Source organism: Chlorocebus sabaeus, chromosome 1 (genome assembly GCF_047675955.1).
Source record: "Chlorocebus sabaeus isolate Y175 chromosome 1, mChlSab1.0.hap1, whole genome shotgun sequence".
NCBI lineage: Eukaryota > Metazoa > Chordata > Mammalia > Primates > Cercopithecidae > Chlorocebus > Chlorocebus sabaeus.
In genome coordinates, this window is record NC_132904.1 from 101,524,468 (window position 1) to 101,596,556 (window position 72,089).

The 72,089-nt window shown below is 37.3% G+C and overlaps 2 protein-coding genes and 1 pseudogene across 4 annotated transcripts; all 3 read right to left on the reverse strand.

Moving 5' to 3' along the window:
• Nucleotides 1–4,177, reverse strand: part of LOC103248933 (caspase-1-like) — an 8,050-nt pseudogene extending 3,873 nt beyond the window's left edge.
• A 12,627-nt stretch (nucleotides 4,178–16,804) lies between these two features.
• Nucleotides 16,805–21,107, reverse strand: CARD17 (Caspase recruitment domain-containing protein 17; the record flags this gene model as incomplete). Its single annotated transcript, XM_038004860.2, has 4 exons — nucleotides 16,805–17,116; nucleotides 17,774–17,901; nucleotides 19,668–19,724; nucleotides 20,825–21,107. Coding segments are annotated over 4 exons (663 nt in total), but the record flags the coding sequence as incomplete, so codon positions are not given.
• Nucleotides 21,108–38,550: 17,443 nt separating this feature from the next.
• On the reverse strand, nucleotides 38,551–46,111 carry LOC103248363 (caspase-1-like). 3 transcript variants are annotated; one of them, XM_038005265.2, is made up of 8 exons: nucleotides 45,749–46,111; nucleotides 44,625–44,687; nucleotides 42,523–42,644; nucleotides 41,600–41,773; nucleotides 40,920–41,154; nucleotides 40,380–40,523; nucleotides 39,122–39,231; nucleotides 38,551–38,649 (listed from the first exon to the last, which is right to left on the reverse strand). In XM_038005265.2, the coding sequence occupies exons 1-8, from the start codon at nucleotides 45,978–45,980 to the stop codon at nucleotides 38,551–38,553; spliced, it is 1,179 nt and encodes a 392-aa protein (XP_037861193.2). In that variant the 5' UTR covers nucleotides 45,981–46,111. The 3 variants fall into 3 exon arrangements, with proteins under 3 accessions (XP_037861193.2, XP_072866253.1, XP_072866469.1); XM_073010152.1 differs by lacking the exon at nucleotides 44,625–44,687 and having other exon boundaries at nucleotides 45,749–46,017; XM_073010368.1 differs by lacking the exons at nucleotides 38,551–38,649; nucleotides 39,122–39,231; nucleotides 40,380–40,523; ... (1 more) ...; nucleotides 42,523–42,644; nucleotides 44,625–44,687 and having other exon boundaries at nucleotides 41,584–41,773; nucleotides 45,749–46,017.
• Between the last annotated feature and the right edge of the window lie 25,978 nt (nucleotides 46,112–72,089).

Genomic DNA, 72,089 nt, shown 5'->3' on the forward strand with positions numbered 1-72,089 from the left:
TATATATTATCATGTCCAAATGCTTAGAACACTGCCCACTCTTAGTGACCATTCAATAGTTACCATTGTTGATGTTATTTATGCAGGAATTGGATCCGATTTGGAACTCTTTCTATAAACCTGGGATTCTTAGATACAGGAATTTTTTTTTTTTTTTAATGTAAGGAAAGCAGAAGTATGATTCTCCATTGATAACAGCTGTAATAAAAAGCCACTGCATTTCATAATTGCCTCAAGTATATCTTTCACCACACTCTATCCTTGTGTTCTGAGCATGGCACCTCTGTCGACTTTTCTTTCCATATCCTTTTAGCTTTGTCTAGGGAGCAAAGCTTGACGCTACTTCCTGAGCCTGAGGATGTAGGCATAGCAGGGTTGCCCCACACTGGCACTGCCTGAGGAGCTGCAAGAGTCAAAGAACATCATGAACATTGGCATCCCTCTTTGTTTCGCTTTGTGTTTCTTACAGCCTCACCTAAGGATGAAGTCACAAAAGTGGAAATGCATTCTTAGGAAGACAATCCTGATCTTTCACCGCTGAGTAATTTCACTGCTAATGGAATACTTTCCAGCCAGAAATTTCCTGGTGTGCAATACAGGGATCTCCTTTCATATTTTAGGATCAGTATTTTCACAAGTATTTTAGATAAAAATCTAGAAAGGAAGCTTTTCAAGGCCATGCATGAAAAAATGCTCAGAAAACAATCAAATGTGTGAAATAAAATAGTTAGAATATAAATTTATTTCAAAAGATTTGAACCATAGAATAAAATTTAATGGGATGAGGTCTTAATTAAATCTACCAAAAAATTTTAAGGGATATGATTATCTTTTTATTTATTTACTTAATAGACATGGTAGTAAGCACTAGGAATATTTTTTAATGAACATTTGTTCTGTCCTACAGGATCTCTTCCTACTATGCATATGTATGGAAGGAGGAGATTATTAAATATTCCAACTAGAATGATAAATGCTAAAATCAAGGTGCACACTAGATGAATTCATAGCACTAAACATTCATTGCACAGACATAGTAGGAAATGTTTTCACAGAGTTCATATGGAAAAATCCTTGAGGTTTTTATTTCATCACAGTTTCAACACCATCCAACAATGTGATGCACTTGTTAAAGAAATTAATGTAATCTTTGTTTCAAGATAGAAATAAGTTTTCTAGATTTGTAGAGTGTTTTTCAGAAAACATTAACTCAAGAATATAATATTTAATTTTGAAAACAAGCTTGAGAAACTGTTATACAATCAGATAAATAAAGGCAGCATGAAGTGTGGTGACATGGGCAAGAAATAATTAGAATGGATATATTGGAGAAAACTATAAAATAATAATTTCATACAAGGAATGTTTTGTTTCTTCATAAACAAGAATGAAAACGATATAAAAAAACTAAGTAGAAATATATGGGTTATTTTTGAGGCAATTTTTCTTAGTGAAAATACAGTTTTTGGTTATATAGTGAGTATCCCATGCTGTAAAATATTTAGGAAAACATTCATGAGTTAATCAACCTTAATACATTCAATAGAGTAATACCTGAACTTGATTTAAAATTTTTTCATTCTTAGCTTCCAAATTGCTTTTAAAAATACATTTTTTTTTAAGAGGGCCCTTGATGAATAGGGGTTTTTTAATGAAATAGAAGTAGAAACAGAGACACGGTTCCAAATTTGGGAGAAGAATGCATTACACTTGGCCATGGCTTGAATATTGGAGGTGCTTGACATGAAAGGGGCCAAGATGAGTTTCAATTTCCTGCTTTGAACAACTAGTGATGGTGACACCAACAACTGAGTTACACAAAACTGGAGGAGAAGCAGGGTGGGGAAGAACGGCATGTTCAGCTCTGATATTGTTTAGATAAGGGTTCTCTAAGAGATGTGAAGGAATATTTCAGGAGGCGTAAATAATGAAGCATGGTACTTATTTGGTGTTTAAGATTTGAGATAGAGATTCAGAATTTTTAATGTAAACATAGTGAAGCTGTGGGGACAGTTTCTACAAAAGTAGAATAGATTACAAAAAGAAAATTACATGATCAATCTATGGGAATTCTCCATAGCCCCTTTAACTGTGGATCGTCCTACAACATTAATGTCAAGGAAGATAGTGTTCAGATAATGTTCTTTCTTTAAAAACAGCATTACCTAGGAAGAAAGGCAGTACTGCTTGAGAGTCTTGTGTAGTAAGGTGATTTCCAGATGTCGGACATAGAAAAAGAAGAAGGACACTGAAATAGTCACTTATCATCTCTGGAAAACTTTACCCTAATGCTTACAACACTCCCCACTAAAGATTCATCCCAGAACTCTGACTGAACGACATTAAATAATGTTCAAGATGTTCTTTAATTTAGAGAGTGGTGGGGGGTATAAAATGAAAAAGACATTGCCAGAAAAATGTGATATTTAATACACATAGATGAAAACATAAACTTCTCCCATGTCTGCTTAGACAGTTATAAGCCTCCCCTAACTGTTAGAAAAAAGGCTTTTGCTTTCAAAGAACATCTGCCTCTGAAATGGCTTTAGGAAGTGCCACAGAGACCAGTGACTAGGAGTCCACCAGAACTCTCATCCTCACCATGTGGTAGGTCCAAGGGATCACAAGAATGGGCCAGCTCATTTCCTGTGCACTGCATCAGGCCCTAAGGGGGCTGCAGGTGGAGGCAGTCCAGGTCTTACAGCATGATCTGCAGCCTGGTAACAGGCAAGTGGGTGATCTCACTCCAAAGAAAATACAAGGAGGCAACTGGAGGAAAGAGTCAACTTGAAATCCTTACTTTTCTAAAATCATTCATTGTATTCTCTGAGTGTATCACCATCTCTGAAATATAATTTATTTTTCGTGGATGGCAATGTTTTGGAGAGAATTTATAAAATGTATTTAATTATAGACCTTAAAGCTTCATGTCACACAACTACATAAGTGCCAGGGATACCCTGGACTCAAAAACACTAAATCAATCTAATATTGTGCCTCACCAGGAACAGTGGAAAATAGAGTGTGAAGTTTTTTAGATAGTTCTTATGACCTTCAAGAAATTAGCTACCACGTACTCAGAACAGGAAATCAACTTTAAACAGAAGAGGGCCACTGAAGACAAAGGAACAGAAACGAAGCAGAGTCAAGGGACATGCAATAGGGCCTCTGCTACAGAAATATGGCCCAAAGGCAGAGATAAGAAAGTTTTTGCAACTTTACATCACTAGTAAAGACATCACAAGGTAGGTACAATGATAGCCCCTAGGTGAACTTGCGTGTCAGGCACTGATCCTTACCTGCTGAGAGTACTAGCGTCCATGCCCGTTACCTGTTTTCTTCACAAATATATGTGATGCAAATTTGGCATGCCAGAGTCCCTTTCTGAATAACGGTGTCAAGCAAAGCTCGGGCCTTAGCTATAACTGTAGCATTTTCATGTTGTACTTCCTCCACCTCTTCCTGGTTCAGCACTCTTGTCTATAATAATTCATCCAGTAAGCCATTCATTGTACCTTTACCCAGTGAATGGATAAACAGCTCTCTCTTTTCCGTCGGGACTTTGTCTGTTTGGAGCACAAGGATTTCTCACATCATGAAAACAGCCTCATAGTCCTCTCAGGTCATCAACAGAAAGTGACCTCATTTAGATTTCATCAGTGAAATGTCCTTCTTACTGTATCGCTGTCCTACTTGTTTCCCTCAATAGTCCCCATACATGTGGATGGAGTGGCCTGAAGACTGAGCTTACCATTTCCACATTAGTCCCTGGAAAGCAGAGATCATCCTCTTTGCCTGTGTTTATTTAACTCTGAATAATAAAGTAATGAAGCAGAAATAGCCCATTTCATTTAGAAGCCACTGCTGCTAGTACTCCTCCTGTGCCAATTCTGTACCCTCTGTCAGACTTTCAACATGTAAGTAAGAGTTTAATTAAGATTGCGAAATGACAGCAGGCTGCCCCTAAAGTCTCAGTTCCCTTCTGGGGTTGCCTTTCCTTTCTAAAGGCTGCAAGAATCTGCTAGTTCCTTCTCTCCTCCCTCTCCTCCCTCTCCTTCACTTCTGCTCATGTAAACTTCCATAGATACTAATTACGGCTTCCAGAAGAGCTAGTGCCTTCCACAACTCTTTCTTCCCAGGGATCTGTTCTTGGAACAGTAAAAGACTCACCGGCCATAACTTTTCTTTCCTACTTTTCTTGTATGGGCTAAAACTCAGCAAATGCTGAGGGATTTTGTCACCACCAGGCTTGCCTTGCAAGAGGTCCTGAAAGACATACTAGGCATGCAAAGGAACATCTGTTATCACTATAAAAGTTTTGTGGCCACTACAAAAACCCACTAAATTGCACAGGCCAATGACACTATGAAGCAACTACATTAACAAGTCTGCAAAATTAACCAGCCAACATCATGATGACAGGATCAAATTCACACATACCAATATTACCCTTAAAAGTAAATGGGTTAAATGCTCCAATTAAAAGATACAGAATATGGCAAGCTGGATAAAAAGACAGGACCCATCAATATGTTGTATTCAAGAGACACTGTTGCTGGTAATGTAAATTAGTTCAACCCTTAGGGAAGGTGATTCTTCAAAGATTAAAACCAGAAATACCATTTCACACAGAAATACCATTACTGGATATATACCTAGAGAAATATAAATCATTCTACTATAAAGATACATTACATGCATGCATATGCTCATTGCAGAACTATACACAATAGCAAAAACATGAAATCAACCCAAATGTCCATCAATGATAGGCTGGATAGAGAAAATGTGGTACATATACACCATGGAATACTATGCAGTCATACAAAAGGATGAGATCATGTCCTTTGAAGGGACAAGGATGAAGCTGGAAGCCATTATCCTCAGCACACTAATGCAGGAAGAGTAAACCAAACACTGCGTGTTCTCACTTGCAAGTGGGAGCTGAACAATGAGAACACATGGACACAGGGAAGGGAACAACAAACATCAGGGTCAGAGAAGAGGATGGGGGATGGGGGAGAGCACTAGGGAAAAGAGCTAATGAATGCCTGGCTTAGTAAATAGGTAATGGTTGATCTGTGCAGCAAACCACCATGGCACATGTTTACTTATGTAACAAACCTGCACATCCTGCACATGTATTCCAGAACTTAAAAAATAATAAGTAATAAAATGGCAGTATGATGAGCAATGCTGAAGGATTTCAAGAGGTCAGAAATTCACCTTCACTTTTATTGAGTTTAGGATTAGAAAAGTCTCATGATTGCAACTGAATTTGTTTTTCTTCCAGTTCTTCAAAATCTTCACATCACTGAGTGACTGATTTAAACCCAAACTATTTTCCCCTGCACAATGCAGGTGCATCATTTTGCATTCAATGCACTGTAGTGCTTCTTCAGAGTCTTATGCTCTATCTGCTATTACTTTTGCATTTGCTGACTGTGAGGAGACTGTGAAATATTAGGGATCTAGGGTTTAATCAAAATTTACTTTGTATTTCTCAACACACTTAGCAAAGTTTAGAAATATGAAGATTCTCTTCATGGATTTGTCAATAATAAACTTTGGGATTTGGAAAAAATGTCCCTTTTCAAATAATGCTCTCACTATCGTAACTGTCTTCCTTCTTCCCACCTCTCTGACTGTGTTCTAAATTCTTCAAAGTTATGTACTTATTCTAATTTATATCTGTATTCCTAAAGCAGAAAGCCTTGAAAATGGTATTCAGAAGGAAAAAATGGGTGCTATTAGCCAGTTCAGGTCTTATGAATCAAGTCTAAAGACTCTAAATCCATTACCTCCTCTAAGTTTCATCTTTCGTTTTTTTTCCAGTGTGGTAAAAAACATAGGACATTTTCATTTTTATATCAGACTTAGTGGAATGCTTACGGAACTGTGTGTTTTTGAACAGACATGACTCAAAAAGCAGGAGCATAAAGAGATAATTCTTGGCTCCCCTGGGGAAAGAAACAAAGCAAACATTTTAAAAAGTTCCACTAAAAGATATGCAAGTTATAGTGTCATACCACCAATGGGGCTATACACATTCTAAAAAGGAAAAAGCCTATGCTGTATCTAGATATTCCCCTGCTGAAATGAGCAAGAAACACCGACAAGTGAGCATTTGTGATCTTATTACCACCTCAGAAATCAACATGAACCGACCCTCAAAAGGAGTGGTTTAAGCAAAGAACTTTGAAAGAAGAGCAATGTACTCTGCACTGACCAGAAGGAAGGTGTTCTTTCAGTATCCCCTGTTTATTATACTATGGGTAGAGTATCTCTTTTCCAAAATGCTGGGGACACAAAATGTTTTGGATTTCAGACTTCTCTGAATTTTGGAATATCTATATTATAATTACTAGTTGAGCATTCCTAATCCCAAATCCTAAAATCTGAAATACTTCAATAAGCATTTCCTTTGAATATCATGTCAACACTCAAAAAGTTTTTGATTTTGTTCCATAAGATACTAGCAAACTGAATACAGCAGTGTATCAAAAAGTTAATTCACCACAATCCAGTGCCCTTCATTCCCATAATGCAAGATTGATTCAACATACACAAGTCAATAAATATGATTCACCAAATAAGCAGGATTTAAAACAAAAAAGCAGACACAGAAAAGCTGTTGATAGAATCCAACATCCTTTTATGATAATAACCCTCAACAAATTAAGTAACAAAAGGAACAGACTCCAAAATAATAAGAGTCATCTATGACAAACTCATAGCCAAACATCTGAAAGCATTCCCTTTGAAAACCAGCACAAGACAAGGATGCCCTCTCTCAATACAACTATTCCACATAATCCTGGAATTCCTAGCCAGAGTGATCAGAAAACGGAACGAAATAAAAAACATTCAAATAGGAAAATAAGAAGTTAAACTGTCATCCAATGGACAAAATTCAGTATCACTTCTGTACACCAAAACCGCTGAAGCTAAGAGCCGAATCAAGAACTCATTTCAATTGAAATAGCCAAAAAATAAAAAGAAAATACCCAGGAATATATCTAAAAGGTCTCTACAAGGAGAACTACAAAACACTAAAATCACACATGACACAAACGAATGGGAAAACATTCCATGCTCACAGGGTAAACGAATCAATACCATTAAAATGACCATACTGCCTAAGGCAATCCACAGATTCAGTGTTATTCCTATCAAGTGATCACAGAGTGAAAAATAAAAACAATTCTAAAATTCATATGGAACCAGAGACGAGCCTGAATAATCAAAACCTCCCTAAGCAACAAAAACAAAGCTGGAGGCATCATGTTACCTGACTTCAATCTGTACTATAAGGCTATAGCAACAAAAACAGTGTGATATTGGTCCAAAAACAGACACATAGACCAAGAGACAAAATGAAAAAACTTAGAAATAAAGCTGTATGTCATCTGTTCTTTGACAATGTGTACAAAAATAAGCAACAGGGAATGGACTCCCTATTCATTAAATGGTGCTAAGACAGAAAGAGAGAATATATTTACAAATGATGTATCCAACAAAGGTCCAATATCCAGAACCCATAAATAACTAAAACACCTCAGCAGGAAAAATAAATAACCCTATTAAAAAGTAGGAGAAAAACATGAACAGACATTTCTCAAAAGAAGACATATAAGTAGTAAAAAATATATGGAAAAATGTTCAACACCACTAATCATCAGAGAAAAATGAACCAAAAGCACCATAAAACACCATGTCACACCAATCAGTATGGCTATTAATAAAACATCAAAAATATATCATTGGTTATTGCGTATAATAATTTTTATACGTTGTTGGATTCAATTTTTTTAGAATTTTTGATAATTTTTATGTGTGAATTTATTTTATATATATATATTTTTTTAATTTATTGGATTAATGTGCAGCATGGGGAGGTTTGTTACTTAGGTAAACGTGTGCCATGGTGGTTTGCTGAACAGCTCAAACTATCACCTAGCTATTAAGCCAAGCATGCATTAGATATTTTTCCTAATGCTCTCCCTTCCTTCAAATCCCCCTGTCAGGTCCCAGTGTGTGTTGTTCTCCATGTGTTCATGTGTTCTCATTGTTCAGCTCCCACATAAAAGTGAGGACATGTAGTCTTAGGTTTTCTGTTTCTGTGCCAGTTTTCTGAGGATAATTGCTACCAGGTAATTCATGTCTCTGCAAAGGATATGATCTCATCCTTTTTTATGGTTGCGTAGTATTAGATGCTGAATATGTACCACATTTTCTTTATCCAGTCTATCGTTGATGGGCATTTGGGTTGATTCCATGTCTTTACTATTGCGAGGTTCTGATATCAAGGTAACACCAGTCCCACAGAATAAATTGAGAAATGTTTTCTCCTTTTATTTATTTTTGTGAAAATAAAAGTCAAAAAATAACAGATGCCGACAACACTGTGAAGAGAAAGCAATGCCTATACAATATTGGTGGAAGCCTGAATTAGTTCAGCACTGTGGGAAGTAGGTTGGAGATTTTCATACCCAAAGAACATAAATCACTCTATTACAAAGATACATGGTAGCATATCTTCATTGCAGCACTATTCACAATAGCAAAGACGTGGAATCAATCTAAATGCCCATCAGTGATAGATAGGAATAAGTAAAGGTGGTACATATACATCATTGGATACTGTGCAGCTACATCATGGAATATCATGCTGGAATACTATGCAGCCATAAAAAGAATTGAAATCATGTCCTTCACAGGAACATGGATGGAGGTGGAACCCATTATCCTCAGCAAACTAACGCAGGAAAAGAAAAACAAGCACCTCATGTTCTCACTTAAAGTGGGAGCTGAACAATGAGAACACATTTACACAATGAGGAGAACGACACACACTGGGGCCTGTGAAGGTGTCAGGGGAAGGGAGGGAATCAGAAGAATAGCTAATGGATGCTGGGCTTAATACCTAGATAATTAGTTAATCTGTGCAGCAAACCACCATGCCAAACATTTACCTAGGTAACAAACCTGCACATCCTACACAAGTACACCAGAACTTAAAATAATTTGAAGGAAAAAAACAAAACAAAACAAAACAAAAACCTCAGACTAACAGAGGAGGAAGAAATAATTCCAAATTCATTCTACAAGGACAGCGTTACTCTGATACCAAAACCAGACAAAGGCACATCAAAAAGAAAAAAAAGAAAAAGAAAAAGAGAAAGAAAATATCGGCCAGTATGATTGGTGACTATTGATGCAAATATCCATAACAAAATACTAGCAGGCCAAATTCAACAACACATTAAAAAGATCATTCATCATGACCAAGAAAGATTTTTCCAAGGGATGCAAGAATTGTTCAACATATGTAAATCAATTAACGTGATACATTGTATCAACAGAAGAAAGGACAAAAAACATAAAATCATTTCAATTGATGCTGAAAAAGCATTTAATAAAATTCAAAATACCTTCATCATGAAAATTCTCAAAAAAAAAAAACAGGTACAGAAAGAACATACTTCAACATAATAAAAGTCATATACTACAGATCTACAGCTAGTATTATACTTAGTGGGGAAAAACTAAAAGCCTCTCCTCTAAGATCAGGATGTCCACTTTCAACACTGTTGTCCGACATACTGTTGGAAGTCCTAGGCAGAGCAATTAGACAAGATAAAGAAATAAAGTGCATCTAGATTGAAAAGGAAGAAGTCAAATTATACTTGCTTGCAGATTATGTGATTTTATATATGAAAAATCCTAAAGACTCCATAAAAAACTGTTAAACCTGATACACTAATTCAGACACATTGCAAGATACAAAAATTAATGTCCAAAATTTGGTAGCATTTCTATATGCCAATGGTAAGCAATCTGAAAAAGAAATCAAGAAAATAATTCAATATACAATAGCTAGAAGTAAAATTAAATACCAAGGAATTACATCAACCAAAGAAATAGAAGACCCTTGCAATGAAAACTATAAAACATTAATGTAAGACATTAAAGAGGATGCAAAAGTTGTTTAAATTGTTTATGTATTGGAAGAGTCAATATTGTTAAAATGTCTCTACTACATAAAGCAATCGATAGATTCAATGCAGTCCTTATAAAGATACCACTGGCATTCTTCACAGAAATAATAAAATAAAAAGAAATCCTAAAATGTATATAGAACCACAAAAGATCTAAAATAGCCAAAGGTACTCGGAGGAAAAAGAACAAAACTGTAAGAATCACATTACCTGACTTTAAATTACACTGCAGAGTTGTAGTTATCAAAATGGCATAATACTGGTATAAAAACAGACACATAAATCAATGGAACAGATTACAAAACCCAGAGATAAATCCATACATCTACAGTGAACTCATTTTTGACAATGGTGCTAAGAACATAAATACATTGATAAGAGGACAGACTCTTTAATAAATGGTACTGAAAATAAACTGGATATCCATATGCAAAAGAATGAACCTAGACCCCCTACCTCCTGTCATATACAAAAATCAGATCAAAATGAATCAAAGACTTAAATCAAAGACCTCAAGCTATGGAACTCTTACAAAAAAATGGAGAAACTCTCCAGTCCTTTGGACTGGGCAAAAAATTTTTTGAGCAACACTCCAGAAGCATGAGCGACCAAAGCAAAAATGGACAAATGGGATTACATCAAGTTAAAAACCTGCACAGCAAAGGAAACAATCAACAAAGTAAAGAAAAAACCCACAGAATGAGCAAAAAAAAAATTGCAAACTATCCGTCTGACAAGGGATTACAAACCAGAATACATAAGGAGCTCAAACAATTCTGTAGGAGAAAATTTTAATCATCTGATTTAAAAATGGACAAAAGAGCTGAATAGATATTTCTGAAAAGAGTACATACAAATGCCAAACAGGTATATGAAAAGGTACACAACATTATTATTAGTGAAATGCAAATCAAACTTATTTGTGGGAGCTACAGTTTCAAGTATTTGAATTCAACAAAACAGAGAGTTGAAGAATTATTTCCAGAGGCTGGGAAGCATAGTGTGGTGTGGGGGAATTTGGGGAATGTTAATGGGCACAGAAACAGAATAATCACATTGGGCACACACAGATATACAACTGGGCACAATGGACACTGGGGTCAATAAGAGGGAGGACGGAGGTACAGGGTCAAGGGTTGAAAAACTGACTATTGTGTACTATGCTCACAACTTGGATGAGAGGAACAATTGTCAATAAATCCACAGTATCATGCAATATACCTAGTTCACAAACCTGCACATGTATCCCTTGATGCAAAATAAAAGTCAGAACTATATTTTAAAAATCAATATCAATAGGAGATACTCTTACAGTTTAATGAAATGAAGACATTTAAACTAGCAACTACTGGGGACTTTTCCATGTCTCTTTTTGATTAAAAAAAAAAGTGGGAGGTAATAGGAAAGAATGTAGATATCGGAGGATTTCAGATTTTGAAATTTTGGATGAAGAGTAACACATTTAGAAAGGGACACCTTGACCAGAATGGAGCTTCAGTACTCCTCTCCAACTTTGTCAAATCCCAAAAACAAACATACAGACATTTGCCCATAGACATTCATACAACCTACTTCTTTTAATGTCCTAGGAAGAGATAGAAACAACTTGTCAATGTCACTCAGTGATGAGCATCTGTGCCCTACCCTCTGGAAGTTCAAATGAAAATCGGACCTAAAAAGAGAAAGTCTGTGGACCATTTGTGATGTAAAATCTTAAACCAGAAAAACTGCAACAAATACAGCAAAATAAATGACAGAAACAAAAAGTATTGTCACCTGCAACAGTTTAAACTGTGCTGAGGAATCATGACACTACCTCCCCTCTACATCTCCCTGTAATCTTACCCTTTGATTGGAGAGGGTTCTGAACCCCCTTACTCCCTGGAATGCTTTCCTTCAAGTGCTTAAGATTGCCTTAACAGTTAATTTTTACTGAGGGTGACAATTTACTTCTACTTTTTGATATTCTCGAAGCAAAGATTGATCACAGATGTAGTCTTAGGTTGTAGTAAAACATTCACGATAGTACAGAAAAGATACGCCCAGGCAAACAGTTAATAAAAGGCCAAAAAAAAAAAAAGGGATTGTAATGTGTTCAACTATAAAGGTTTTTAAAAGGTCAGATATTCACTTTGATTTAATAGGATAAAGATTAGAAAAGGCTCATATCTGCAGGTGAAAGGGTGGTTCTTCCAATCCTTCCTAAATCTTGACATCCCTGAATGAGTGATTTCACCCCAAACTCATTTTCTCTGCACCATACAGGGGCTTCACTGTGCACACCATGCATCCTAGAGTTTCTTCAGGGTGTCATGCACCATCTGCCAAGTGTTTCATTTTTGATGGCCGTCTTACCTTTTCAAGAAGTCTGTAAACTACTGAGGGTCTAGAGTTAATTCAAAATTTACTTTCTCTCTCTTAAATACCTTAACAAAGAGTAGAAATCTGCAGGTTCTGTTCATGGATTTGTCAGCAGTAAACTGTGGGATTTGGGAAAAGTCCCTTATCACACTGCAGCGTCACTGTCATAACTATTCATCTTCTGTCCCTGTCTCCTGCTGAGCTCTAAATTTTTTGAAGTCCGGTACCTGTGGTAATTTTTATCTGCATCCCTAATTTGTAATTTGTGTCTGCAACCCAGCAGCAAATGGTATTTTGAATGGAAAAATGGTGCCAATAGCCAGTTTAGGTCTTATGGATTAAGTCTAACATTCTAAACTCAGTACTCCCTTTGATTTCCAACCTTTGTTTCTCCAATGTGGAATAAAACTGAGGACATGTTTTTACTTTTATATCAGATTTATGAAAGTGTTCAAAGAAGTCTATTATTAAGCAGATATAATTCCAAAAACTATTACAGAATGAAAGAACTCTTGGTTTCCTATGGGGGAAAAAAAAAACATAAAAGAGAATTTTGCTAAAAGAAATGTAAGTTATAAAGTTATACCACCAATAGGAACATATGCAATCTTAAAAGGAAAGGCCACATACTATTTTAAAATCTTATCCTGCTGAGGTTAAGGGGAGAAACATCTAAGAGTCAGCCTTCATAGACTTACGGCCACTTTTAAGTGACCCTCAGAAAGGGTCTAAAAGAAAAAAAAAAGAAAAACCTTGGGAGAAGAGCAACATGCTCTGCACTGACCAGTAGAAAGGTATTACTTCAGTATTTTCTGTATATTATGCTATGGCTTGATTTCCCTTATCCAAAATACATGCTACCTGAAGTAGTTTGAATTTCAGATATTTTTGTATATTGGAATATCTGCATTATACTTACTAGTTTAGCATCCTTATTCCAAAAAACAAAAATCTGAAACACTTCCATAAGCATTTCCTTTGAATATCGTGTGGGCACTCACACAGTTTTGGATTTTAGAACATTTCAAAGTTCAAATTTTTGGATTAAAAATTCTCAACCTGTAGACCTAGAGTCCTTGACTAAAATGGGCGTTCAGTACACTTTCCTCAACCTTCCCACACTCCCGACCATATACACATAACTACCCAAAGACATTCATACAGCTTCCTTATTTAATGTCCTGGGAAGAGGTAGAAACATCTTGTCGAAGTAACCCTTTCAGTGCTGGGCATCTGGCTGCTCAAATGAAAGTCGAACCTAAAAGAGAAAGGACAGTCCGGAGACTTGTTTTTCTGAAAAGATTATTGACCAAAAAGACTACAACAAATATAGCAAAGTAAGTTACGAAAACAAAAAGTACTTGTATCTGTAACAAGTATAGCCATGTGGTTATCTAAGCATTGAATCACTCTCCTCAGGACTTTTTAAATCTGTGGTTGGATCTAATACCCATGAGGGACACAGGAAAATTAGAGTCCATTCATTTGTCTCTGCAGGGCAGGAGGTGGGTGAAACTAAATGATTGTTTTATTGAGGCTGTTGGGCTTAACAGATTGGATCTGGCTCCCAGGCTTCTTCACTCTCCAAAGAACTTCGAAACTTTTTTGGAAAGAAGGGCATTATTAGAAGATAAACATGTCTGTATCTACTTTCTATGCTTCCAATTGCAATAGGCAAGCATTCGGGGAAGTAGAGTGAAAATACCAATCACTAGAGCCCTACCTGTGGAAAATTTCCTCCACATCACAGGAACGGGCATATTCTTGTAGATGTTCAAGCAGTCTCATAATAAAAACAGCCCTTTGCGGGATGTCCCCAACAAATATTATCTGTTGATAAAGCACATTTCAAATCTCAAGATTGACTCTTGCCTGAAGAAAGACAAGAAACCCTAGTATTTCTGCTCCTGGCATATTTTGGAATTCATCTATTTTCCGTACACTTCATTGTATTTTTTAGTGAATACATTTGAAGTTCAGTGAGTATATTTTTACTGATACTCTAAATAGTGCTGTATATGGTGCAGGTATTAACATCACATAGTCCCAGAGTTACAGTCATAAATTTAGTAGAGAGTTAGAAAAAGGCAGAATGCGGTAAAGAGAAGGAATTGGGATTTTAGAAATAAATATCTAAATGTGCATCCCCAACGTGGAGTTACTGACTGTGATTTAAGTTAATTGTCCGTTCTAATATGTAATAGACTCAGCTATACGGGGAATGGTAACAATTTCATACACAGGAGATATCTGAATCTACAGTAGTGTCTGAGCTAACTAAGGGTATGTAATACTCAGTCTATACAGGGTAATTATGTTAATAAATTCTCAATTTATGCACTTCACATAAAACTTTAATTAAAATTTAATAACATTGACTGTAAGATATTTACACCCAAAGAGTTAACCATAAAAGTCACAAAACAGAACAAAAGTAGCTATCTGGGAAAAGTCAATAAAAGGATGATAACATCATAATGGAGAATAAGAAGTTCTTATGAAGAAGAGAAATATTAAAGAAAACAACATTAATTTATTACATGGTAGACATAGAAATAATGAAGACATGTGAAAATTATACAAAGGAAGGGGTAAGAGAAAAGCAGTAGCAATAGCTCTGTGTATAATCACAAACACATTCTTTAATGACACATTTCAGCCAATTATAATGGTCATAAAATGTATATTAATAATAAAATTCTATTTAGAACCACAGCTATCTTAGTTGAAGGAAGTAGGTAAGAGATAGGGTGGAAACAGGTGTCTCTGCAAATGTTTTGTGAAATTAAGGAAGTAGATAGTTATTTTTCCTCAGGAGAGCACTGTGATATAGCTGGGATTTGCACAACAGAATGTGGAGCTAGGCTTAATATGGGAGTTATAAACAACTAAATTGGAGTTTCTGACAGTTACATGGCAAGGAGGAGAAAGAAAAGTGAAATAAAAGAAAAACACAGAAATCAGCAAGATTGATGATGAGAAGCCAGGGGCTTACAAAGAGCTACATAGAGAGCCGTGAATGTCATGTGTAAGGCTGGGACCAAAAGATATTAAAGATCAGTTCTGTCTAATGTTATAGTCTAGTATATGTACTCAGGCTGGAAATGTATTTTTTTGTGTGTTTGTCTTTTTTTTTTTTTTTTAATCACTGAAAAAAATATTGAGTCCTACATCAGGGCATGTTCAAGACAGTATAGAACCAAACTTCTTCTGAAAGAAGATATCTCATAGTACAAATTATTCTAGAAAATTTAACTACTTGACCAGAGGCAGGGCCTTTGGGCCAGAAATGATCAAGACAATGCGAGTCCTCTCAGGAAACTGCCATACACTGTGGATAAAAGCATTCAAGTCATTTTTATTTAAACCTTGCTAAGAAAAGTAACTGGATTAAGTTCTAAAATAAAAACATTTTAAATAATACCAGTTCTTTAAAGTGTACTTCTTTCTGTCATGTGCAATATTTCACATATATTAATTTATTTAATCCTTAAAAAGCGATATTTATATTCATATATATTAGTAAGCAATTCAAGGAAAACCCAGGGAGGAACTAGTGGAGCTAGTTTACAAAGTACTAAATGACTAGATCAGTTAAGAATAGCAAGATTCTTACTGCAAAGCATACATTTAGAATAATGTGTATATATTCTGCTTTATATACTTCATGCTTCTAGGTAAAATCCATTTTAATTTAGGGGCCCAAAGTGCCTCGCTTACTGTCTACTTTTCTGAACCCTGCTCCTACCCTTCTGTGAATACTTGATGTTGGGCCCAATTGGTCCATTGAATGATTTCAACATGGCGGACCTTTTCTATGTAGAATCAGACTCTAATGTACTACAGCACAGATCGCCTTCCATTTAATTATCTGTTATCGCTCACAGTTCTAAAATATTTTGCAACAGAGTTCATTATTTACTAACTCAGTCAAAAGAAGTGCTTACTTGCTCTTTGCGGATAAAGGGAATTGTGTGTATAACTTGGAACAAAGCTTTAGTTTGTGTTCAAAAATCTTATCTAAAGTATCTGCCCTCTAGTGGGTGGTTGTGAGCTTTTGCATCGATAACCCCCACAAAGATGTTCTGTGTAGAAGAAACTTGTTGCCTGATGTGGAAGAGTAGAAAGCGATAAAATCCTTCTCTATGTGGGCTTTCTTACTAGCATCATCCTCAAAATCTCCTGGAGTTGGTAAAGATATATTTTCAGAGACCCGTACGGAAACTGTTTTTAAGGAATTTCATGACAAACAATGGAATGCCAAAAAAAAACTTTCAGTCTTAATTTCGAGAAAGGTGGAGGAAGGTGTTGTAGGAAGTCTTTCAGAGTTGTCTTGTAGAGAGAATGTGGCATTACTGAGTTAAAAAAAAAAAAAAAAATTCACCACTAAGTTAAACCAGGCTCGTGCTGAATGACTCTGATGTTTCAAGAGAACATGCAGCATACAGCACCCTCTCATGGGAAGTTTATATTTTAGATAATCAAAAGATTATATTCCTTGGTCCTACAATCAAACTTTCTAATATTATTTAGTTACACAAAGGGCGTGACCGTTGTCTCTATGGTATAATAGACTTTACCGAAGCAGTGAGATTTCTTTTCACATCCACCTTGTACCCCAGATTTTGTAGCAGCGTTGTTATGCCTATGATGTCAACCTCAGCTCCCGTTCTTCTAGAAAGACTGTCAGACTCTTCATTGCAGATAATGAGAGCAAGACGTGTGCGACTTGACTTGTCCATTATTGGATAAATCTGTAGGAAATGCAGTTTGGATGAGTAGCCTTATTCTCTATAACTTAATATTCACCTGCTAAGTTTATGACCGTTTTCCCTTTCTTAGACCTATCAGGATACCAAATCCCATGGACTGTACATTGAAAATGGGGAACGGAATTGAGTGTTACTTGGAGAATAGGCATAGAAACTGCAAAGGCCCAGATGGCAGGTGAGCTACTGACTTCATTGTTCTTGATAGGTGGGATTTTGAAAAATGCACAAGCTCTAAAGCAAGAATGACTGAATTCTAAAACTGCTCTAATTTTTATTGTTTTTCTTTGGGCAGAATATTTAACAACTCCATGTCTCAGCTTCTAGATCTCTCTAAAATGGATTATTTTTAAGGTTAAACATTATGTATTATCACGTACAAAATGCTTAGGACACTGCCCACTCTTAGTGAACATTCAATAGCTGCCATTGTTGATGTTATTTATGCAGGAATTGGATCTAATTAGGAACTCTTTCTATAAACCTGGGATTCTAGGATAAAGGAATTTTTTTTTTTTTATGTAAAGGAAGCAGAAGTACGATTCTCCACTGAGAACAACTCTAATAAAAAGCCACTGCATTTCAAAATCTCCTCAAGTATATCTTTCACCCCACTCTATCCTTGTGTTCTGAGCATGGCACCTCTGTTGACTTTTCTTTCCGTATCCTTTTAGTTTCGTCTAGGGAGCAAAGCTTGACGCTTCTTCCTGAGCCTGAGGATGTAGGCATAGCAGGGTTGCCCCACACTGGCACTGCCTGAGGAGCTGCAAGAGTCAAAGAACATCATGAACATTGGCATTCCTCTTTGTTTCGCTTTGTGTTTCTTACAGCCTCACCTAAGGATGAAACCACAAAAGTGGAAATGCACTCTTAGGAAGACAATCCTGATCTTTCACCGCGAAGTAATTTCACTGCTAATGGAATACATTTCCAGCCAGAAATTTCCAGGTGTGCAAAACAAGGCTCTCCTTTCATATTTCAGGATCAGTATTTTTACAAGTATTTTAGAAAAAAAATGTAGAAAGAAAGCTTTTCAAGGCCATGCATGAAAAAAACGCTCAGAAAACAGTCAAATGTATGAGATAAAATAATTAGAATATAAATGTATTTCAAAAGATTTGAACCACAGAATAAAATTTAGTGGGAGGAGGCCTTAATTAAATCTACTAAAAATCTTTAAGAAATATGTTTATCTTTTTATTTATTTACTTAATAGACATGGTAGTAAGCACTAGGAATATTTTGTTAATGAACCTTTGTCCTGTCCTTCAGGATCTCTTCTTACTATGTATACATATGGAAGAAGGAGATAATTAAATATATGAACCAGAATGATAAATGCTAAAATCGAAGTGCACACTAGATCGATTTATAGCACTTAACATTGACTACACAGACATATGAGGAAATGTTTTCACAGAGTTTATGTGAGAAAATCCTTGAGGCTTTTATTTCATCACAAGTACAACACCATCCAACAATGTGATATACTTGTTAAAGAACTTAATGTAATCTTTGTTTCAAGATATAAATGAGTTTTCTAGATTTGTGGGGTATCTTTTAGAAACTATTATGTCAAGAAAATAATATTTAATTTTGAAAACAAGTTTGAGAAACTGCTATACAATTAGTTAGATAAATAAAGGCAGCATGAAGTGTGTTGACTTGGGGAAGAACTAATTAGAATGGATATATTGGAGAAAACTATAAAATAATAATTTGATAGAATAAATGTTTGTTTTCTTCAGAAAGAAGAATGAACACAACATAAAAAACTAAATAGAGGTATATGGGTTATGTTTGGGGTAATTTTTCTTAGTGAAAATACAGTATTTGTTTATATAGTGAGTATCGCATGCTGTAAAACATTTAAGAAAACATTCAAGAGTTAATCAACCTTAATAAATTCAATAGAGTAAAACTTGAACTTGGTAGAAAAAATTAGCATTTCTTGCCTCTAAATTGCTTTTAAATATGTTTCTTTTATTTTAAGAAGTCCCTTGATGAATAGGGGTTTTTAATGAAATGGAAGAAGAAATAGACAGTTCCAAATTTGAGAAAAAAATGCATAAAACTTGGCTGTGGCTTGAATATTGGAGGTGCATGAGAGGAAAGGGGCCAAGATGAGTTTCAAGTTCCTGGTATGGACAACTGGTGATGGTGACACCAACAACCGAGTGACACAAAACTGGACGAGAAGCAGGGTGGGGAAGAATGGCGTGTTCAGCTCTGATATTGGTTAGATAAGTTTGTCTCTGGGAGATGTGAGGGAATGTTCCAGTAGGCTTAAATAATGAAGTTTGATACTTATTTGGGTAATCAGGATTTGAGATACAGGTTCCAAATTTTGATGTAAACATAGATAGTGAAGCTGTTTGAACAGTTGCTACAAAATCAGAATAGATTACAAAAAGAAAATTACCTGATCACTCTGTGGAATTCTCCATAGCCCCTTTAACTGTGGTTCATCCTACAACATTAATGTCACGGAAGCCGGGGTTCAAATAATGCTCTTTCTTTAAAAACAGCATTAACTAGGAAGGAAGTACTAGTTGAGAATCTTCTGTAGTAAGGTGATTTCCAGATGTTGGACCTAGAAAGAGAAGAATATTGAAATAGTCACTTAGTACCTCTGAAAAACTTTACCCTAATGCTTACAACACTCCCCACTAAGGATTCCTCCCACAACCCTGACTGAATGACATTCAATAATGTTCAACATGTTCTTTAATTTAGAGACTGGTCGGGGGTATAAAATGAAAGAGGCATTGTCAGAAAAATATTACATTTATCACACATAGATGAAAACATAAACTTGTCCCTTATCTGCTTAGACAGGGATAAGCTTCCCCCAACCCTTAGAAAACAAAACAAAACAAAACAAAACAAAAAGGCTTTTACTTTGAAAGAACATCTGCCTCTGAAGTGACTTTGGAAAGTACCACAGAGACCAGTGATTAGGAGTCCACCAGAACTCTCATCCTCACTATGTGGTAGGTCCAAGGGATCACCAGAATGGGCCAGCTCATTTCCTGTGCACTGCATTGGGCCCTAAGGGGGCCGCAAATGGAGGCAGTCCAGGGCTCACAGCATGATCCCCAGCCTGATGACAGGCAAGTGGGTGATGTTACTCAAAAGAAAATGCAAGGAGGCAACTGGAGGAAAGAGCCAACTTGAAATCCTTACTTTTCCGTAATCATTCAATGTATTCTGTGAGTATATCGCCACTTTTGAAATATAATTTATTCTTCCTGGAGGGCAAAATTTTGGAGAGAAGTTATAAAACATATTTAATTACAGACCTTAAAACTTCATGTCAGACAACTATATAAGTGCCTGGGTACACCCAGGACTCAAAAATATTAAATCAATCAATAAATATGGTGCCTCGCCAATAACAGTGGAACACACAGTGTGAAGCTTTTTAGATAATTCTCATGACCTTCAGGAAATTAGCTACCACATACTCAAAACAGGAAATGAGCTTTAATCAGAAGTGGGCCACTGAGGATGAAGGAACAGAAACAAAGGAGAGTCAAGGGACATGCAATAGGGCCCTGCTACAGAAATATTGCCTGAAGGCGGAGATATGAAAGTTTTCTGCAACTTAACATGCATGACTAGTAAAGACATCACATGGTAGTCACAATGACAGGCCCTAGGTGAACTTGAGTGTGAGTCACTGACCCTTACCTGCTGAGAGTCGCAGTGTCCCTGCCAGGTGACTGCCTTCTTCATAAATGTATGTGACACAAATTTGGCATGCCGGAGCCCCTTTCAGAATAACAGAGTCAAGCAAAGCTCGGGTCTTATCCATAACTGTAGCATTTTTACATTTTACTATCTCTATCTCTTCCTGATTCAGCACCCTTGTCTCGAATAATTCACCCAGTAAGCCATTTATTGTACCTTCATCCAAAGAACGGATTAACAGCTTTCTCTTCTCCGTCAGGACCTTGTCTGTTTGGAGCACAAAGATTTGTCACATCATGAAAACAGCCTCATAGTCCTCTCATGTCATCAACAGAAAGCGACCTCATTTAGATTTCATCAGTGAAATGTTCCCCTCCTCACAGTTGCGTAATCCCTTTTTTTACTGTACCACTGTCCTTGTTTCCCTCAATAGTCCCCATACATGTGCATGGAGTGGCTTGAAGACTGAGCTTACCATTTCCACATTAGTCCCTGGAAAGTGAAGATCATCCTCTTATGTCACATGTTTATTTAACTCTGATTAATAAAGTAATGATCAATAAAGTAATAAAACAGAAATAGCCCATTTCATTTAGGAACCACTGCTGCTAGTACTCCTCCTGTGCCAATTCTGTACCCTCGGTCAGACTTTCAACAGGTAAGTAAGAGTTTAAGATTGCAAAATGACAGCAGGCTACTTCTAAAGCCACAGTTCCTTTCTGTACTTGCCTTTCTGTTTCTAAAGACTGCAAGCATCTTCTAGTTTCTTCTCTCATCCCTCTCCACCCTCTCCCTCACTTCTGCTCACCAAAAATTCCACAGATACTAATTGTGGCTTTCAGAAGAGCCAGCGCCTTCCAAAACTCTTTCTTCCCAGGGACCTATTCTTGGGACAGTAAAAGACTCACCCGGCCACGGCTTTTCTCTCCTACCCTTCTCGTGTGGTTGAAACTGAAAGCATGCTTCACCTTTCTTTTTACCTTCCTTTTACACCTTTTTGGCAAGGCATGTAAACATATTGGGAAACAACCACTGCACATGCATATGCATGTCTTTTTTTTTTTCCCCCCCCCCAGCAGAGAAAGAGTCAGATTCTTGAGCTGTAGACTGCATCAGAGAGTGTATCTTTGGGAAAATTTCTTCACCAGCCCTTGGAACAGGTAAGGGTAGGAGGGGAATGGGGCTTGGAGAATAAGACAAGAATGACAAAGTATGTGTACAGTTAAACTCATACAGGGAAGAGTTTCTCATTCATTAGAAAACTTGATGGAGAAAAGTAGCACAACCTTTAGAGAATTTGAACCACTGCTCTCTGGGCCCATTTCACAGTCTGGGAAAGTCGTGGGAAACCTATGTCCCTGTGAAGGAATTTTACTTTAAGAAATAAACACATTTTTCACAAAAATTAAAGCTTTTCTTGTTTAAAGTCCTTTTTCAGAGGGTTTTTTTTTTTTTTTTTTCCTGATACGGAATTTTATTCTGCCACCCAGGCTGGAGTGCAGTGGCTTTAACGTGGCTCACAGCAGCCTTCACTCCCCGGACTCAGATGAACCTCTCAGCTCTGCCTCTCAAGTAGCTGGGAACACAGGCACATGCGACCATGGCTGGATAATATTTGTATCTTTCTAAAGACAGGGTCTCCCTATGTTTCCTAGGCTGTTTTTTATATCATGCACTCAAGCAATTCACCCACCTTGGCCTCCCAAAGTGCTGGGATTACAGGTGTGAGCCACCCACCCATCCTGGCTGGCTTTCTGTTGAGGGACATTGCACCATGGAGGCCCAGAGCATAGTCTCTGGACTCAGAATGTTGAACTTAGCATGTTAAACTTCATTTTGTGGGCAAGAAATTGAACTTCCCTATGCATTGGTTGCTCTGTTTGTGAAATAATTTTAATAATAGTACATACCTACACAGTTTTGAGCATTGAAAGAAAATATAAAAAATGCAAGCAGATAATGAGTGATATTACTGTAATTAACACAAATATTTAATATTAGAAAAAAATCAAAGATAATTATTTGCAGATTATCCAGCTAAATTTATCCTTTGTAGACTCCTCAAGCAGTGCATCTAGTCATTCACTTAACAAATATATAGCGACGATGTAGTTCTAGGAGCCAGCGGTTCAGTCATTATGGTCATTTCCTCCTTGCTTTCACATACAAGAGAGGAAGACAAACATGAAGCCTGGTATGTAATATGCAACTGGAATATTCAGAATGTGCAAATCCTGGTGTGTAATATGTAACTAGAATATTCAGAATGTGCAAATATGGTAAGTGATGAGAAGAATAAGAAATTAATCGAAGAAATGGAAGACAAAATATTTTAGGAGTCATGAAAACTATAGAGAGAGTAGCCATGGAAGGACAGAAGAGGTCTCTGTCTTTGCAAGCACATATTCAAATGATTACTCCAGAAATAAACTCAATGTGGCCAATTTATTTTATGAACCTCTTTGATGCAAGATAGACTAATAACAAAATGCAGACAGTAATTCACGTTTTTCAATTTCTTTAACAAAAATTTTCTTGTGTTATTACCTTTTTATCTTTGGAGAATAAGAACCCGGGGTTACAAAAACGTCCACCTTTTAACATGTGGGCCACCAGCTTTACTTCCTGTGCTCTAGGCGAAGAGCTGAATTCTAGGGGAGACTGATTTAAGTAATAATAAAACTCTGATCTCCCACACAGCCGGCTCTGAGTCAATTACTCTTTCGCCATTGCAATTCCCCTGTCTTGATAAATCAGCTCTGTCTAAGCAGTGGACAAAGTGAACCAATTGTGCGGTAACAAATTCTTAATAGCAAACCAGGTAAGTTTGATCTCATTTAAAAATGATAAGTGCGTGTTGGAAGTTTCAAACAGAAGGAAGGCATGTTCATTCCCCTATCCATTTTTTGAGATGGAGTTTCTCTCATGTTGTCCAGGCTGGAGTGCAATGGCGCAATCTCGGCTCACTGCAACCTCCACCTCCCGGGTTCAAGCAATTCCGCTGCCTCGGCCTCCTGAGTAGCTGGGATTACAGGCATGAACCACCATGCCTGGCTAATTTTTTTTGTATTTTTAGTAGAGACAGGGTTTCACCATGTTGGCCAGGCTAGTCTCGAATGTCTGAACTCAGGTGATCCACCCACCATGCCCTCCCAAACTGCTGTGATTACAGGCGTGAGCCGTTGCACCTGGCCCCATTCAGGAATATTTGATGATCATTAATTCTTAAAACTTACTCTGCTTGTGTTGGGGATACCATTTTGGAAACATGTTCGTACACTTTAAAGCTTGCAGTCAAGTGGATAGATATACAAATAAGTAAAATGAAACATAAGAATATAAATAATGAGATGCTAAAGAAAAGCGTAAGTAAACTGTGTCTCAGGTGGAAGATAGCTCTCCAGAGAAGAGGGCATGGCACTGAATCTGGAAGGATAGAAGGAATTTGTCCCTTGGACAACTGGGGACTGGTCTCCTGGCAGAGAGTAGTGTGAGAAGAAGCACAAAGGCTTGAGGGTGTCTGATGTAACCATAAAACTGGGAGAGCTGAGCTTTAGAAGGAATAGAAATGTGAAGCCAGGACTGAAGTGGGAGTGATCAGAGACAGGGCAAGTATTTGAAGATGTTTGCAGACAGGTAGAGTAATGGCAGAATTTGAGAGTCATGCCAAACTGAGATCACTACTCTCAACAGACTTTTGACCTAAAGCATATTTTGATGGCATTCTCTAAGTATCCCCTTCAATTATAATATGGCAATAACACAACTGTATTGATTGGTTTTAAATATTAAATCAGAGAAGGTGCATGAAATAGCTATTGTATGGTAAGTATTTTTCAAAAAGACTGTCATTATAGATTATTTTTGTTTTTATTATAATTACTGTATGAAAGCTGCAGTGATAATAAAAATGGAAGGAATGGATTAGAGGAAAAAACTCACCAGGACCAGAGTTTTGGTTCCAGGTAAAGTGATGTAATGCTTAAACACATTATAGGATACAATTCCTCAGGAGTTTAAGGTAACAATAGCTGTCTACACTCTGTTGTTTATAATTATCAGACTGTGACTTGTTTATGACTAATGGCTTTCAATTTCTCCTACCTATTATCTAATGATCCTTGATTCTGGAGCTTAAGTTAAGTGTTGTGAGGTGAGACATAAACCGCGGATAGAATTGTTCTATAGGGAGAATCAAAGGAATAAAGAAACTCAAAACAAGAAAACATGAGTGAAGTAAATACAGCAATTTTGTTATGAAGCTGAAATCATGCTTTACATGGATTAATGGAGAAAATGAATACACATGTTTCAGAAGGTACAAAAACTCGTCTGAAAGTTCAGTTTTTTTAAGAAAGGAAATAAGGTGCCACTGTATGCCCCTGAGCAAAGTTAATTACATTAATAGATCACTAGCAAGTAAGCAGAGAGAGTTGACTAACTGACCAACCTTCCTAATAACACTAATCTGCAGACAAACCTATGCCAGGTCAATTTCATAAGAATTATCTGCAGATTTTCAAATGGCAATAAATGCCTGCAGGATATTTAAGATTGAGCTATTCAGGGTGAGGAAGGGGGGAGTCATCAGACATTTTTATATGACTACAGATTACTGTGGTATGTTATAAGGCTTAGAATCCACTGATCTAGTCCAGTTTCTTCCTTTTCCTGTGAGGAGAATGAAGCCAAAGAAGCGATATTACCTAATGGAATACTAACTGCCTAAGTAACTCATGACATTATCACTTAGGCTTTTTCAGCTTTGATATATAAGACAGGAGACCTAAAAGTTGTGTACAGAATGGATTTTAGAGTTAAGTCCTGGAGAGAGGGAGACCACTTAAAAACAACAATAACAATAACAAAACAAAACAACTGTGATAGTAACCCATGAAATATCGGATTAAAGTAGTCAATACCAGGACCAAAGAGAAAGGGGGAGAAAAGGAATCACTTTAAACAGACCAAGAATGTAATTCACAATAAGAGATGGCAAAGAGATTAACAATTCAGAGGCTTTCAGGTCTGGTTCTGAGATGAATGTTTCTGATCTGGGCAATTAGTTTGAAATCAAGAGAAAGATTTCAGAGTGCATTTTGCAACTTCCAGAATTGTCTCATACAAATAATTTCCTCTAGCTTTCTTTACCCTGCCTATGATTACCAGAAGCTGAAAGAAAGGAATTAACTTCTTTCTGGCTAGAAGACATCTGGAAAACATATGATCTCCTTCAGTATCTCTAACACCGGGTTCCGTGATTCAGACTACACACAATCATTAAAAAAAAGAATTCAGCATGCGTGCTATCAGCTCTCTTCCTTTCTTGTGTTTATTACACATCAATAAATCAAGTGTTTCCTAAGATTCTACTCCCAAGCTCCTAGTCAGAAAAGGAATCACCTGCCATAGGTAACAGCCTCTGTTTTTCCCTACAGCGTTGAGAAGAGCTTCAGACGGAAAAATGAAAGTAAACTGTGTATTTTTTTATTGCAAAGGGCAGAAACGTGTAATTACAGGTTGTGAAACTGCTGCTCAGAATTCCAGGCTCATTGACAGGAAGTGCCATGATGTCAGCAAATTGGCATTCAAGTACTGGAATTTAGTTTCTTCCTGTGGGAAGAAAAAAAAAGAAAAAAGAAAATAACAAAACACTGTCCTGTGGGTTGACACCTCAGCCTGTTTCTTTTCCTTGTTGCCTGTGGCCTCCCTTCTTCTCCTATCCATCTGTCTCTTCTCTTCCTGATATCTCGGTTTTTCTTTCTCTGATCACATAAAACCACAATGACTGAAGGAGTTTAATCTCAAAAGTCTCTGTTCATTTCCTCCTAAGAATTAACCAAATAGTTCATATTTCCTGCTTAAACTGTGTTGATGAATCGTCATGATGTCTTCCCCTCTCCATCTCCCTGTGGTCTTAACCTTTTATTGGAGATAGGGGTGAAAGAACCCTGTGGTCTATTCCCCAGCATGCTTTCCTTTTACTACCTGAGATGGCCATAACATTTAATTTTACTGAGGGTAAAAGTTCACCTTTTTGACATTCCCTGAATGAAAGCTGATGTAGAAGGAGTCTCAGGCGGTAGAAGAATTAATGTGTGATTATACAAAAAAAAGATATGCCCAGAATAACAGTTAGTAAAAGGAGAAAGAAAAGGCCTTGATGGCCAAGTAGAAACAGCTTGGGTCTGCAGCGCCCACAGACAGAAACACACAAGGTGACAGATTTTTGCATTTCAAACTGAGGTACCCAAGTCCTCTCACTAGGACTACCTAGGCAGTAAATGCAACCCACAGAAAGTAAGGAAAAGCAGAGTGGGGCGGCAGTTCACCCAGGAGCTACATGGGACAAAGGGACCTCCTTCCCTCAGGCAAGGGAAAGCAGTGAGGGACTGTGCTACCCAACCAGGGTACTATGTTTTCCAGGATTTTTGCAATCCAGGGTTCAGGAGTTCCCCTCATGAGTATACACCATCACGGCCTTGGGTCTCAACACAAAACTGGACAGACCCATGGCTGCTGTTCTGGTCGGCAGCTATTTGGGCAGGCACTGAACTGCAGGAGTTTTTACATAGTCCAGCAGCTCCCGGAACTCTAGTGAGGCAGGAGTCCCGTCCACTCCCATGGAAAGGGGCCTGAAGCCAGGGAGCAAAATGGCCTTGCTCAGCAGGTCCACTCTCACAGAAGCCTGCAAGCTTAGATCCACTGGATTAGTATCCCCTCTAGCCAGCATAGCAGCATGGAGTAGGCCAAAGATGACCGAGTTCCACAGGGGAGGGGCGACTGCCATTGCTGTAGCTCTAGTCAGTGGTTTTCCCCTACCAGTGCTAGGGATGCTGGTTAGATTGGACTGGGCAGCAGTCTTTACAGCACAGCACAGCCACTGGAGCAGATCATGACCAGACTGCTTTTTTAGGTGGGAACGGGATCCATCCCTCCTCCCTGGGCAAGGCACCCTTGCAGGAATTCCAGAAAACCCAGCCAGGAGTTTACAGACAGAGTTCTCATTTCCCTGGGAAAGAGCACCTGTTGGGAGGGGCGGCTGTGGTCTCAGGTTGAGCCAACTTAATCTTTCCTGCTTGCTGGCTCTGAAGAGTCCCAGAGATCCAGACAAGGGGGTTTCCCCAGCACAGTGCTCCAGCTCTGCTAAGGGATAGTCAGACTGCTTCCTTAAGTGGGTTCCTGATCTCTTTCCTGCTGAGTGGGTGAGTCCTTTCAATAGGGGTCACCAGACACTTCATGCATGTGAGTTCCGACTGGCATCAGGTCAGTGCCCCTGTGGGATGAAGCTTCCAGAAGAAGGAGCAAGCAGCATCCTTTGCTTTTCTGCAACCTCCATTGGTTATACCCAAGTGAACAGTATCTGGAGTGGACCCCCAGGGAACTGCAACAGACCTGCAGAAGAGGGGCCTGACTGTTCCAAGAAAAACAAAAAAACAGAAAGCAATAATAATAACAGCATCAACAAAAAAGACCCTACAAATATCCCATCAAAAGGTCAACAGCTTCAAAGATTAAAGGTAGATAAATCCGCAAAGATGAAAAACAATCGCAAACCCACTGAGAATTCCAAAAGATGGAATGCCTTTTCTCCTCAAATGATTTCAACACTTCTCTAGCAAGAGCATAGAACAGGGCTGAAGCTGAGATGGATGAACTGACAGAAGTAGGTATCAGAAAGTGGGTAATGACAAACTTTGCTGAGCTAAATGATATGTTCTAACCCAATGCAAAGAAGCTAAAAACCATGATAAAAGATTACAGGAACTGTTAATTAGAATAACCAGTTTAGAAAGGAATACAAATGATCTGATGCAGCTGAGAAACACAGCATGAGAGCTTCATGATGCAAACAAAAGTGTTAATAGCTGAATCAAAGAGAAAGAAGAAAGACTATCACAGCTTGAACCCTCTGGCTAAAATAAGGTAGGCGACAATATTAGAGGGAAGAAAAAGCAATAATACCTTCCAGAACCATGGGACTATATAAAAAGACCAAATCTATGGCTGATTGAAGTACCTGAAATAGACGGGGAGAATGGAACCAAGTTGAAAGACACACTTCAGGATATCATCCAGGAGAACATCCCCAACCTAGCAAGACAGACCAACATTCAAATTCAGGAATTTTAGAAAACCGCAGTAAGATACTCCACAAGAAGATCAATCCCAAGACACAGATCATCAGATTCTCCAAGGTTGAAATGAAGGGAAAAAATGTTAAGGACATCCAGAGAGAGAGGCCAGGTCACCTACAGAGGGAAGCCCATCAGACTAGCAGTGGACTTCTCAGCAGAAACCCTACAAGCCAGAAAAGACTGGGGACCGATATTCAACATTCATAAATAAAATAATTTCCAACCCAGAATTTCATATCTGGCCAAACTAAGCTTCATAAGTGAAGGAGAAATAAAATTCTTTTCTGACAAGCAAATGCTGAGGGATTTTGTCACCACCAGGCTTGCCTTGCAAGAGATCCTGAAGGACGTACTAGGCATGGAAAGGAAAATCTGTTAGCAGTCACTATAAAAACCCACGAAAATACACAGGTCAAGGACAGTATGAAGCAACTACATTAACAAGTCTGCAAAATTAACCAGCCAACATCATGATGACAGGATCAAATTCACACATACCAATATTAACCTTAAAAGTATATGTGCTAAATGCCCCAATTAAAAGACACAGAATGGCAAGTTGGATAAACAGACAAAACCCATCAGTATGCTATGTTCAAGAGACACGGTTGGTGGGAATGTAAATTAGTTATACCATTGTGGAAGAGTGTGGCGATTCATCAAAGATTTATAACTGAAAATACCATTTGACACAGAAATACCATTACTGGGTATATACACAGAGGAGTATAAATCATTCATTTATAAAGATGCATTACATGCATGCATATGCTCATTGCAGAACTATTCACAATAGCAAGGACATGAAATCAACCCAAATGTCCATCAGTGATAGGCTGGATAGAGAAAATGTGGCACATATGCACAATGGAATACTATGCAGCCATAAAAAAGGATGAGATCATGTCCTTTGCAGGGACGAGGATGAAGCTAGAAGTTATTGTCCTCAGCACACTAATACAGGAACAGAAAACCAAACACTGCACGTTCTCACTTATAAGTGATAGCTGAACAATGAGAACACATGGACACAGGGAAGGGAACAATATGCACTGGGGCCAGAGAAGAGGATGGGGGATGGAGGAGAGCATTAGGGAAAAGAGCTAATGAATGCTTGACCTAATAAATAAGTGATGGGTTGTTCTGTGCAAGAAACCATCCGAGCACACATTTACCTATGTAACAAACCTGCACATCCTGCACATGTATTCCAGAACTTAAAAAAATAGTAAAATAAAATGGCATTATGATGTTCAACATTGAAGGATTTCAAGAGGTCAGAAATTCGCCTTCACTTTTAATGAGTTTGGGATTAGAAAAGGCTCATGATTGAAACTGAATCTGTAGTTCTCCCAGTTCTTCAGAATCTTCACATCACTGAGTATGATTTAACCCCAAACTATTTTCCCCTGAACAATGCAGGTGCATAATTTTGCGTTCAGTGCACTGTAGTGTTTCTTCAGAGTGTCATGCTCTATCTGCTATTGCTTTGATGTTTGTTGACTGTTATACATTCTTAAAGAGACTGAAATCTTAGGCATCTAGGGTTGAATCAAAATTTGCTTTGTATTTCTCAACACTCTTAGCAAATATTAGATATGTGTAGATTCTCTTCATGGATTTGTCAGTAGTAAACTCTGGGATTTGGAAAAATGTCCCTTTTCACATCATGCTTTCACTATCATAACTGTCTTTCTTCTCCCCACCTCTCCTGCTGAGTTCTAAATTCTTCAAAGTTACGTGCTTACTATAATTTATATCTGTATTCCTAAAGCAGAAAGCCCTGAAAATGGTTTTCTGAAGGAGAAAATGGGGCTATTAGTCAGTTCCGGTCTTATGAATCAAGCCTAAAGACTCTAAATCCATTACCTCCGCTAAGTTTCTTCTTTTGTCTTTTTTTTTTTTTTCCTGTGTGATAAAAAAATAAAACATTCTTTCATTTTTATATCAGACTTAACGGAATGCTTACAGAACTGTGTTTTGGAACAGATATGCCTCAAAATTAGGTGCATAAAGAGAATTCTTGGCTTCCTGTGGGGAAAACAAATAAAGCAAACATTCTAAAAAGTTCCACTAAAAGGTATGCAAGTTATAGTGTCATACCACCAATGGGACTATACACATTCTGAAGAGGAAACAGCCCATGCTGTGTCTAAGTATTCCTCTGCTGAAATGAGAAACACCTATAAGTGAGCATTTGTGATCTTATTACCACCTCAGAAATCAACATCAACTGACCCTTAAAAGGAGTGGTTTAAGCAACGAACTTTGAGAGAAGAGCAATGTACTTTACACTGACCAGAAGGAAGGTGTTCTTTCAGTATCCCCTGTTTATTATACTATGGGTAGAGTATCTCTTTTTCAAAATGCTGGGAACACAAAATGTTTTGGATTTCAGATTTTTCTGAATTTTGGAATATCTACATTGTAATTACTAGTTGAGCATTCCTAATCCCAAAACCTAAACTCTGAAATACTTCAATAAGCATTTCCTTTGAATATCATGTCAACACCCAAAAAGTTTTTGATTTTGTTCAACAAAATACTAGCAAACTGAATAACAGCAGCGCATCAAAAAGTTAATTCACCACAGTTCTGTGCACTTCATTCCCATAATGCAAGATTGATTCAACATACACATGTCAATAAATGTGATTCACCAAATAACCAGGATTTCAAATAAAAAAGCAGACCCAGAAAAGCTGTTGAAAACATTCAAAATCCCTTTATGATAGAAAACCCTCAACAAATTAGGCAACAAAGGGAACAGACCCCAAAATAATAAGAGTCATCTATGACAAACTCATAGCCAAACATCTGAAAGCATTCCCTTTGAAAACCAGCACAAGACAAGGATGCCCTCTCTCAACACAACTATTCCACATAATCCTGGAATTCCTAGCCAGAGTGATCAGACAACAGAAGGAAATAGAAGGTATCCAAATAGGAAAAGAAGAAGTCAAACTGTCATCCCATGTACAAAATTCAGTAACACTTCTGTACACCAAAACCGTTGAAGCTGAGAGCCAAATTAGGAACTCATCTCAATTGCAATAGCCAAAAAATAAAAATAAAACACCTAGGAATACATCTAAAAGATCTCTACAAGGAGAACTACAAAACACTAAAATCAGATATGACACAAACAAATGGGAAAATATTCAATGCTCATGGAGTAAAAGAATCAATACCATTAAAATGACATACTGCCTAAGGCAATCCACAGATTCAGTGTTATTCCTATCAAATGATCAATGCCACTTTTCACAGAGTGAAAAATTAAACCAATTCTAAAATTCATATGGAACAAGTGAAGAGCCTGAATAGCCAAAGCAACCCTGAGCAACAAAAACAAAACTGGAGGCATCCCTTTACCTAACTTCAAACTGTACTATAAGGCCACAGTAACAAAAACAGTGTGGTCCTGGTACAAAAACAGACACATAGACCAATAGACAAAAATGAAAAAGTTAGAAATAAAACTGTATGCCATCTGTTCTTTGACAAAGTGGACAAAAAATAAGCAATGAGGAATTGATTCTCTATTCAATAAATGGTGCTGAGACAGAATGAGAGAAAATATTTACAAACAATGTGTCCAACAAAGGTCCCATGTCCAGAACCCGTAAGTAACTAAAACAACTCAGCAGGAAAAAATAAATAACCCTATTAAAAAGCAGGCAAAAGATATGAACAGACAATTCTCAAAAGAAGACATACAAATAGCAAAAAATATATGGAAAAATGCTCAACATCACTAATCATCAGAGAAAAACGAATAAAAAGCACAATAAGATACCATCTCACACCAATGAGAATGACTGTTAATAAAATTTCATAAGTATATCAATTTGGTCATCATGTATAATAATTTTTATATGTTGCTGGATTGAATTTTTTAGAATTTTTGATAATTTTTATGTATGAATTTATTAGATACTTTTTTTAAATTTCTGGGATTAATGTGCAGCAGGTGGAGGTTTGTTACTTAGGCAAACGTGTGCCATGGTGGTTTGCTGCACAGATCAAACTATCACCTAGCTATTAAGCCAAGCATGCATTAGATATTTTTCCTAATGCTCTCCCTCCCTTCAAATCCCCCTGTCAGGTCCCAGTGTGTGGTGTTCTTCTCCATGTGTTCATGTGTTCTCGTTGTTCAGCTCCCACATAAAAGTGAGAACTTGCAGTCTTAGGTTTTCTGTTTCTGTGCCAGTTTTCTGAGGATAATTGCTACCAGGTAATTCATGTCTCTGCAAATGACATGATCTCATCCTTTTTTATGGTTGCATAGTATTAGATGGTGTATATGTACTGCAGGGTTTTTTTTATCCAGTTTATCATTGGTGGGCATTTGGGTTGATTCCACGTCTTTGCTGTTGTGAAGTTCTGATATCAAGGCAATATCAGTCTCACAGAATAAATTGAGATGTGTTTTCTCCTTTTTTTGTAAAAATAAAAGTCAAAAATAACAGATGCTGGCAATGCTGTGAAGAAAAAGCAATGCCTATGCAATATTGGTGGAAATCTGAATTAGTTCAGCATTGTGGGAAGTAGATTGGAGACTTTCATACCCAAAGGAATATAAATCATTCTATTGCAAAAATACATGGTAGAGTATCTTCATTGCAGCAATATTCACAATACCAAAGATGTGGAATCAACCCAAATGCCCATCAGTGATAGATAGGATAAAGAAAAGGTAGTACATACACATCATGGAATACTGTGCTGCTACATCATGGAATACCATGCTGGAATACTATGCAGTCATAAAAAGAAATGAGATCATGTCCTTCACAGGAACACGGATGGAGGTGGAAGTCATTATCATCAGCAAACTAATACAGGAACAAAAAACCAAACACCTCATTTTCTCACTTGAAGTGGGAAGTGAGCAATGAGGACACATTTACACAGCGAAGAGAACAACACACATGGGGCCTGTGAGGGTGTCAGGGGAAGGCAGGGCATCGGGAGGAATAACTAATGGATGCTGGGCTTAATACCTAGATGATTGGTTAATCTGTGCAGCAAACCACCATGACAAACATTTACCTATGAACAAACCTTCACATCCTACACAAGTGCACCAGAACTTAAAATAATTTGAAGGGGAAAAAAAAAACCCTCAGACTAACAGAGGAGGAATAAATACTTCCAAACTCATTCTACAAGGACAGCATTACTCTGATACCAAAACCAGACAAAGGCACATAAAAAAAAAAAAAAAAAAGAAAAAGAAAATATCGGCCAATATGATTGATGAATATTGCTGCAAATATCCATAATAAAACACTAGTAAGCCAAATTCAACAACACATTAAAAAGATCATTCATCATGACCAAGCAAGATTTATCCAAGGTATGCAAGAATTGTTCAACATATGTAAATCAATTAATGTGATACATTGTATCAACAGAAGAAAGGACAAAGAACATAAAATCATTTTAACTGATGCTGAAAAAGCATTTAATAAAATTCAACGTTCCTTCCTCATAAAAATCCTCAAAAAAAAAAAAAAAAACAGGAACTGAAAGAAGATACTTCAACTTGTACAGACAACAGCTAGTATTATAAAGAGTGGAGAAAAACTAAAAGTCTCTCCTCTAAGATCAGGTTGTCCACTTTCAACACTGTTGTCCGACATACTGTTGGAAGTCCTAGGCAGAGCAATTAGACAAGATAAAGAAATAAAGTGCATCTAGATTCAAAAGGAAGAAGTCAAATTATCCTTGTTTGCAGATTATGTGATTTTATATCTGAAAAATCCTAAAGACTCCACCAAAAAACTCTTAGACCTGATACACTAATTCAGACACATTGCAAGATACAAAAATTAATGTACAAAATTTAGTGGCATTTCTATATGCCAATGGTAAGCAATCTGAAAAAGAAATCAAGAAAATAATTCCATATATATAGCTACAAGTAAAATTAAATATCTAGAAATTACATTAACCAAGGAAGTAGAAGAGCCTTGCAATGAAAACTATAAAACATCAATGTGAGAGATTAAAGAGGATGCAAAAAATTTAAAAAAAAATGTTTATGGATTAAAAGAATACTGATTAAAAGAATCAGTATTGTTAACATGTCTCTACTACCTAAAGCAATCTATAGATTCAATGCAGTCCTTATAAAGATACCACTGGCATTCTTCACAGAAATAATAAAATAAAAAGAAATCCTAAAATGTATATAGAACCACAAAAGATCTAAAATAGCCAAAGGTACCCGGAGGAAAAAGAACAAAACTGTAAGAATCACATTACCTGACTTTAAATTACACTGCGGAGCTGTAGTTATCAAAATGGCATAGTACTGGTATAAAAACAGACACACAAATCAATGGAACAGATTACAAAACCCAGAGATAAATCCATACATCTACAGTGAACTCATTTTTGACAATGGTGCTAAGAACATAAATACATTGGTAAGAGGACGATCTCTTTAATAAATGGTACTGAAAATAAACTGGATATCCATATGCAAAAGAATGAACCTAGACCCCTACCTCCTGCCATACACAAAAATCAAATCAAAATGAATCAAAGACTTAAATCAAAGACCTCAAACTATGGAACTCTTACAAAAAATGGAGAAACTCTCCAGTCCTTTGGGTTGGGCAAAGATTTTTTGAGCAACACTCCAGAAACATGAGCAACCAAAGCAAAAATGGACAAATGGGATTACATTAAGTTAAACACCTTCTGCACAGCAAAGGAAACAATTAACAAAGACGGAACCCACAGAATGGGCAAAAATTTACAAACTATCCATCTGAAAAGGGATTAAAAACCAGAATATATAAGGAGCTCAAACAATTCTGCAGGAGAAAATGTTAATAATCTGATTTAAAAATGGGCAAAAGATCTGAATAGACATTTCTGAAAAGAGTACATACAAACGCCAAACAGTTATATGAAAAAGTGCACAACATTATTATTAGAGAAAGGCAAACCAAACTTATTTGTGGGAGCTAAATTTTAAAATATTTGAACTCAATGAAACAGAGAGTTGAAGAATAATTACCAGAGGCTGGAAAGCATAGTGTGGTGTGGGGGGAATTGGGGGAATATTAATGGGTACAAACACAAGAATACTAATCACATTGGGTACACATAGACATACAAATGGGCACAATGGACACTGGGGTCAATAAGATGGAGGACGGAGGTAGAGGGCCAACAGTTGAAAAATTAACTATTATGTACTATGCTCACATAGTGGATTGGATGAGAGGAACTATTGTCACCAAAACCACAGCATCATGCAGTATACCCAAGTCATGAACCTGCACATGTACCCCTTGATGGAAAATGAAAGTTGGAATTATATTTTTAAAAAACACTCATCAATATGATATACTCTTATTTTTTTATGGAATGAAGGCATTTATACTAGCAATTTTTGAGGACTTTTCAATGTCTCTTTTTTATTAAAACGTTGTGGGAGGTAATAGGAAAGAATGTAGATATTGGAGGATTTCAGATTTTGAATTTTTGGATGAGGAATAATACATTTAGAAAGGGACACCTTGACCAGAATAGAGCTTCAGTATTCCTCTTCAACGTCTGAAAATCCCCAACACACACATACACACACACACATTTGCCCACAGACATTCATACAACCTACTTCTTTTAATGTCCTAGGAAGAGATAAAAACATCTTATCAATGTCACTCAGTGATGAGGATCTGTGTCCTACCATCTGGAAACTCAAACGAATGTCAGACCTAAAAAGAGAAAGTCTGTGGACCTTTTGTGATGTAGAATCTTAAACCAGAAAAACTGCAACAAATACAGCAAAATAAATGACAAAAACAAAAAGTATTGGCACTTGCAACAGTTTAAACTGTGCTGAGGAATCATGATGCCACCTCCCCTCTACATCTCCCTGTAATCTTATCCTTTGATTGGAGAGTGTTCTGAAGGAATCCCTTTACTCCCTGGAATGCTTTCCTTCAACTGCTTAAGATTGCTTTAATAGTTAATTTTTACTGAGGGTGACAATTCACTTCTGCTTTTTGATATTCTCTGAGCAAAGACTGATCACAAATGTAGTCTCCGATTGTAGTAGAATATGCACGTTAGTACAGGAAAGGTATGCCCACACCAACAGTTAATAAAAGACCAAAGAAAAAGGGACCATAATGTGTTCAACTGTGAAGGTTTTTAAAAGGTTAGATATTCACTTTGATTTAATAGGATAAAGTTTAGAAAAGGCTCATATCTGCAGGTGAAATGGTAGTTCTTCCAATCCTCCCCAAATTTTAACATCCCTGAGTGAGTGATTTCACACCAAACTCCTTTTCTCTACACCATGCAGGTACTTCATTGTGCACACCATGCATCCTAGAGTTTCTGCAGGGTGTCATGCACCATCTGCCAAGTACTTCAATTTTGATGGCTGTCTTGCCTTTTCTAGAAGTCTGTGAATACTGAGGGTCTAGAGTTAACTCAAAATTTACTTTCTCTCTCTTAAATACCTTAACAAAGGGTAGAAATCTGCAGGTTCTGTTCATGGATTTGTCAGTAGTAAACTGTGGGATTTGGGAAAAGTCCCTTATCACACTGCAGTGTGACTGTCATAAAAATCCATCTTCTCCCCATGTCTCCTGCTGAACTCTAATTTTTTTGAAGTCAGGTACCTGTGGTAATTTTATCTGCATCCCGAAAGCAGAAAGCACAGCAAATGGTTTTTCGAATGAAAAAATGGGGCCAATAGCCAGTTCAGATCTTACGAATTAAGTCTAGCATTCTAAATTCATTACTCCCTCTGATTTCCAACCCTTGTTTCTCCAGTGTGGAAGAAAACTGAGGACACTTTTTTACTTTTATGTTAGATTTATTAAAATGTTCAAAAAAGTCAATTACTAAACAGACATAATTCCAAAAACGATTACGGAATGAAGAAACTCTTGGTTTCCTGTGGGGACAAAAAATAAAAAACAAACATAAAAGAATTTTGCTAAAAGAAATGTAAGTTATAAAGTTATGCCACCAATGGGAACATATGCAATCTTAAAAGGAAAGACCGCATGCTATTTTAAAATGTTACCCTGCTGAGGTGAAGGGGAGAAACATCTAAAAGTTAGCCTTCGTAGACTTATCGCCACTTCTAGGTCAATATTAGCTGACCCTCAGAAAGGGTCTAAAAGAAAAACTTTGGGAGAAGAGCAACATGCTCTGCACTGACCAGAAGAAAGACATTACTTCAGTATTTTCTGTATATTATACTACAGCTTGATTATCCCTTACCCAAAATGCATGCTACTGGAAGTATTTCGAATTACAGATATTTTTGTATATTTGGAATATCTGCCTTATACTTACTGGTTTAGCATCCTTAATCCAAAAACCTAAAATCTGAAATGATTCCATAAGCATTTCCTTTGAATATCATGTGGGCGCTCACACAGCTTTGGATTTTAGAGCATTTCAAAATTTAAACTTTTGTATTAAAAATTCTACACCTGTAGACCTAGAGTCCTTGACTAAAATGGACTTTCAGTACACTTTCCTCAATCTTCCCACACTCCCGACGTACCTGTCCACAGACATTCATACGGCTTCTTTATTTTAATGTCCTGGGAAGAGGTAGAAACGTCTTGTCAAAGTCACCCTTTCAGTGCTCGGCATCTGTACTTTATCATCTGGCTGCTCAAATGAAAGTCGAACCTAAAAGAGAAAGGAAAGTCTGGAGACCTGTTTTTTCTGAAAAGTTTGATGACTCATGCCAAAAAGACTAAAACAAATATAGCAAAATAAGTGAGGAAAACAAAAAGTACTTGTATCTGCAACAAGTATAGCCATGTGCTTATCTAAGCATTGAATGACCCTCCTTGGGGCTTTTAAAATCTGTGGTTGGGCATCATAGTCAAGAGGGACACAGGCAAATTAGAGTCCATTCATTTGTCTCTGCAGGGCAGGAGGAGGGTGAAAATAAATGATGGTTTTATTGAGGCTGTGGGTCTTAATACATTGGATTTGACTTCCAGGCTTGTTCACTCTCCAAGGAACTTCAAAACACTTTTGGAAAGAAGGGTGTTATTGGAAGATAAACATGTCTGTATCTGCTTTCTATGCTTCCAATTGCAATAACCAAGCATTCAGGGAAGTAGAGTGAAAATAGCATCCACCAGAGCCCTACCTTGCGGAAAATTTCCTCCACATCACAGGAATGGGCATATTCTTGCAGATGTTCAATCAGTCTCATAATAAAAACAGAACCCATTGTTGGATGTCTCCAAGAAACATTATCTGTTGATAAAACATATTTCAAATCTCAAGACTGGCTCTTGCCTGAAGAAAGAGAAGAAACCCTAGTATTTCTGCTCCAGCTGAGGCATGTTTTGGAATTCTTCTATTTTCCATATGCTTCATTGTAATTTCTAGTGAATATATTTGAAGTTCAGTGAGTATATTTTTACTGATCCTCTAAAGGGTGTTGTATATGGTGCAGGTATTGATGTGGCCTAGTCCCTGAGTTCAAAAAGTCGAAATTTAGTAGAGCGATAGGAAAAGACAGAATGGGGTCAAGGGAAGGAATTGGAATTTGGAAAAGAAATATCTAAATGTGCATCCCCAAGGTGGTGTTACTGACTGCGATTTAAGTTAATTGTCCATTCTGACACGTAATAGACTCAGTTATACAGGGAACGGTAATAATTTCATACACAGGAGATATCTGAGGCTACACAAGTGTCTGAGCTAACAGAGAACATGTAATACTCAGTCTATATGGGAAAATTATGTAAATAAATTCTCAATCTATGTACTTCACATTAAATTTTATTTAAAATTTAATAACATTGGCAGTAAGATATTTACACACAAAGAGTTAACTATACAAATCATAAAACAGAACAAAAGTAGAAATCTAGGAAGAGTCAATAAGAGAATGATCACATGATAATGGAGAATAAGAAGTTCTTATGAAGAAGAGAAATGTTAAAGAAAACAATATTAATTTATTACATGGTAGACACAGAAGTAATGAATACTTGAAAATTGTACAAAGGAAGGGGTAAGAGAAAAGCAGTAGCAATAGCTCTGTGTATAATCACAGATACATTCTTTAATGACACATTTCAGCCAATTATAATGGTCATAAAGTGTATATTAATAATAAAATTATATTTAGAACCACAGCTATCTTAGTTGAAGGAAGTAAATAAGAGATACGGTGGAAACAGGTGTCTCTGCAAATGTTTTGTGAAATTAAGGAAGTAGATAATTATTTTTCCTCAGGAGAGCACTATGATATAGTTGGGATTTGCACCATAGAATGTGGAGCTAGGCTTAATATGGGAGTTACAATTGATTTGTTAATCATCACCTCTAGTGGGTGACTGTCACTTTTTGTACTGATAGCCCCAACAAAGATGTCCTGTGTAGAAACCTGTTACCTGGTGTGGAAGAGCAGAAAGCAATAAAATCCTTCTCTATGTGGGCTTTCTTAATAGCATCATGCTCAAACTCTTCTGTAGTTGGTAAAGATACGTTTCTACAAACTCCTGCTGAATCTGTTAACCACACCACACCATGGTTCTCTGGAAAGACACAATTTGATTTGTTACTACCTATCAATGGCTGAGAAGATGATGTTTCCCTCCTAGCCTCTGTTCAATGATATTTATTAATGTGTTTGCTCTATCATTAATTCACATGCAAATACACACATACATTTCAGTTACAATCTTTTCAACAATATTTATCTTTTCTAACCATAAAACAAATTGTAAAAATTTCCAAACATCAAAGTCTCAAGCTTGAATATAGAACAAATATCTACCAACCAGCCATTCAATTCACAGAAGCTGCAATCTGGAATACTGACAGTACGTGTTATTTGACATTAAAAGACAAACAAAAAGAAACCAAAAATTCCTGGATGCATACAGAGTAGTATTTGAATGTCTGGTGTTCTCAAAGGCCTCAGCACTCACCACCACGGCAGGCCTGGATGATGATCACCTTCGGTTTGTCCTTCAAACTTGGGCAGTTCCTGGTATTCAACATTTCAAAGATTGCATTGAGTTGTAATACATCTGGGACTTGCTCAGAGTATTTCTTCCCACAAATGCCTTCCCGAATACCATGAGACATGAACACCAGGAAGGTGCTGTCAGAGGTCTCGTGCTCTTGGCGGTGAGCAAATGCCGCCAGCTCTGTAGTCATTTCCTGAAAGAGACCATACCACTGATTTTGGACTATGTAATTAACTATCATGGCACCTTGGAAAGCCAATAAATAAATACTTAAGGATTTCTTAAGGAATTTCATGACAAACAAAGGAGTGCCCAAAAAATTTTTAGTCTTAATTTCGAGAAAGGAGAAGAAAGGTGTTGTAGGAAGTCATTCAGAGTTATCTTGTAGAGAGAATGTGGCATTACTGAGTGAAAAAAAAAAAAAAAAAAAAAAAAAAAAAACACTTCCCAAGTAAGTTACGCTAGGCTCGAACAGAATGAGTTAGTTACAAGGGAACATGTAGCATCCAGCACCCTCCCGTGGCAAGTTTATATTTTAGATTATGAAGAGATTACATTTCTTGGTCAACCAAGCTTTCTAATATTATTTAGTTATAGGAAGGGCATGACCATTGTCTCTAATGTATAATAGACCTTACCGAAGCAGTGAGATTCTTTTTCACATCCACCTTGTACCCCAGATTTTGTAGCAGTGTTGTCATGCCTATGATGTCAACCTCAGCTCCCGTTCTTCTAGAAAGACTGTCAAACTCTTCGTTGCAGATAATGAGAGCAAGACGTGTGCGGCTTGACTTGTCCATTATTGGATAAATCTGTAGGAAATGAAATTTGGATGAATAGACTTATTCTCTGTAATTTAATATTCACCTGGTAAATTTATGACCGTTTTCTCTTTGTTAGTCATATCAAGATACTAAATCCCATGGACTATACATTGAAAATGGGGGACAGAATTGAGTGCTACTTGGAGAGTAGGCATAGAAACTGCAAAGGTCCAGATGGCAGGTGAGCTACTGACTTCATTTTTCTTGATAGGCAGGATTTTGAAAAATGCACAAGCTATGAAGCAAGAATGACAGAATTCTAAAACTGATTGCTTCAATATCTGATTGTTTTTCTTTGGGCAAAGTATTTTTTTTTCTTGTTTTTTATTATACTTTAAGTTCTAGGGTACATGTGCACAACGTGCAGGTTTGTTACATAGGTATACGTGTGGGCAAAGTATTTACCAATCCTATGCCTCAGCTTCTTGATCTCTAAAACGGGTTATTTTTAAGGTTAAAAATTATGTATCATCATATATAAAATGCTTAGAACACTGCCCACTCTCAGAGAACATTCAATAGTTGCCATTGTTGATGTTATTTATCCAAGAATGGGATTCAATTTGGAACTCTTTCTGTAAATCTGGGATTCCAGGATACAGAAGTTTTTTTTCAAGTAAGGGAAGCAGAATTATGATTCTCCATTGAGAATAGCTCTAAGAAAAAGCCACTGCATTTCATAATCGCCTAAAGGATATCTGTCACCCCATTCTATCCTTGTGTTCTAAGCATGGTACCTCTGTTGACTTTTCTTTCCATATTATTTTAGCTTCATCTAGAGAGCAAAGCTTGATGCTTCCTCCTGAGCCTGAGGATGTAGGCATAGCAGATTTATCACACACTGGCAATGCCTGAGGAGCTGCAAGAGTCAAAGAACATCATGAACATTGGCATCCCTCTTTGTTCCACTTTTTGTTTTTTACAGCCTCACGTATGAATGAGGCCAAAAAAGTGAAAATGCATTCTTAGGAAGACAATCCTGATCTTTTATCACTGAGTAATTTCGCTGCTAATGGAATACACTTCCAGTCAGAAATTTCCAGGTGTGCAATACAGGGATCTCCTTTCATATTTCAGGATCAGTATTTTCACAAGTATTTCAGATAAAAATGTAGAAAGAAAGATTTTCAAGGCCGTGCATGATAAAACACTCAAAAACCAATCAAATGTATGAGATAAAAGAGAATATAAATTTATTTCTAAAGATTTGAACCACAGAATAAAATTTAATGGTAGGAGGTCTTAATTAAATCTACTGAAAATATTTAAGAGATATGCTTATCTTTTTATGTATTTACTTAAAAGACATGGTAGTAAGCACTAGGAATATTTTTTAATGAACATTTGTCCTGTCTTTCAGGATCTCTTCCTACTATATATATATGTATGGTAGGAGAAGATTACTAAATATATGAACTAGAATGTATATAAAATAGTATGATAAATGCTAAAATTAAAGTGCACACTAGATGAATTTATGGCACTAAACATTGATTGCACAGACATATGAGGAAATGTTTTCACAGAGTTTATGTGAGAAAATCCTTGAGGCTTTTGTTTCATCACAAGTTCAACACCATCCAGCAATGTGATGTGCTTGTTAAAGAAATTAATGTAATCTTTGTATCAAGATAGAAATGAGTTTTCTAGATCTGTGGAGTATCTTTTAGAAACTATTAAGTCAAGAAAATATTATGCAATTTTGAAAACAAGCTTGAGAAACTTACACAATCAGATAAATAAAGGCAGCATGAAGTGTGTTGACACAGAAGAACTAATCAGAATGGATATATCGGAGAAAACTACAAAATAATAATTTGGTTGAAGAAATGTTTGGTTTCATAAAGAAGAATGAAAACTATAAAAAAACTAAGTAGAAGTATATGGGTTATTTTTGAGGTAATTTTTTTTATGTGTGAAAATACAGTATTTGGTTATATAGTGAGTATCCTGTGCTGGAAAACATTTAAGAAAACATTCGTCTTTGGGAGGCTGGGGTGGGAGGATCACGAAGTCAGGAGATTGAGACCATCCTGGTTAAGACAGTGAAGCCCTGTCTCTACTAAAAATATTTTTTAAAAAATTAGCCGGGGATGGTGGCGAGCGCCAGTAGTCCAAGCTACTCGAGAGACTGAGGCAGGAGAATCACTTGAACCCGGGAGACAGAGCTTGCAGTGAGCCGAAATTGTGTCACTGCACTCCAGCCTGGGTGACAGAGTGAGACTCCATCTAAAAATAAAAAAAAAGAAAAAAAGACATTCATGAGTTAATGAACCTTAATAAATGAAATAGAAGTTTCAACCTTAATATTAGTGAAATAATGGAATAGAAGTTGAAAGAGAGATACAGTTCCAAATTTGAGAGAAGAATGCATAAAACTTGGCTTCGGCTTGAATATTGGAGGTGTGTGAGAGGAAAGGGACCAAAATGAGTTTCAAGTTACTGGTTTGAACAACTAGTGATGGTGACACCAACAACCTAGTTACACAAAACTGGAAGAGAAGCAAGGTGTGGAAGAATGGCACGTTCAACTCTAAAATTGTTTAGATGATCGTGTCTCTGGGACATATGAGGGAATATTTCAGGAGCCTTAAATAATGAAATATGGTACTTATTTGGTGTTCAAGATTTGAGAAAAAGATTCAGAATTTTTAATATAAACATAGATAGTGAAGTTGTGGGTACAATTTCTACAAAAGCAGAATAGATTACAAAAAGAAAATTATATGATCACTTTACGGGAATTCTCCATAGCCCCTTTAACTGTGGTTCATCCTACAACATTAATGTCATGGAAGATGGGGTTCAAATAATGCTCTTTCTTTAAAAACAGCATTACCTAGGAAGGAAGGCAGTACTACTTGAGAGTCTTGTGTAGTAAGGTGATTTCCAGATGTCGGACCTAGAAAAAGAAGGACACTGAAATAGTCACTAATCATCTCTGGAAAACTTTACCGTAATACTTACAACATTCCCCACTAAAGATGCATCCCAGAACTCTGGCTGAATGACATTAAATAATGTTCAAGATGTTCTTTAATTTAGTGAGTGGTGGGGGTTATAAAATGAAAGAGACATTGTCAGAAAAATACGATATTTATTACACATAGATGAAAACATAAACTTCTCCCATGTCTGCTTAGACAGGTATAAGCCTCCCCTTACCGAAAAAAGGCTTTTGTTTTCAAAGAACATCTCCCTCTGAAATGGCTTTAGGAAGTGTCACAGAGACCAGTGACTAGGAGTCCACCAGAACTCTCATCCTCACCATGTGGTAAGTCCAAGGGATCACAAGAATGGTCCAACTCATTTCCTGTGCACTGCATCAGGCCCTAAGGGGGCTGCAGGTGGAGGCAGTCCAGACCTCACAGCATGATCTGCAGCCTGGTAACAGGCAAGTGGGTGATCTCACTCAAAAGAAAATGCAAGGAGGCAACTGGAGGAAAGAGCCAACTTGAAATTCTTACTTTTCTATAATTATTCAATGTATTCTCTGAGTGTATCACCATTTCTGAAATATAATTTCTTCTTCTCAGAGGGCAAAATTTTGGAGAGAAGTTATTAAACCTATTTAATTACAGACCTTAAAGCTTCATATCAGACAACTGCATATGAGCCTAGCACCTTGGACTCAAAAATACTAAATCAATCAATAAATATTGTGCCTTGCCAGGAACAGTGGAACATATAGCACAAAGCTTTTTAGATAGTTCTCATGACCTTCTACAAATGAACGCCCACATACTCAGAACTGGAAATGAGCTTTAATCAGAAGGCGGCCACTGAGGATAAAGGAACAGAAACAAAGGAGAGTCAAAGGACATGCATTAGGGGCCCAGCTACAGAAATATGGCACTGAAGCCAGAGATAAGAAAGTTTTCTGCAACTTAACATGACTAGTAAAGACATCACATGGTAGGCACAATAATAGACCCTACAGGAACTTGCGTGTGAGTCACTGACCCTTATCTGCTGAGAGTCCCAGCGTCCCTGCCAGGTGACTGTCTTCTTCACAAATGTATGTGATGCAAATATGGCATGCCGGAGCCCCTTTCCGAATAACAGAGTCAAGCAGAGCTCGGGCCTTATCCATGACCGTAGCATTTTCACGTTTTACTTTCTCCATTTCTTCCTGGTTCAGCACCCTTGTCTCTAATAATTCATCCAGTAAGCCATTTATTGTGCCTTCACCCATGGAACGGATTAACAGCTTTCTCTTCTCCTTCAGGACCTTGTCTGTTTGGGGCACAAGGATTTCTCACATCATAAAGACAGCCTTATATTCCTCTCATGTAATCAACAGAAAGTGACCTCACTTAGATTTCATCAGTGAAATGTCCCCCTCCTCAAAGTTGGGTAATCTGTCTTCTTACTGTATCACTGCCCTACTTGTTTCCCTCAATAGTCTCCATACATGTGCATGGAGTGGCCTGAAGACTGAATTTACCATTTACATTAGTCCCTGGAAAGCGGAGATCATCCTCTTGTGTCCCGTGTTTATTTAACTCTGATTAATAAAGTAATGAAACAGAAATAGCCCATTTCATTTAGGAATCACTGCTGCTAGTACTCCTCCTGTGCCAATTCTGTACCCTCTGTCAGACTTTCAACATATAAGAAAGAGTTCAATTAAGATTGCAAAATGACAGCAGGCTGCCCCTAAAGCCTCAGTTCCTTTCTGGGCTTGCTTTTCCTTTCTAAAGACTGCAAGTGTCTTCCACTTTCTTCTCTCCTCACTCTCCACCCTCTCCCTCATTTCTGTTCACCTAAACTTCCCCAGATACTAATTTTGGCTTCCAGAAAAGCCAACGCCTTCCAAAACTCTTTCTTCCCAGGGACCTGTTCTTAGAACAGTGAAAGACTCACCGGCCATGGCTTTTCTCTCCTACCCTTCTTGTGTGGGCTGAAACTGAAAGCATGCTTCACCTGCCTTTTTGGCAGAGCGTGTACACTATTGAGAAATAACCACTGCACATGCATATGCATGTCTTTTTTTTTTTTTTTTTTTTTTATTGCCAGCAAAAAAAAGAATCAGATTCCTGAACTGTAGACTGCATCAGAGAGTGTATCCTTGTGGAATTTTCTTCACCAACCCTTGGAACAGGTCAGGGTAGGAGGGGAATGGGGCTTGGAGAATAAGACAAGAATGACAAAGTATGTGTACAATTAAACTCACACAGTGAAGAGTTTCTCATTCATTAGAAAACTTGATGGAGAAAAGTAACACAACCTTTAGAGAATTTGAACCACTTCTGTCCCGGGCCCAAGTCACAGGTCTGGGGAAGATCATAGGAAATGTATGTTCCTGTGAAGCAATTTTGCTTTAAGAAATGAACATATGTTTTACCATAATTAAAGTTTTTCTTATTTAATGTCCTTCCTTTTCAGAGGGCTTCCAGCCCCCCCCCCGCCACCCCCGATACAGGATTTTTACTCTGTCACCCATACTGGAGTGCAGAGGCGCTGGCATGGATCACAGCAGTCTCCACCTCCCAGACTCAGATGATCCCCTTAGCTCTCTGCCTCTCAAGTAGCTGGGAACACAGACACGTGCCACCATGGCTGGATCATATTTGTATCTTTCTAAAGACAGGGTCTCCCTTTGTTTCCTAGGCTAGTTTTTATATCATGCACTCAAGCGATTCACCCACCTTGGCCTCCCAAAGTGCTGGGATTACAGGTGTGAGCCACCCACCCATCCTGGCTGGCTTTCTTTTGAGGGACATTGCACCATAGAGGCTCAGAGCATAGGCTCTGGACTCAGAATGTTGAACTTAGCATTTTAAACTTCATTTCGTGGGTAAGAAATTGAACTTCCCCATGCATTGGTTCCTTTGTCTGTAAAATAATTTTATTAACAGTATGTACCTACACAGTTTTGAGCATTAAGTGAGAGAAAGTGTAAAAACTGCACGGAACATTGCCTGGCAAATGGTAAGCAGATCATGAGTGATATTACTATAATTAATACAAATATTTTGCATTAGAAAAAATCAAGGATAATGATTTGCTGATTATCCAGCTAAGTTTACCTTTTGTTAGACTCCTCAAGCAGTGCATCTAGTCATTCACTTAACAAATATATATGAATGATATGGTTCTAGGAGCCAGGAGTTCAGTCAAAACATATCATGGTTGTTTCCCCCTTGTTCTCACATACAAGAGGAGAAGACAAACACGAAGCCTAGTATGTAGTATGTAACTGGAATATTCAGAATGTGCAAATATGGCAAGTGATGAGAAGAATAAGAAATTAATTGGAGAAACGGGAGACAAAATATTTTAGGAGTCATGAAAACTATGGAGAGTAGCCAGGGAAGGCCAGAAGAGGGCTCTGTCTTGCAAGCACATGTTCAGTTGATCACTCCAGAAATAAACTCCATGTGGCCAATTAATTTTATGAACCTCTTTGATGCAAGGTGGTCTAATAAGAAAATGCAGACAGCACTTTACGTTTATCAATTTCTTTAACAAAAATTTTCTTGTGTTCTTACCTTGTTATCTTTAGAGAATAAGGATGAGGAGTTACAAAAACATCCACCTTTTGACATGTGGGCCACCAGCTTTACTTCCTGTCCTCTAGGCGATGAGCTAAAAGTGTTTGGTTAGAGTAGAATGCACTGTGTAGAAGGACAATGATGTGGCTTTTAATCTAAGGGGTTTCTTATTTTTTTAAAATCTTTACTTTATCAATGACTTAATCCAATTGCAGCAAAATCTCGTGCTCCTTGCCGTGGGAGGATTTGTAATATGGAAGAAAGCAGAAATTACCTGTGCATTGCTTCTCTTACATTCATTTACTTTTAAATGTTTACTGATTCTTTTATTTTCTCTATTAACTTAAGGATTTCACACATGGTTTTCTCCCCGAGCCAGAGCCATGAACCACTGAATTAAAGTATGCTAAAGTGGCATCCAGAGCACAGAAACCATGACTAGACCATTTATCTGGGGATGTAGAAATACGAGCCATGAGCCTCATGTCCTGGGAAGCTAAGCATGGAGGCACTAGATTGCAAGGGCCTACCGTTTCCTCAAAAATGAAGATGTTAAAAACTGACAACAACTCAATATCTAATTCAGGAGCAAAGGAAATAATTTGTGCCATACACATACACTGAAATACAATTCAGTCATAAAAGAAAAAACTTATAAATGCAGTAACATGGATGAAAACATTATGCTTTCGTGATGAGTGAAAGAAGTCATGTACAAAGGAACACATATCCTGTGATTCCAACTAAATACAGTTTAGATTAGAAATAACTAGCATATAGTGATAAAAAATTTAATCACTGCTTATCTTAGGAGGAAGTGGCAGGAGATTGAGGACAAAGGGCATGACAGAACTTTCTGGGGTGACAAAATTGGTCAAAGTTTCTATCTTTACTTTGGCAATGACCTAATCCGTTTGCAGCACAATCTTGTGCTCCTTGCCACTGGGAGGATTTGCAGCATGGAAGAAAGCAGAAATTGCCTGTAAATCACTTCTCTTCCATTCATTTGCTTTTAAATTTATTTATTGATTCATTTATTTCCTCTATTAACTTAAGGATTTCACAAAGATTTCTCCCCCAGCCAGATCCATGAACCACTGAGTCGAAGCATGCCAAAGAAGCATCCAGGACACAGAAGCTAGACTATGACTAGAAGCTAGGCTCATATCTGGGAATGTAGAACCATGAGCCTTGAGTCTCACGTCCTGGGAAGCTAAACATTGAGCCACTAGAGTGCAAGGGCCCACTGTTTCCTCAAAAATGAAGATGTCAAAAACTAGAAACAACTCAATAACCAGTTCAGTAGCATAAGTAAACAATTTTTGTGCTATACACATCCACTGAATACTATTCAGTCATAAAAGGGAAATATTACTAAGACATGCAATAGCATGGATGAAAAAATTTCTGCATTCATTACGAGTGAAAGAAGTCATATACGAAGGAGCACATACCCTGTTATTCCAATTATATGAAGTTATAGTTTAGAAAAAAAAACCTAATATATAGTGAGAGAAATTCAATGACTACTTATCTGAGGAGGAAGTGGAAAGAGCTTTAGAACAAAGGGCATGACAAAACTTTCTGGGGTGACAAAATCGGTATGCCTATTGATTAGGAAGATATTATACTGAATATCCTCGTATCTTTAATAACTAATTTGCATTCTTAAAAGGGGCATATTTTCTTTTATGTAAATTATACTAAAATAACATTAAAATCTTGAAATGAAAAACGTCTGTTGTAGTAATAATATACTGATTAGAAAAAGATTTTTTAAATCTTGATTTCAGGACACACTCAATCCTCCACAAATTAGTCATAATTCTGGTAAGAGGAAGCACTTCTTATAGTGACTGAACTGTAATTACCCACCACCCATGTTGAATGGAGATAGATAGACAGAGGGGAGATAACTTACAGGAACCAATTTATTGACTGAAATATGTACCTGGAAAATAGCATTGCATAAGGAAAATTGTTTTAAAATAAATGAATGTAGCAATTCTACTACAAGTAATATGTAAAATGTGCATATTGATTTAAAAATCCTTCTATCAGTGTGAAGTCTGTGAAGCAATGTTATTTTAAATGACACAGTAGGTACTATAAGAACCTCTGATATAGAAGACAGAAAATTCCTGTGCTTGGGTTTTGGCCATCCCATTTCCAAGCCTTAGAACATCATATACCCTTGCGGTTTATCCAGCTCCTCTTCTTATTTATATTTGTGGACTATCTGCACATTTTGAGTAATACAACTTACAGCACTAGTCAACTATAACACACTATTTTATTTTTTATTTGTCTAAAACCTTCCTCCTTTCTGCATAGCTTATCAGTATGGACTTTGGAATCTAATAGTCTGAGGTCAATTTCTGTTTATGAGCTATTGGATTTTGGACAAGTTATTTAACATCTCTCAGTTTCTGTGTTCTCATGTACAGGAGGTACCTCCTAATCATTCTTACCTTCTAGGATGCAATGTCAGGTGTAGAGAGCATGCTACAGTACCTCTCATTTATGGTAGTCATGACCTATAGAACAGAAGCAAGGTCATGTACAAATGGTTAAGTACTTGTAAATTTTTCATATGCTTTATTTTAATATGTTAAATAAGCATTAATTTCATTTTATGAATAGGAAAACCAGGTGAAAAGTTGTTTCAAAGCCTTGGTAAGCACAAGTTGGAGAATTGGGTGAGAAACCAGCCTACCTTGTCACTCATTACTTGTTCTATGTGATGTGCTTCTCTCCACCTGGACACTATATTGGGAAATCTGAAGTAAATAAGCAGACACAAGGTGTGTCAGTGGGAAATAAATTCTGAGTTAAATGCATCTAGACTATGATAATTTATAACCGCCAGCCCCAGTATGCTGTTTAAACTGATGAGACGGGCAATAGAAAACCATTGCAGCTTCCTAGGTAGGAGAGTCACGTTAACATGCTTCTGAAGTAACTATTTCATATTGAGTGCTTAACAAGGCCCAGGCCCTCTAATAGATACTTCATCAATATTTGTTCCTCTTGTTGAACCATTTAAAAATATTGGTACTTGGACTAACCACAGATTATGAAATCAAAATCTCATCCTGAGCCTCACCCTTGAGACTCCATGCACCACAACATCCAGAATTTAATAGGACATGCTCTTTGAGGCAGGGACCCACAGAAACAGGAGCTGAACTCTGAATGGACTGAGTGTTGGGGACAGGAGAAGGGGTAAGAATGTCTCGGAGTTGGTGCTGACTAAAGAAATAAGCTGCAAAAGAGTAGGGAGGAACTAGTATGAAGCAGTAAAGAGCTTACCTGGACAGGAAGGTGGCCAGGAGGCATGTGGTCTCCTTGTGTCAGATTTCTATACATTTCTATACTAACAGGATAGAAAATAACTGACCCATGGAAAGTCTACAAGAAAGGTTCATCTTGGAACCAGATAGAGCCAAATCCCTGAGGAGGGATAGACATGGTCTTGGATGTGGTATATTGCCTAGCAGCAGAAACAGAAGTCATTCTTCTCCTTCAGTTTGCTCAAAATAAAAACTACACTGAGAGATGAAATATATAAATACACTAGAAAGCAAGACACTATAAGGATATATCAACAGAAACAAAAGACTATAAATTTAGATCTTAAAGGACATTGAGATGTTGGACCAACCAAATATCAAATATAGAATGAAAGTGTATGAGAGATTTAAATAAAAGATACAAAAAGTAATTATTATACAATAAGAAATAATTAGAGAAACAATAAAATACAGCATGTATAAATACAAAAAATTAGTTATATTTAATAACGAACAGATTAAAAGACAGACACACAAAGTCTGTGAAAAAGTAAATAATCTGGAAGATACAGAGAAGTACAGTTGAACTTTGAAAAATGCAATGCTTAGAGGCGCTGACTCCCACACACAGTTGAAAATCTGCATATAACTTTTGACTGTCCCCAAACTTAAGTAGTAATGGCCTGCTATTGAAGGGAAGCCTTAACAGTAACAAAAACCACTGATTAACAAATATTTTGTAAGTTATATGTATCATATGCTGCTATATAAAGTAAGCTAAAGTAAAGAAAATGTTGTTAGGAAAATCATAAGGAAGAGAAAATATATGTACTATTGATTAATTAGGAGTGGATCATCATAAGGTCTTCATCCTCATCGTCTTCACCTTGAGGAAGTGGAAGACATGGAGGAAGAGGAAGGCTTAGTCTTGCAGTCTCGTGGGTGGCAGAGGTGGAAGAAGAAGAAGAGATGGAACAGGAGACAGAAGAGGCAGGCAAACTGAGTGTATCTTTGTGGAAATACATAGTTATTTCTGTATGAGTTTCTTTGCTTTCTCATTTCCTTAAAATTTTCTCTAGACACTACCAATCTTTCAACATTTCATTTAGTTGCAGTGTTGATATCATAGAATGATCTTTGTTGTAGAATAGGTCAAAAGCTTCTTTGAATAATTGGAATCTTTCTGCCAGGTTATAATGCCAATTTATGCTCTGGCACTGCTTCTTCTATATCTTCTTCCTCATCATTTGGAAGTGGTTCAGAAGCACTCATCTCTTTCAAGTCATCTTCTGTTACTTTCTCTGATGTGCAGTTAGCTCTTGAATTGTTGCAAGATCCATATCTTAAAACTCTTCACTTTTTTGCCGTATTCACAATCTGTTTCATTATTTTCTTGGTTGGCTTTTTCATAAACCCTGGTGAAGTCATGGACAATTTCTGGACACAGTTTCCTCTAGCGGGAATTTACTGGGGTCTTGCTATGTTGCCTAGGTTGGCCTTAAGATCCTGGGCTCAAGCAGTCCTCCCCCCTCAGCCTCTTTAGTAGCTGGGATCATAGGCTAATACCACTGCACCCAAAATCATGGCTTCTACATTTTTAATATCTTTGACGTCATCTTCAGTGGTGTAGCCCTTCCAGACTTTCATGATGCCGTCTCTATAGATGGTCTCTTCCGTGGCATTTGCAAATCTTTTCATAGAGTAACCATGTGTAATGAGCATTAAAGTTCCTTCTGACCTCCTGACTTAGAGGCTGAATTAGAATGCTGCATTTGGGGGTGAGTAGACTACTTTGACCCTTCACGTGTTTAACCCATCATGTTTTGGGTAACCAGGGGCATTGTCCAACATCAAAAGAATCATAAAATGCAGTCCCTTATTGACAAAATATTTCCTGACTTCAGGGACAAAGCATCAGTGGAATCAATGGAGAAAAAGCATTCCCTTTGCCCATGCATTCCTGTGGTACAACCAAAACACTGGCTGCTGATGTGTACAATTTCTGGTCAAATCTCAGGAGTTAGTAGCTTTATAGATAAGAGCAGTCCTGATAATAAACCTGACTACATTCTCACAAAACAGTAGAATTAGCTTATCCTTTTTTAATTTAAATCCTGGTGCTTGCCTCTATTTCTTACTAATAAATGTCCTGTTTGGCATTTTTTTCCAGAATAAGACACTGTCATCTGTATTCAAAACCTGTTCCGGTAGTATAGTTTCTCTTCAATGATTTTCTTAACAGTTTATTGGAGCTAATCTGCTGCCTCTTGATAACCAAAAACTGCATCTCCTGATATCTTGACATTTTTAAAGCAAAAGCACTCTAAAATTATCAAATCATCCTTGGCTGTCATTAAAGCATCAACCTTTAGATCCTTCCCCTTTCTTTTGCTTTAAGTTGTATACAGTGACTTCATTTTTTTCTGGAATCATATTAGAGTTTATAAATATACCTTTCATATAAAAATCCTGCAACCACATATACACTTCAATTTCAATATAAGGGGACTAAAAATTATTTCACAAAAGCTCAAGGTTTTGGCACTGGCAGGCATAGTGCAGTGATAGCTTTATTATCTCCTTTTATTTTTTTACACTGGTCCTCATTCTGTGTTCATTTATCTTGAAATGGTGAGCAGCCTCAAATCCAGATCTCAATCTAAAGTACATATCAAACAATGCTACTTTTTCTTGTATTGTCATGACATTCCTTCTTGGGAACATTACACCATCAGCAGTGGCATGTTGTATGGGTCCCCTGTTGTTATTATTAAAGAATTACAGTACTGCAGTAAATGCAATGAAAAATAAATTAATAACCCAAGGATATTGCTTTTCATAGCAATATGAAATTTACTGGAGATACAAACTGCTGACGTAGAGATAATGAGTGTCACATGACATTTTAAGCAGGTACCAAACTTGAGCTCGCTGAAATAGCAACAGGAAATGGTTATGAAAATACAGGAGTACAGTATGCATTGATAATTTTATGTCATTAAGATTTAATACTGCAACTTCACATTTGTTTACATTTCTATCAGTTGCAAGTGGGATTATATATTATCTATGTGTACATAATCTTGGATAAACTTTAACTTGCTTTTGTGTATATTTTTACATTTGTGTATATTTTATAATATGGCAGTAAAAAATAAAATAGACAAACATCTCCATAAATTTTGTGCATTTTTTTACATACCTAACTGAATTTTTTTAGTTTTTCTAGTGTAGATGGTTTGTGATTTTCTTCAAATTGTAGTAAATCTCCAAAAATTTTTCCAAATGTTTATTTTCAAACAATACATGTATAAGTAGAGTGAGATTTTCAGATCCTTGTTATTCATGGGTTAACAGTAACTTATCTAGATTGCAAAAAAACAGAAATGAGAGGCTGAAAATTCTGAGAGGGCTTCAGAGGTATGAAGGATGAAATGAGAAACTGTAAGATATATCTGATCAAATTACTAGAAAGACAGAAGAGAGAAAATAGAAAAGCCACAATATTTAAAGCAAATTTTTCAGAACTGGAGGAAAATATGTGTTCCCTGATTGAAGAAGCACAACGTATATCCAATAAGGTAAGTTAAAATAATAACTGCTTTCTAACAACCCTCTGAGTTCGGCATTGTTATGAGTTCAATTCTGTCCTATAAAAACTTATAAAACTTATAAGTCCTACCCCCGAGTAACTCAGAATGTGCTCTTATTAGGAAATGCAGTCCTTGCAAATATAATCAGTCACAATGAGGTTATTTTGGATTAGTGTAGGGCCATCATCCAGAATAACTCATGTTCATAAAAAAGAAAGAGGCTCAGGAACAAAGACAGATAGAAAGAGCAACATGTGAAGACAAAGACACACAGAGGGAAGGCAACGATATAATGATGTAAGCAGAGAATAGAGTGATGCGGGTCTAAGCAAGGAACACCAAGATTGCTCAAGGCAACCAATAGTGAGGAAAGAGGCCATGGCCCTACTCTACTAACACCTTCATTTCAAACTTCTCGCCTCCAGAACTGTGAGAGAATACATTTCCATTTAAACCTTCCTGTTTGTGGTGATTTGTCATGGCAGCCCTAGGAAATGAATGCAGGTATTATTAGTTCCATTTTGCAGATGAGAAAACAGGTTCTCAGAGAGATGGATGAATTAGCCAACGGAGTGAGAAGAAATCTCACCTCATGGATCTATAAGCTGATAATGGAACAACAACCGCACATGCTAGAACAGAAGTAAAAATTGGGGACCCACAGAATCCATCATGAGCTCAGTGATATTTCCTTGGCTCTCCTGGATGTGATTAATCTTGATATTGAATTATTTATCAGAGGCGAAAAATTGTAAGATTTCAAATAAAGAGTTGGATTCCAGGCCTCTGTTGCTTGAATCTCAACATGGAGTTGCTTGGTACTGAGCCCATGATGATGCATTCATGATGCCTTCTGATTTTTCCTGTGTTCACCTAACCTGATTAACTTAATGTACGTTCTCTGTCAAGTTTATATGGTGTTTGCATTTGTGACCTCTGCCTGGGAGACCTGAGGTCAGACTTTGGAGTCAGTAAATCTTCTTAATGTTATCATTAAAAATTATTATTAATCTCACCAGTTTACACTGATGTAATGATTTGTATGATAATTCACTTCGAGTCTCATTCCCCTATCTATCAACTATGTGCCTTGGATAAATTGTTGGATTAAATTTAATGTCTGAAAACCAATAGTACCTATTGAACAGCACAAATGTAATGTTACCTATTATCTCAATATGATTCTTCACATATCTGTAATGCTAGAAAAATATAAGTTACATAAGAGAAAATTTTTCACAAGGAAAAGCAACAGCATTTTTCCACAAGGATTTCAAAACAGTGAGTAAATGTATCTTTTTCAAGGGAGAAGGGAGGGCAAAAGGATGTAACAACTACATTGATTAAGAAAAGAAAGGAAATTTAAGGGACAAATAATGCAACATAAGTTTCATAAGCAATGTAGTATGTGATGTTAATTTTCACGATGGAACTGAGAAAAATCATTGTCATTACATGACACACCACTTCAGCCTGTCTGACTTTAGTGCTGCTACAGTGGGGACTTCCCCTCATGTGGTTGTTTTCACACATCAAGCCACTGTGCCTCAGGTTCTTTCTGCTTTGAAGATGGGAGATGTTCATCAGAGGACTGGGGGCTGTTTAGCTGTGCAGATGTGGGTTCAGGACCTGCTCCTGGGGGCTAATTTCAACCAATGAATGGCATTAGTCGGTTGATGAATGTCTCTAATTCCCCATCATCTAGTAAGGTAGAATCTACATAATTGTAGAGGGTCCTGAAGAAAGATTGGAACCCAGTTTCTCAGAGCAGTGATGAATTCATTATTGCATTTTTTTGGAATATTATCTTTCTTTCATCTCCCTTCCCTACTCCCTCACTTCTGCTTTTTGGAGATCTTTCCAAATAGTACCTACACTCATGGCCCTGACTCCTCTTATTTCATGGTCAACCAAATTGTGTCATTATCATCATCATCATCATCCTCATCACCATTATCATTGTTGCCATCATTATCTTTACTGAGCGCTTAAAGTGTGAACAGAACTATAGTTACTTTTCTACATATATCGTGTCATGTAATTCTTAATACATTACAAAATTCCTAGGATTAACTCTCCTCACTGATAAAACTCCGTAGCTAAGTTAATTACACATATAATCACACATCTAATAACAAGTATGGGGCAGAGGTGAATTTGGATAGATTTGCATGCAAATCCATATTAGCTATACTCCCTCAATCCTTTTTAGACAGAGCAGAGTGCTAGAATCATTTATTTTTGATAGCCTCTGCTTCTTAGAACAACTTCGTCCCTTAGGTTTTAACACCTTGATACTATGCTCCTGAGGTGACTCACCAGACTTACGTCTCAGCACCCTCCACAATGTCTATTCACTAGCCGAGACAAAGCAAGTTAGTGAATAACCTCCACATATATCTGTCTTTTCTGCCTAGTCACACCACACACTTTTTGATTTGGGGGTTTGGTTTTGTTTTTGTGTGAGGGAACTCTACATATTCCTCTGTGATTCTCCCACTGCTCTTTGAAAAGATTATTAAATACGGGAAACTGCAAATGTTAGGAATAATATATGCAGAATCATCTTTTGTGAGTACACAGAATGTGAGATACCATAGGGCAGAATGCATAAAATCATATAAAAATTAATGTAAATACTAAGATTCTCATTTGAGCTGTCTAAACATCTTTGCTTAGGTTTGCATATCGCATGGTCTCCTGTTTCTTCCATTTCTGGATTTATTGAAGTTTGTGTACTGACAAATTGTAAAAACTGTCTAGGAAATTGCTTCCTTGGGATTGAAGGATAGAAAAAAAAAATCCTTTCTCCCATGGGCTTTACTAATGATACCATCTGGGGCCAGTAAAGAAGTGTTTTCAGCCATTCCAGTAAGTTCTTCACTCATATGTTTTCTTCTTTCACAGAATGGATTCTTTATATTGCTACTGGTCATGAAAAAGAAGCAAATGTTGGTGAAATCATTCTCATATTTTCTGTTTTCTCTCATAGTCTCCTTTCTTACCATACATTCTACTGTTCTTCTTTCTCTAGCAAAATGTGATTAGTGACATAAGAGAAAATTTTTCATAAGAAAAAACAACAGTGTATTTCCATGAAGATTTCAAACAAGTGAGTAAATGTATCTATTTCAAGAGAGAGGGGAAGATAAAATGATATAACAACTATATGGATTAACAAAAGGAAATTTAACGGCATTTCTCTCTCTCTCTCTCTCTCTCTCTCTCTCTCTCTCTCTCTCTCTGTCACACACACACACACACACACACATATACACACACAACTTTGCTGTTCTACCTTCTCACAAATAGTCAAGGATAATTTCTTTTTCCTAAGAAGGCTAAGTGAGCACAACAAACCTTGAAAATGAATAAACTGAAGTCATTCTCTAGCAGTAACCATTGGATTCAGTAAACAACACTCAATGACAACAAGGAACTTAAAAATTCCTCATGTTTCCTGCACTAAAGCAACACAACAGTCATCCAATAGCAGTCTTGGATGATGATGAGCTTAGGTTTGTCCATAAAATCAGGAAGAGTTTCGGGTATCTTTTGTTATAAACATGGTATTGTGGCAAACTTGAAATATCTACTAGATCTCCGACAGTCAAAGTCAGTCCTTACCCCGGCAACATTAAAATTACCTGTTGCTCATTAGAAATGCAGAACCTCAGGCTCCATCCAGATCTGCTGAATCTGAGTTGGCGTTTTAACAAGATCATGAGGTTTTTTTGTTGGTTGGTTGGTTTGCTTATTAAGCTTCAAAACACTGCTCTAAATGCTTCAACCAACTAATACCCTCTAAGATACCACAAAATGCAAATACAAAAATAGTTACCAATAACAATCCAAGATTCTGGGCAGGCACCAAATGGTTTACCACTAAAGTTTTGTCTTGAAAAGATTCCAGAGCCACTGAATTTGGATTCAGCTGAAGTACAGTTTACTCCGTAAGCCCAACTGAAAAAAATAGTAAAAGAGCACTAAATTAGTAAATCCTCTCTTTTAACCTCAAGGCTCCACTTACCCACTCCTCATGGACAATTTTATTGACTGTTAAGATAAAGTGTCAATTTGTTTTGTATTTTCTTGGAATACAGAAAGAAATAAAAAGAGGATGGCAAATTTGATTTTAGTTGAGAAAGACTGGATTGTTATCTCCTGCAGAAATGGAAAAAAGAAAAAAAAAGGAGACTTTGGGAAAAACTGTTTTCAGCCATTTCCTGAAATAACAACTGCCTTATTATGTACATAATTATTCTCTAATCACCAAATGTATGTTTGTTCAAGACAGGTAAGAAATTGCAAGGAGATGTTTACGGTGGTGTGCGGCAACAGTATCCCCAGACGATTAGAAATGGTCAACAAATCTTGGCATAGGTGGTGGTGGGTATTATGCTTGAATCTCTGGGTGGTTGATGACAAATTTTAGACGTTAACAAAAGGTCGCTTAGTAATTGCCACACTGAGTTGATAATTGTTAAGTGTACTAGTAATTAAAAGTCTACTAAAATGTATGTAAGTTTTCTAAAGATAATGATTGTTGATATCCATAAATGAGTTGTTGACTGAGATCAATGTATACATTGGAAAGGTTTTTGACCACAGAGAGGTTTCACTGTTAGCATAAGAAATTTAGAGTATGTCTGAAATGTAACTTAGTCCTTGAAGTAAGATTTTGAGTGTCTGGGTTCTGCATTCTGGAAAGATACTTTTATAGGGCAACAATAGAACTACTGAACGTTAGATATACATAAGGATATCTCATAATACTTTCGGATTGGAGTCACTTAAAGATACTTGTGTACTCAGTTGATCAAAGACCCGGCTTTTCTGTAGTTGACCATTCCTGCTGCATTAGGGTCCAATTATCCCCACTGATGGATAATAATATGTGTGGGTTTGCCACATGGGTAGGGATAAACAAATAACTATTTGAATGTAATGCCCCTTTCATTACATAAAATATCCTTTCTTCACTCCCCCCCCCTCCCCCAGCTAATGTCAGGAGAAAATAATATGTGTGGGTTTGCCACATGGGTAGGGATAAACAAATAACTATTTGAATGTAATGCCCCTTTCATTACATAAAATATCCTTGCTTCACTCCCCCCCCCCCCCCCCACCCAGCTAATGTCAGGAGAATACAAGAAAAAAACAGCAGGTAAATGCAACCATCACCATACCATTGGTGGTGCATTAGAACCCAATTTATCACAAATTGTATCTTTCATTCTGATCATTTATGTAAGTTGCCCAAAGAGCTATTGATACCATGTTTAATTGCCTGTGAACTAGTAGAAATACCCTGTCGTGAATACTATTTTAATTTTGGGCATCTCAGCATTTATACCTGGTTCTTCATAGTACCCTTGTATCTGAAAATAAAATGAGTGTTTCAGGTTCGAATTCTTTCATAGAAAAATAAATATTGTACCATGAACCAAGGTAAAGATAACTTGAGTTGAGAATGTTGGTGGAATTGTAAGGGAGGAAGAGCTTTGTTAATTCCAAAGGATATCTAGCCCTTAGATATTCTGAGGATCATCCAGGTCATAGCATCTCTTTATAGTGACATCAAGGTCACAGTTGGAACTTTACCATGAAATAAGCTATCTAAACCCAAGATCTTTCAGCATGTATTACCTCATGTAATCTCTTTCGATGATCACCAAATAGGGACTCCGAAAGATGTTTCAGAGTCAACTCTTTGGAGATTTTGACCTCGAAATTTTCTGCTTTCAATCGTCACCAAGAGCTGTTCTTCCGAAAATGATTCTCTTGAAGCTTAAATACTGAGCTTTGCTCCCTAAGACCTAACCTCTAAAACCTTTTCATTTATCTGACCACTGAGACATCCAATGCTTTATATTTTGACCTTATAACCGATCTTCAAACTGGTTTCAGGACTCCTTGCCATGACCTGTACTTTGATATTCTGATAGATCCAAAGCACAGTTCCTGACCTCAACTCAGAATGTTCACTGAAGGGTCAATGAATGATTTTTTTTTTTTTTTTTTTTTTTTTTTTTTTTGCTATTATGGTTTACCTTTTCAAATCTGTATGTGAGAAATTTTTATTCTATGATTATTTATGTAAAAGCACATTAGAGTTACTGTATCTTTAGTTAGAAGAGGCTTTCTGTTCTCCTAATTTATTTTGATACTAATTCCCTTATATCAGGTCTTAAACTTCTTTAGCTTCTATCCATTGAAAAAAGAAATATCCCTTCCTCAAAGATCCTAAAATTTATGTAATTCCACTTTATTGTGACTTTATCTTATAGCATGTATGTCTTAAATTGCCTCTAATATTCTATGCCCACCTCGTCCTCAATTTTCTTTCTTAGATTTGTCAGCCTGCCTTCTCTGAAAAATTAACTTACTTTCATGTGTTACAATGGGAAAGGAGAAGATTTGATAGGAAGAACACTGACTTAGGAATAATGATACTTCATTTCTACTTTACATATCTGGGTCTCATTTTTTCTAATTAAATTTACTATGATGGATTACTCTAGTAATTAGTGTCTTTTAGATCAGTATAACTTTTTTCATGTAAAATGATGGAACATGCATGCATAGTATACATTTAAATTTCAAAGAGTCATCCAATGTATTTTTTTCTATTATTATTATTTGATTCCCTTCATAAGAGAATGAGCTACTAGAAGTAAGAAGCAATATCTAACAGTTCCTGTATTTCCAGATCTTTAAAAAACCTCATGTGTAATAGATACTGTATGATTTTGTCAATTACAATATACTCAATAAATGAATGAATAAATAATTTTTCATCTATTAAATTGTCTAAATTCCCCCATATCAATAACATTTTGGTAATGTAGTATAGAAATGAGAATTCTCATAGGCTATTAAACAGAACGTGGGAAAATTTTTGCTATCAAATGTAAAAATGCATATACCCTTTGAATTAGACAATTTACTTGTAGAAAATTGCTGTTTATTTATACTTGCATATATCTGCAGTGGTGTTTCTATATTATATCAATTTTATAATAGAAAAAATTTAAAAACAATTTAAATTTATACAGTAAGCGAAGAAAATACATAAATTTGGTCCAGGCATGGTGGCTCATGCCTGTAATCCCAGCAATTTGGGAGGATGAGGTGGGCAGATCGCTTGAGGCCAGGAGTTTGAAACCAGCCTAGGTAACATAGCGAAACCCCATCTCTACTGAAAATGCCAAAAAAGAAAAAAAAACAAAGAAAGAAAGAAAGAAAATTAGCCATGTGTGGTGGCACGCACCTGTAATCCCAGCTATTTGGAAGACTAAGGCAGGAGAATTGCTTGAACCCAGGAGGCGGAGGTAGCAGTGAGCCGACATCACATGGCACTCCTGCCTGGGCGACAGAGTGTGAATCTGTCTCAAATAATAATAATAATAATAATAATAATAATAATAATAATATAATCCCAGCACTTTGGGAGGCTGAGGCGGGCAGATCACGAGGTCAGGAGATCGAGAACATTCTGGCTAATAGGATGAAACCCCATCTCTACTAGAAATACAAAAAATTAGCCAGGTGTGGTAGCAGGCACCTGTAGTCCCAGCTACTCGGGGGGCTGAGGCAGGAGAATGGCATGAACCCGGAAGGCGGAGCTTGCAGTGATCCGAGATTGTGCCACTGCACTCCAGCCTGGGCAACAGAGTGAGACTCACTCTGAAAAATAATAAATAAATAAATAAATACCTAAATAAATAAACAACAAAAAAGAAGGTACATAAATTTCGTGCATACCTTTTATTTGATTTGAAAAAATATAAGAACATCTTTAAAATTTTTTTTCTTAAGCTGATAAGCAATTTCAGCAAAGTATCATTATGCAAAATCAATGTGCAAAAATCACAAGAATTCCTATGCACCTATTATAGACAAACAGTGAGTCGAATCATGAGTGAATGAACTCCCATTCACTATTGCTAAAAAGAGAATGAAATACCTAGGAATACAACTTACAAGGGATGTGAAGGACCTCTTCAAAGAGAACTACAAACCACTGCTCAAGGAAATAAGAGAGGACACAAATAAATGAAAAAACATTCCATGTTCATTGATAGGAAGAATCAATATCTTGAAAACGACTATACTGCCCAAAGTAATGTATAGATTCAATGCTATCTCCATCAAGCTCTCATTGACTTTCTTCAGAATTAGGAAAAAAACTACTTTAAACCTCACGTGGAGCCAAAAAAAGCCCACATAGCCAAGGCAATCCTAAGCAAAAAGAACAAAGCTGGAGGTATCATGGTACCTGACTTCAGACTATACTGAAAGTCTACAGTAACCATAACGGCATGGCACTGGTAACAAAACAGATATATAGACCAATGGAACAGAACAGAGGCCTCAGAAATAACACCACACGTCCACAACCATCTGATCTTTGACAAATCTGACAAAAACAAGCAATGGGGAAAGGATTCCCTATTTAATAAATGGTGTTGGGAAAACTGACTAGCCACATGCAGAAAACTGAAACTGGACCCCTTAATTATACCTTATACAAAAATTAACTCAAGATCGGTTAAAGACTTAAATGTAAGACCTAAAACCGTAGAAATCCTAGAAGAAAACCTAGACAATACCATTCAGGACATAGGCATAGGCAAAGATTTCATGTCTAAAACACCAAAAGCAATGGCAACAAATGCCAAAACTGAAAAATGATATCTAACTAAACTAAAGAGCTTCTGCACAGAAAAAGAAAGAATCATCAGAGTGGACAGGCAACCTACAGAATGGGAGAAAATTTTTGCAACCTATCCATCTGACAAAGGGCTAATATCCAGAATCCATAAAGAGCTTAAACAAATTTACAAGAAAAAAACAAACAACCCAATCAAAAAGTGGGTGAAGGATATGAACACACACTTCTCAAAAGAAGACATTTATACAGCCAACAAACGTGAAAAAAAGCTCATCATCACTGGTCATCAGAGAAATGCAAGTCAAAACCACAATGAGATACCATCTCACACCACATAGAATGGTAATCATTAAAAAGTCAGGAAACAACAGATGCTGGAGATGTTTTCAAGGACTTCCATGTTGTAGCATGTTTTAGAATGTCATTTCTTCTTATGGCTAAATAATATGCAATTGTATGTGCATATCATATTTTGTTTATCCACTCCTCCATCAATGAACACCTGGGTAGTTTCTACTTTTTGGCTATTATACAGAATGCTGCTTCAATGAACTTTGGAATATATGTATCTGTTTGAATACCTGTTGTCAATATTTTTTAGAAATAGACCCAGAAGTAAAATTGCTGGGTAAAATAGTAACTATGTTTAGCTTTTTGAAGAACCACAACACTCTTTTCCACAGTGGCTGAACAATTCTAATCAAGCAATGAATGAATTCAGATTTCTCCACATCCTTGCCAAAAGTTGTTTTATGTTTATTATTATTATTATAATTATTATTATTATAGTCATCCTAGAAGGTGTGAAGTACTATTCCATTGTGGGTTTGATTTGCATTTATAAAATGAAAAATGATATTGAGACTTTTTCAAGTGCTTATTGTCCATCTATATATGTTCTTTCAAAAAATGTCTATTTAAGTTATTTGCCCATTTTTAAATTTGGTTACTTATATTTTTTGTTATTAAGTTCTAGGAGTTCTTTATATTCTGGATATTAAACTTTTATTATGCATATGACAAAATATTTTCTTGAATTCTGTGTGCTTTTTAGTTACTTGATAATGTTCTTTGATACACAAAAGTTTTGAGTTTTGATGAAGTGCAATTTATTTACATTTTCCCTATTTTTAAGTCTTGCTTTTGGTATCATGTCTGAAAGTTTGTGCCAAGTCCAAAGTCATGTACTGGTGGCAAATAGATTATGTTTAATTTTCGTATAGAATTTAAAAGATAAAATCATCAAAAATAACTATATAAAACTATGCTGCTAGATACAATATAAAAAGATGTAATTTCTGGCATCTATTACACAAAAAGGGGGATACAAAGAAGTAGATTGAAGGTAACTTGTAGTCGGTTCAGCATAGATGTTTATCACTAAATGTTTTATGTAATCCCTAACAACAAAGAAAATACCTATAGAGTATACACAAAATAAAAGGAGGAAGAAGCTGAATCATGTCACTATAATACATCAACAAAACACAAAAGAGAGTCGCAAGAGAAGAAAAAATGAACTAAATATAATAGCTATATGATATACGGAAACCAATTAACAAAATGACAATAAAAATTCTTTCCTATCAGTAATACTTTAAATGTGAATAGTTTAAGTGTCCCAGTGAAAATAAATAGAATGGCTGAATAGATTAAAAACCAAGAAAGTAATCCAACTATAGGCTGTCTATGAGAGATTTAACTGAAACATAGATTAAAAAATGAAAGAGAAAAAAAAATTCTGTGTAAATGGTAACCAAAAAAGAATAGGAGTGACAATACTTACAGGACAGAAATGGACTTTAAGCTAAAAATTGTCACAAGTTGCAAAGAAGGACATCCTATATTGATAAATGAATCAATTCACTAGGAAGAAATAACAATTATAAATATATATGCACATAATATCAGAGCACTCAAATGAGGGAAGCAAACATCCACAGAATTTATTTCCTTATTCACTTGTTTTTTATCTTATCTTTTGTTTCAGCTATAGCAGGTACATGTGCATGTTAGTTATATGGGTATATTACATCTATGTTTGTTATATGAGCATACTGCATCAAGGTAGTGAACAGGGTGCCCAATAGGCCGGTTTTCAACCTATGTCTCCCTCCCTTCCACCTGTGAGAATCCATAGTGTCTATTATTGCCATGTTTATGTCCATATATGTATCAGTCAAGGTTCTCCAGAGGGACAAAACTGATGGAAATATATATAGTGGAGTTTATTAAATATTAACTCACACCATCACAAGGTTCCACAATAGGCTGTCTGCAGGCTGAGGAGCAAGGAGAGACAGTCTAAGTTCCAAACGATGTAGAGATGGGAGTCTAGGCCAGTCTCTCTTTTCATAATTTTTCTGCCTGCTTTATATGCTAGTTGTGCTAGCAGCTGACTGGATTGTGTCCACCCAGTTTAAGGGTGGGTTTGCCTTTCCCAGCCCACTAACTCAAATGATAATCTCCTTTGTCAACATCCGCACAGACACACCCAGGATCAGTACTTTGTATCTTTCAATTCAATCAAGTTGACACTCAGTGTTAACCATCACAAGTCCATCCCTTGTCAATTTGAACCCATACACATCTCTTGAGATCATACATAATCTTCAAATAAATACAACAATAAGGTCATAATTATGTCTAACCTGATGCAACTATCCTTTGTACAACCGGAAACACACCAATCCCCAACTCCAATACAATTACATACAGTTAACAATACTTAAAGGCTGATGTGAATTCAATAAATCATACATCACATGATAAATAAAAAATAAATGAAGGTATTTTCTTAGTACAAGTGTATATACATACACAAACGTATTTTTAACAAAATAAGGAAATACTCATAACAATTACAGTCCTCACTTCTGCAGCTGGTCACGTGGTCATACCTAGTATTGATGACTACCTTCTTCTACTACTACCCATTCTGTATTCCCTTTGCCTTCAAAAGCCACCTCAGCAGGTTTGGGTTTTTCTGTTTTGTTTTTTTGTTTTTATTTTTCCTGCTGGAGTGACACAGACTTTCATTTCTGAAGGGTCTGGGTCATTTGTGGTCCTGCCTGAATTGGGCTGTTGTAGTTTCCTGTTGACCTTAATCACAGGGAATGGTAATACTAAGACAGGCCCTAATAGATCTTCTGTATTCCATGCATACTCTTCCTTACATCCATTGTGGAGTAGTAGACTGATTTCATCTTGATAGCCTGTGTCAGTCACTCCAGCCAACACTGTAACTGCCTTCTTAGCTTGTTGACTTAAAGTTAGGAGGAGCCCAAAGTGTCCCGTGGTCAATCTTAACTTCCAGGTTAATGGAATTGTTGTTGTGTCTCCTGGTGGCAATGTTCCTCTCTCTGGAACTAAGATCTCTAGGCCAGTAGAACATAAAGTCGTAGGAACAGGAGCAAAAATTTTGCTATTGGATCACTAGGGTAATGGTGAGTGGTGCCATTTCCACATCCACCCCTTGATTGCTGGACCTGTGAATCCTGGCTGTGGGAGAAACAGTACTATATATTGGATGCTGATTCAGAGCACACGTGGCTTTCTGGAGAACTTTGCCCCAGCCCCCAAAGTATTGTCACCTAGTTGACATTGTAATTGTGACTTCAAAAGGCCATTCCACCATTCTGTCAATCCAACTACCTCAGGATGCTGGGGAACGTGGAAAGACCAGTGAATTCCTGGTCTTTATCTGTAAAGTGAGTGCTTTGGAATGGTGCCATATTGAGGGCTCAGTGTTGATCTCTGCTGCTGGCAAATTGGGCACTAAGCAGTGGCTGTAGCCAGGTCAGCCTTGGTTAGTGAAAGTCCATGTTGCTGAGCCCATGCATAATATCCATCCCTGCCACCATGGCCTCTTTGTTCATGGGCCCATTGGAAGATGACAGGGTTGGCTGAGAAAAAAGACTGAGTGGTGTCCACAGAATGGGTCATCCTATTCACTTGGCTATTAAAATTCTCTTCCCCTGAGGTCACCTGTTGGTGAGCACTCATATGGGATACAAAAATCTTCACAGTTTTTGACCACTCAGAGAGGTCCATCTGCATACCTCTTCCCCAAATTTCTTTGTCACCAATTTTCCAGTCGTGCTTTTTCCAAGTCCCTGACCATCCAGACAAACCATTGGCTACAGTCCATGAATCAGTATATAATAACATATCTGACCATTTTTCCTTCACTGCAAAGTGCGCAACCAGATGCACTGCTTGAAGTTCCGCCCACTGGGAAGATTTCCCTTCACTGCTGTCCTTCAGGGATGTCCTAGAAAGGGGCTGTAGTGCTGCAGCTGTCCACTTTCAGGTGGTGCCTGCATATCATGAAAAACTATCTGTGAACCAGTCCCTAGTCTTCTCTTTCTCTGTCAGCTTATCATGGGGAACTCCCCATGAGGCCTAAGAGAGAGAAGGCAGGGTGGCAGGAGCAGAGACTATGGGCATTTCCTTATGTGACTTACTTGTGCCTTCAGAACCTACTGGAGACCAATCACGAACATACCATTTCCATTTGATGATGGAAGGCTGCTGTGCATGACCCAATTTATGGCTAGATGGTCAGAAATCACTCAGTTCATGATAGGCAGTTGATGCTGCATGGTGACTTGATGTCCCATAGTTAAATCTTCAGTTTCCACCAATGTTCAGTAATAGGCCAAGAGCTGTCTCTCAAAAGGAGAGTAGTTATCTGCAGAGATGGCAGGGACTTGCTCCAAAATCCTAGAGGCCTCTGCTGTAGTTCACCTGTGGGGGCCTACCAAAGTCTCCAAACAGCATCTCTATCTGCCATTGACGCCTCAAGCACCATTGGATCTTCTGGGTCATATGGCAGAGCAGCTTGCACATCAGCCTGGACCTGTTGCAGAGACTTCTCCTGTTCTGGACCCCACTCAAACTGGCAGCCTTTTGGGTCACTAGGTAAATGGGCTGGGGTAACACACCCACATGAGGAATATGTTGCCTCCAAACTCCAAATCAGCCCACTAGGCACTGTGGCTCTTTCTTCATTGTAGGAGGGGCCAAATGCAGCAACTTATCCCTCACCTTAAAAGGAATATCTGATGAACCCCTAGAAATTTTAATGAAGTAGAAGGTCCCGAAATTTTAGTCAGATTTATTTCCCATACTCTGGCATGCAAATGTCTCACCAATAGGTCCAGTGTGCTTGCTACTTGCTGTTTACTGGATCCAATAAGCGTAATGCCGTCAATGGCATTGTAATGGACCAGTGTGATATCTTGCAGAAGTGAAAAGCAATCAAGTTCTCTCAGAATAAGATTATAACACTAAGCCACAGATTTGATATGTGCCTGATGTAGGACAGTAAAAGTATATTGCTGGCCTTGTCAGACAAAAGCAAATTGATTCTGATGGGCCTTATGGACAGGAATAGAGAAAAAGGCATTTGTAAAGTTAATGGCTGCATACCAGGTACCAGAAGATGTGCTAATTTTCTCAAGCAATGCAACAACAACTGGTACAACAGCTGCAATTGGAGTCACTACTTGGTTAAGCTTACAGTAACCCACTGTCATTCTCCAAGATCCATCTGTCTTCTTCAAGGCCAAACGGGAGAGTTGAACGGGGATGTGATGGGAATCACCACCCGTGTGTCTTTCAAGTTCTTGATGGTGGCGATAATCTCCGCAATCCCTGTAGGGATGTGATATTGTTTTTGATTTACTGTTTTTCTAGATAGGAGCAGCTCTAATGGCTTCCATTTGACCTTTCCCACCATAATAGCCCTCGCCCTACCTGTCAGGAAGGCAATGTGGGGGTTCTGTCAACTTCTAAGTATGTCTATGTCAATTATGCATTCTGGCATTCGGGAAATGACCACAGGATGAGTCCAGGGACCCACTGGACTTACTGTAAGTAGGACCTGAACTAAAACTCCATTAATTACCTGACATCCACCAGCCCCTACTTTCACTGGAGGACAACAATGACATTTTGAGTTCCCTGGAATCAACGTCAGCTCAGAGCCTCTGTCTAGTAGTCCCTGAAATGTCTGATCAGTTTCCTTTTGCCAATGCACAGTTACCCTGATAAAAGGCTGGAGGTCTTCTTGTGGAAGGATGGGAGGAAGATTATAGCATAAATTGTCGATAATGTAGTGGGGTCCTGCCAGGAGGAGACCCAGCCTCCCCTTCATTCAAGGTATTCTGGGTCAGTAAATTGGCTCAAGTCTGGAAATTGATTGAAGGGCCGTAATTCTCTGTTTTTTATAATTCAAATTAGTCTTCGATCCATTCAACTTAGAAATTTTCTGTTTATATAAATTAAGTAAGAATGTCGTAGGCTTCCTATCAATTTTACTTCTAGGAACACCATGATTGATTAGCCAATGCCAGAGCGCTACACGAGTCAGACTATTCTGATTGCTGCTTTGCCTCTGCTGTCCATTACAGTAGCTATGCCCATCTTGTCTTTGATGGTTGAGTGCCACCACTTGGCCCCTGCCACCTTGGGATCCAATTATTACCATTGTGTTTAAATTTTGTCATTGAGTGACTGCAGTTCCCACTGTTAGATCTGAAATACAGAGAAGAGCAATTACAGGGCCCTTCCAAGATGCCAGTGCTCCCCACACAAATCTATTTTGCAAAGTATTGGTCAAGAGTATATCTTCTGGACCCTCCCAGCTGGGATGAGTAGGTCTAAAGTGACTAATCCATTCCACCATCCCAATCTTCCTAAGCCTTTGGATCCCTTCCTCTACATTAAACCAAGGGAAATCAGACATTTCCAGCTCACTCACAGTGGGCCATCTGTTAATCCATATTTCAGCTAACCAAGCAAATAAACTATTATAACCTGTTTTAGCTCCACAGGCTGCAACATTAAAAACAGAGTCCCTACTTAGTGTGCCCAAATCAATAAATTCAGCCTGATCCAACTCTATCTTCCTTCCACAATTATCCCACACCCTTAATATCCATTTCATACCTGTTTCCTGTTTCCAGATTTCTGTTTATATAAATTAGAAAACTCAAGCAGTTATTTTTGAGTGTAGTGCACCTCTTCATGGGTCACACTCTCAACCTCATCTCTAGGGGCCCTCCAGGACTTTTGTATAATTATAGGTGTAAAGGCAAACAGGGATCTTAGGGGTGGCTTTTGAGGAGAATCAACATTATCTTGCCAGGCAACTGCCTCAGGGGAGGCCATCACTGTTGCCCCAGGTAGCACAGGGTTTATCTCCTCAGACAAATGTAGAAAAGCTAAGGGTAGCATGGATTGGAGAGGGGATGTTGCCACTACTGGGATAGGGAAGCTGTTCCTTCTGGCAAAAAAAGATTCATTAGAGTTTACAAACTCAGCGTCCTCAGCTTCATCAGGGTCCTCCCACACATCCCCATTCCAAGTTGCAGGATCACATTATTTCCAATCAATGCCCTCACTTTAACAATAGACACCTGGCAAGGCTGTAAATGCACATTTCATTGCAGGACAGCCACTCGCATGATAAGAGTTTGTGTCTGTTTTTTCACAATTTCATCTCTTTCTCTACAGGAGATAAGATTCTCACTCAGGGCAATCTTAGCAGAAATGAGGCTCAGTATCTGCTTCTGAAGCTGGGAGATAGAATCCCTGAGTTCATCATTTTCTTTCATCACTTTGTCCAGTGAACTCAGGAGCAATGAATCAGCTTCATTATGTTCCTTGGTTCTCTTCATATGTTCAAAGGTATTTTATATATAGAGTCATTAAACTCCTTACCTCTCATGATCAACAAATCAGGAGTGTCAAATGCATTTATTTTGTATAACTCTCTAAACAATTCATGTCAAGGACCATTAATGTTCTCTATACTATTGGAAGTACAGTCCTAAGCAATGTTGGGTCTAATCATATTAAACAGCCAACTCCAGAAACCTCAAAATCAACAAAAGAACTCTATCTTTATTATTCTCTCCCTCTAGAACCACTCCTGGTGCCAAAACCTACATTAGTCAGAGTTCTCTAGAGGGACAGAACTATATATACATATCCCACAATACTCATGTGAGTATTAACTCACAAGATTGCAAAGTCCCATAATAGGCTGATCGCAGGCTGAGAAGCAAGGAGAGCCAGTTTGAGTTCCAAAACTGAAGAACTTGGAGTTCAATGTTCAAGGGCAGGAAGCATCCAGCATGGGGGAAAGATGTAGGTGAGGCTAGGTCAATCTCTTTTCACACTTTTCTGCCTGCTTTATATTCTAGCCTTGCTGGCAGCTGATTAAATTGTGCCCAC

What these genes read in the sequence shown, in the direction of transcription:
- LOC103248363 (XM_038005265.2), bottom strand. Translation starts at nt 45,980, where the DNA reads ATGGGTGAAGGCACAATAAATGGCTTACTGGATGAATTATTAGAGACA. An exon ending in GGGACTCTCAGCAGATAAGG is followed by an intron (nt 44,688 to 45,748) that starts GTCAGTGACTCA and finishes TTCTTTTTCTAG; the next exon opens with GTCCGACATCTGGAAATCAC. An exon ending in TGGAGGAAATTTTCCGCAAG is followed by an intron (nt 38,650 to 39,121) that starts GTAGGGCTCTGG and finishes TTTCTCTTTTAG; the next exon opens with GTTCGACTTTCATTTGAGCA.